Consider the following 63015-nt stretch of genomic DNA (forward strand, 5'->3'; position numbering starts at 1 on the left):
AGGAAATATCTATAATTTTAATTTTATTAACATGTGAATAATTTTAAAGAGAAAATAAAACATCTCTCCAATCTACAAATAAGGAAAGAGATCTAATCTCTTTCTTTAATCTTTTGTAAATCTTTTACAAGAGAGATATTTTAATTCTAATTCTCTTTAAATTATATCTTCCACATTATAATAAAAATTAAAATTAAATTTCTTTTTAAATTTATTTTGGCCGGCCCTACTAGCTTGGGTTCAAGCTAGGGCCGGCCACCCAATAATATACCTAGGCCGGCCCTAGCTTGGTTCCCAAGCTAGCTTGGCCGGCCCCTTATTGGTGGGTATAGAAGGTGGGTATAGGTGGGTATAGAACTCTATAAATAAGAGGCTACGATAGGGACCGAGAGGAGGAATTGGTTTTGGTCTCCCGATAAAATTAAGCATCCCGTGTTGCCCCGAACACACAACTTAATTTTATCAATGATAATTCATTCCACTAGAGAACTATCATTGAACTACCGCACCAATCCCAAATTACATTTTGGGCTCCTTCTTATTATGAGTGTGTTAGTCTCCTGTGTTTAAGATATCGAATGTCCACTAATTAAGTGAGTTCTTGACAACTCATTTAATTAATATCTAAGTCCAAGAGTAGTACCACTCAACCTTATTGTCATGTCGGACTAAGTCCACTGCAGGGTTTAACATGACAATCTTTATGAGCTCCTCTTGAGGACATTATCAACCTAGTATCTCTAGGACACGGCTTCCTTCTATAATCAACAACACACACTATAAGTAATACCATTTCCCAACTTATCGGGTTTATTGATTCAACGAACTAAATCTCACCCATTGATAAATTAAAGAAATAAATATCAAATATATGTGCTTGTTATTATATTAGGATTAAGAGCACACACTTCCATAATAACTTAGGTCTTTGTTCCTTTATAAAGTCAGTATAAAAGAAACGACCTCAAATGGTCCTACTCAATACACTCTGAGTGTACTAGTGTAATTATATAGTCAAGATAAACTAATACCTAATTACACTACGACCTTCTAATGGTTTATTCCTTTTCCATTTTGGTCGTGAGCTACTGTTTATAATTTATAAGGTACTGATAACATCATCTTCTGTATGTGACACCACATACTATGTTATCTACAATATAAATTAAATGAACAACTACAAACAAATGTAGACAATTAGACCAAATGTGATTCTTTATTCATAATAAATGTTTACAAAGCTTAGGCTTTCAGTATACATTCCAACATGTTCTTCTTGAATTTGAAGTATAAGAAGTGCTTATAGTGCAGATTTTTAATTAAGCTTATAGTACAGATTTTAATTAAGCTTATAATGCAGATTTTTATGTAGAGCTTATATTGCAGATTTTAATTAAGCGCTTATAGTGCAGATTTTTAATTAAGCCTATAGTGCAGATTTTAATTAAGTTATAATGCAGATTTTTATGTAGAGCTTATATTGCAGATTTTAATTAAGCTTATAGTGCAGATTTTTAATTAAGTCTGTAGTGCATATTTTAATTAAACTTATAATGCAGATTTTTATGTAAGCTTATAGTGCATATTTTAATTAAGCCTATAGTGCAGATTTTAATTAACCTTATAGTGCAGATTTTTAATTAAGCTTATAGTGCAGATTTTAATTAAGTTTATAGGTGCAGATTTTAATTAAGCCTATAGTGCATATTTCAATCAAGCTTATAGTGCAGATTTTTATGCAAGCCTATAGTGCAGATTTTAATTAAGCTTGTAGTGCAGATTTCTTAGAGCTTAAAATGCAGATTTCTTTAGAGCAGATTTCTTTAGAGCTTGTAGTGTAGATTTCTTAAGAGCTTATGGTGCAGATTTCTTTAAAGTTTATAGTGCAAATTTTTGGTGGAACTTATAATGCAGTTTTTAAAGAAAAAGATTATAGTTATTATAGTGCAGAATTTATGGTTGCATAGTATGCAGAAATAGTGTAGCATAGAATGCAGAATCTTGATTTAGAATAGTATGCAGAATTTTGATTAGCATAGTATGCATATTTTTGTTTATGCATTTCAAAGTTAGAATTTGTTTAAACATTTCAGTTTTTAAAGAAGCATTCTTTTATTAGAAGTATTAACAAGTATAAGAAAGATAAAGAAAAGAAAGAAAAAGGCCAAGGCCTTAAGTAGATCCCAAAGTCAAGACTTTAAGGATTTTGGCACACAAGGTGCTCATTAAAATGCCGAGGCATTATATATTAGAAATATTAAAAGATAACAAGTATTTTACTTTTATCAGTGACACTGTGCTGGACTCTCAGTTGTCCATGGGTTAGGCTCCCATAGTCGTCCCTAGGTTTAGATAACCTAGTAGTAATGGCACGACCGACGGTCGACGGTTGACGACCAGAGGGTCGCCAAATGGGCCGCCAAATGGGTCGGGTCGTTATAATAGTAAACCCTACTATATTCGGGACCAGCTATCTCGGGTCTAGTTAGGGATGCGCGCATAGCAAGTACAGTTGTCGGGCCCAAGAAGAAAGTTGATTATTATTTTGAAGTATTAAAGTATAAGTTTTCAAACAAAAGAAATAAGCTTCACATAAGTTTAAAATTCAGCAAGTTTAGCTTTCTTATATACTGACATGTTGTTTAGATTTGCTTACATGTTTAGTATTTCAGTATGCAATGTTTCGTTTGCTATTAGATGAGCATTCAGTTTCTAGATTTCTTTCAGCTTACATGTATACTTGAGTTTTGTGAGTTAGATAGCGCTTACTAAGCAATTTTGCTTATAGATGCATTTCCTCTTACTGCAGATAAAGGAAAGGAAAAGCTATAGTAAATGAAGGCGACAAGGAGGTGTGGATGGATGTGTGATGCCTGGACTATAGAAGCCTTGGGATTTAGCATAAGAATTTATTAACAAAGAGTTGAGTAGAATGTATTAGATGAGTCATTTAGTCTTCCGCTGCTAGTTAATTGTATGTTTTGAGTTCTCCGAGAGTTTTAGGAATTTCTATCAACATGTGAACAAGGATAGTTAAGTAAAGTTAGTAGTTCAGTAGCCCTCCGCCCTCACAGACCAGTAGTGAGGAGGGTGGGGTGTTACAACTTGGTTAGTCAAGTTAAGTCAATAGATCCTGTTAGATTTGACTAGGGCTGAATGACTTGACTTGATTACTGTATATTAGGTATTTAACACCCAGACTCATATTGATGCACAGATATAAGCATTCTTGAGTCCAGGCTGTACCCTATGCATCTCACACTATTCTATGTTTTTCAAGCACAATCAAGGTAAGCCTAGGTGTTTGTGAGATGCTCTGGCTCAATTCTAAGGGAGCATGATTTCTAGGGTAGAGCCTAGGCTAAGTCCATATTTTGAAAATCTAAGAAAAATTGGGATTTTTTAAAACAAAATTTTCCTAAAATTTTTAAAGCACAAGATGATTTTGAAAAACAAGTAAGGCATTTAAAAAGTAGGAAACTGATTTGTGAATCTATCCTACCCAACACATTCATATTTGTCTAAGAGCAGAATTTAAAAAAACTAGTAAGCATAAATAAGTAGAGTTCAACTAAGCACCAATACAATCAAACTGGACAATATAGGTGTCTATCCAAGATACATCAAATGGTAGTGTCATAAAGCAGGATCATTGAAAACAGGATCATCAGCTGGAGGGTCGTCAGCTGGAGGTGGTGCAAGGGGATGCTCGGGTGCAGGCTGAGGCTGTCCCTGGTGACGTATCTCGCCTCGGAGAGAGGCGAACCCTACAGCTATCTCGGATCGTAGAGATCGGAGGAAGCGATGGCTCTCTCGAACAGTGCATCGAGTCTCAATGGACTGAACCTCAAGATGGGCGAGTCTGTCCTCGACGAAGAGTGATGCCGAAGTCGAAGGCCCGGCTAATGTGGAGGGTCCGGTAGAGGTGGAAGGATCTGCGAAAAACTCCTCTGCTAAGAAGTCGGGCCACTCCTCTCCCTCGCCTGGTGCATCCTCGGCCTCTGGAGCGATAGGAGCAGCGACTGGTGGCGGCCGACCCTTCCAGGCCAGAATCCCCTCGGCGGTGACCTCTATACCATTTAATCGAAGACTTTGCTGCCCTAACTCATCGTATATGGTAAGTGGAATGAGTGTCCCTATGGTCGTATCTATCCTAGAGGTGGAGAAAATCTGGGTCAGGATATGACAGTAGGACATATAAATCACTCCAGACGTGACTGTACTAGATGCATGAATGATGTTATAGAACATATGCAGAGGAATGTCTATATCTAAGCGCTGACTAAGAGCGTACAGAAAGAATGAGTGGGATGGTCGCATCTTCGAGACGTCTCGAAATGTGATGGGCAAGATGCATGCTGTCAGGACTCTGTACATGATGTAGTCCTGAACTCTAAGAAGAGTCGACCTGAACTCAGTCAGGCCAAAGGGTCTCTCCTCCATAAAAAAATGCATATAGATGTCATCTAAGGTGATATGGGAATAGGGATCACCGAATGGTAGATCCCTACCCGGGTAGCATAGGAAGGTACATGTGGACTCGCTAAGCTCTAGACTAGTACGAATCAGGGAGGGGGTAAGCTGGATGTCAGTTCCACCAACTATGGTGGAATATGTAGTATCATCAACCTTTTCAAGGTTGTGATAGAACTGGGCACACAAGTCATGGTTTACTGTGTTGTTGCAGTAAACCAGTTTCCCTAGGTGATAGTAATCTATCATCTGGATAGCAGGATGACAGAACTGAGTAAAAAATTGCCTACCTACATACCTAGGTCTAATAGACTCAAATGTAAACCTAGCAAAATCTACCCTATGCTGTTCCGAGGGGAACCTAGGATCCGTGGAAGGGGCCCTAGCCGGTGTAGGATCAACAATGCGACGTTTCCTATTTTTGACAGTATACAAGCAAAATAGCAAAAACTAGTACGAAATTCATGTAGTAGATGATTAAAGAGGGTTTAGAGTATACCTAGGAGGCATTGCTAGGAGTAGGGGAGGAAGAGGTGGGTTGAAGGTGCCTTGGTTGGGGAGAAATCGCACGAGAAGCTCGTGCTCGGCGTCGGCAGAAAACGAACAGAAAGGGTTTCTGTTTGTGGCAAAAATGCGGGTTGAAGGCGTCTTAAAGGCTTCTTAAGGCGCCTTAAGTGATGTTGGAGGCGCCTCGGAGATGATCCGAGGCGCCTTAGGTAAGTCGGCGAGAGTTTTCCCGCCGTTGTTTAGGGCGCCTCCCTTGTGTGGGAGGTGCCTCTGACAGGCGCCACGTGTCATATATTTTTTTATTAAAAATTATTAATTGTTTATGCTTTTTAAACTTTGAAGAGGTTATAAAAATTTTGAAAAAGATTAATTAAGTTTTGGAAAAAAAAATTTAAGTTAATTTAATTTTGAAATATAATTAAGTTAATTTTAATTTTGAAAAATAATTAAGTTAATTTAATTTTGAAAAATAATTAAGTGAATTAAATTTTGAAAGATAATTAAGTTAATTAAATTTTGAAAGATAATTAAGTTAATTAAATTTTGAAAAATATTTAAGTTAATTATGTTTGAAAGATATTTAAGTTAATTAAATTTGAAAAAATATTTAAGTTAACTAAAATTTGAAAAATATTTAAGTTAATTAAATTTGAAAAATAATTAAGTTAATTAATTTTGAAGATATTTAAGTTAATTAAATTTGAAAAATATTTAAGTTAATTAAATTTTGAAAAATATTTAAGTTAATTAAATTTTGAAAAAGTTAAGTTAATTTAATTTGAAAATGTTAAGTTAATTTGAATTAACTTAATTTTAATTATGAATTTTAATTTTAATTCGAATTTCGAATTTTAACCCAAATTTTGAATTTGAATTTGAATTTCAAATTTTGATTTATATTTTGAATTTCAAAGTTGATTTTCTTTTAATTTCTATTCCTTAGTCATCTCACCCGATCTAAATTTTCAATCAGGTAATCCTATAATTTTTGTGAGATGAATTAGATTTAATTTTAGGGTTTGGTTTAACTTTGTGTTAGATTCAGGTTTAGCTTTGGGCTCAACAAGTAGGTATTCTTTGGATAAATTTCTGGGCTATGGTGAGTCACAAGGACATCATTAAAGTAACCATGCCTTCGAGGTTTTCCAAATAGTCCTACCCATTGAACTTAGTATAAAATCTTGGTCTAACTGGTTAGGATCCATAAAGGGTAGCTTCGGTCAGTTCCACTTAGCCAAATGCACCAGGTCGAAGCCATATCTTCCTAGACATGCGATGACTAAGCTTCCCTAACGTACTATCATCCAATACTTCACCAGTACCGTGAGTCAAGTTAAACCTAGCCCATTTTAATCTAACCTTAATTACCCTGTCGGGTAGTCTACTCTTGGTTACCCTTGTTGGGTGGATTAAGTTTGGAGGTGCCAGCTATTCTGGAGTCTTCCCTTGGATTTTTTAAGATTTTGTAAGAATTTTATTTGAATTTTGAATTAATCTGAATTTCAAATTGAATTCTAATTTGAAATTAAATTTTAATTTAATTTGATTTTATTTGAATTTTAATTTAATTCTATTTTTATTGTTTTAATTTAATTTTATTTAATTTGAATTTTAATTTAATTTAATTTTTATTGTTTTAATTTAATTTTATTTAATTTTAATTTTAATTTAATTTTATTTAATTTGAGTTTTAATTTAATTTTATGTTTATTGTTTTTCTTCTAGCTCCCCCTGGATCATAACTTCGGTATGGTTTATCAAGTGTATTTAATCCTTAGGGATCCAATATTGACCAAGTCCAACTTGACTAACCAGGTTGGACTTGGGTACCCATGCTTGGACTGATTTATTATTTTATCTATTTACTAAGGATAGGTAAGATTTATATTTTCTTTTAGTTTTATAACCTAGCCCAGTTTTGTTGTAAACGACTCTTTGTGTCCTAAGAATCAGGTCAAGCTTCTTGGAGCCCAAAGAGAACTGTTCTAATGTATTTTTCAAATCCTTGACCTGAGTTTTCAGACTGGAATTTTCTTCCTCAAGTTTTTGAACTTGAGTTGAATTTCCAGTCTGAACAGGGTCAGGCAAGGTTTTGGAGTTTGTCACTTCTTTAAGGACTACTACTTCCTTTAGAAGTGACTTGACCTTAAGGTTTGATTTAGCTAATTTGCGTAATAAGTAATTAACTAAATTGTTTAACCGAGGAATACTTACAGCGGTGCCAGGCCCTTCAGAAACGGATACGGATCCGTGGCTTCGCTGGGACTCAGCTTCCGACTCACTCTCACTCTCGGACAGATTGATCTGGTCCCGGGCCATTAGTGCAAGTAGACTCGTTTGTTCGAGTTCGTCGTCGATATCTTCTTCTGAAGATTCATCCCATGTCGCCTTCAGCACCTTCTTTTTCTTCTGCTTCTTTGCATCCTTCTGATTTGGGCAGTTGGCCTTGATGTGCCCTTTCTGATTGCACTCGTAGCAAGTTACTTCGAACTTGACTTTAGAGCTTGGTTGACTCTCCTTGGATTGAACTGCTTTCTTTAGATCTCTTTTGTTGAAGCCCTTCTTCTTCTTGTAGAGCTTCTTCACAAGATTCACGAGCTCAGAGGTTAATTCGTCGTCTTCATTGTCTGAGTCGGGTTCGTCTTCCGACTCCAGTCAATTCTTTGCCATGATCTTGGTTCGCGTGTTCGACTGGTACCTGCAACCAAAGCAATACCCTTCTCGGTTGGCAGTGTATTAGTCTGTTCATGCAGTTCGAATTCCGAAAATAATTCATCTAATCTAATGGAAGATAAGTCCTTGGAGACTTTGTAGGCATCTACCATTGATGCCCACAATTTACTCCTTGGAAAAGCATTTAGAGCATACCTTATAATATCCCGATTCTCGACTCTTTGCCCAATCGCATGGAGGGAGTTGAGAATGTCTTGTATGCGTGCGTGGAGTTGACTTGCTGTCTCTCCGTCCTGCATTTTCAGGTTATATAATTTATTAAACAAAATGTCTCTTTTACTCACCTTGGTGTCGGAGGTGCCCTCGTGGAGTTCGGTCAGCTTCTCCCATAGCTCTTTTGCGCTGGAGAACGGTCCAACTCCGTTGAGCTCTTCCTTGGTCTGTCCGCACTGGAGGGTGCAGGTAGCTCTGGCATCAGCTTCCACTTTCTTGATTAGTGATAGTTCCTATTTTTCACAGGGTGTAGGCTTGCCATCTTCGTCGGTTGGTAGTTGCAATCCCGTCTTGATGATTGATCCTGTCCGAGAAGCTAACCGTGAAGGAGATCCGGAAGAAGGAAACCCACTGTAATGACGAGAGATAATGCCAGTGAAACCTCGACTCGAGAAACCCAAAGCGAATCGGAAGAAAACCAGAATCACCGTAGGAAATCTGATAAATAGGAGGAAATCCCCGTCCGAATAGGAGAAAACCGAATTTTCAAGCTCCTGCCGAACGAAGGTTTTGTGGGTCTTCAGATGAGGAAAGAAAAGGAAGAAAAGAGTCAAAGGAGGAAGGCCAATAACGGCCGAAACATACTTTCATAACAAAGGTAGGCCAATATCGTTCGATACATGCCTGTCGAACGAAGGTAGGCCAATATCGGTCGATACCTGCTTGCCGAACGAAGGTAGGCTAATATCGGTCGATACATGCTTGCTGTATGAAGGTAAGTTAATAACGACCGATGCACACTCCAAAGCAAAGATAGACCAATATCGGTCGATACATGCCTGCCAAACGAAGGTAGGCCAATATCGGTCGATACCTGCTTGCCGAACGAAGGTAGGCCAATATCGGTCGATACATGCTTGCCGTATGAAGGTAAGTTAATAACGACCGATGCACACTCCAAAGCAAAGATAGACCAATATCGGTCGATACATGCCTGCCGAACGAAGGTAGGCCAATATCGGTCGATACATGCCAGCCGAACGAAGGTAGGCCAATATATGTCGATACCTGCTTGCCGAACTAAGGTAGGCCAATATCGGTTGATACATGCTTGCCGTATGAAGGTAAGTTAATAATGACCGATGCACACTCCAAAGCAAAGATATACCAATATCGGTCGATACATGCCAGCCGAACGAAGGTAGGCCAATATCGGTCGATACCTACTTGCCGAACGAAGGTAGGCCAATATCGGTCGATACATGCTTGCCGTATGAAGGTAAGTTAATAACGACCGATGCACACTCCAAAGCAAAGATAGACCAATATCGGTCGATACATGCCTGCCGAACGAAGGTAGGCCAATATCGGTCGATACATGCCTGCCGAACGAAGATAGGCCAATATCGGTCGACACATGCTTGTCGTATGAAGGTAAGCCAATAACGACCGCTACATTCTCTGAAGCAAAGATAGACCAATATCGGTCAAGAGGGTTCTTTTGAGCAAAGAACCCGCATAGTTCCTTCAATGAATACCTTAGAAACATGTTGAATAAAATGTTATTTTTTAACATAACAAAAATATAAACAGAAGGCACATGAAGGAGAATCACACATGAATATACCGAATAGAATAATTCATGATAGAGAATATATATTTTGGCGGGAAATATGCTTTCAGCTTGTCTTGCAGGCGCTAAACGACAAAGAAGGTACATCTGGGGTACAAAAAAGATTCCTTAAAAATCATCTTCCCCAAGTACGCAGCTGATGTCATAACGAACTCTAACAAACCGGGGTCCACTTCATGACTACGGAGGTTATATGAAGTGGTATAAAAGGGGGAATCCTCTCCGTTGGCTAGGTAAGTGGACATCCCTAATTTTCTGGCTACTGTTCATCTTCTTTCTTCTTCTTTCCTCGACATCAAGGGAGATCACTAACTTGAGCATCAGAGGGCCTAGCCAGGGATTCCCACCCCGGTTAGGTCACTGACAATAGTGTTGGTTGGTCTCTTGTGCGCAGAGAGCTTCAGGAGCTTGAAAATTCGATTTTCTCCTATTCGGACGGGGATTTCCTCCTATTTATCAGATTTCCTACGGTGATTCTGGTTTTCTTCCGATTCGCTTTGGGTTTCTCGGGTCGAGGTTTCACTGGCATTATCCCTCGTCATTACAGTGGGTTTCCTTCTTCCGGATCTCCTTCACGGTCAGCTTCTCAGACAGGATCAAATTTGGCGCCGTCTGTGGGAAACTTCACCTGAATCTGAGACTACGTGATGGAAGAAGCTGGGAAGTCGAACCTACTTACTATCAGTCGCGAGGATTTGGAGCTCCTCATTAATTCTCATGTTCAGAAAGCCCTGCAACAACAACAATAACCATTGCAAGCTCATACTGGGGCCACTCTGCCGACGGCTCATCATCCGGCGATATCAACTACTGAGCATCGGAAAGGCAAGGAAATGGAAGAAGAAGAACCTTTGTATTTTCCTCCAGTTATTGTTTCTCCAACCAGGCGTCCACGAGCCTTCCTTCGCACTCCCTTGGATCCAGGGGGTAAGAGGCCTGTGTTTCAAGAGTCCTCTGGTGAGGCGCCAGACAGAGAGAAGCGTAAGATTAAAATGATAACTAGTGATAGTTCACCAGAAAAGGTCATCTCTCCATTCTCACAAAGTGTATTAGATGACCCACTTCCTAAGCGATATCAGAATTTGCAAATTGGAGAATATGCCGGCACCACAGATCCAGAAGATCACTTGTTAAAATTTGAGAATGTAGCCTTGTTGCAACAATTCTCCGATGGAGTGAAGTGTCGGATGTTTCTCACTACTCTTGGGGGAGCAGCACAGCGATGGTTCAAAAGGTTACCTGAAAAGTCTATTCGAAAATTTAAAGATTTCAAGAAAGTCTTTCTACATCATTTCTCCAGCAACAAAAGGTATCATAAGACACCGTGGAGTCTGTTCTCAATTAAGCAGACGTCTAAAGAATCCATCCGGGCATATATTAAAAGATTCAATCAGGTAGCTATAGATGTACCTAATGCTACTACTGAAATATTAGTGAGTGCCTTCTCTCAGGGTTTAAATGATAATGATTTCTTTAAAGATTTGGTAAGAAATCCTCCTGTTAATTTTGATTCCCTGATTGAACGTGCCACTGAGTTCATTAACGTAGAAGAAGCCCAAGCTGCTCGTAGGAAAGAAAGTGTTCCCTCTTCTCCTACTCATGCGAAGGAGAAGGCTCTGACCCCGGTACCCCCACCAAGAGGACCTAGAACCACTCATCCACCTCATCGGCAACCAGATTATCGTCCGCAAGCTGTACAGCATGTAGAGATGCAGCCGGAGGCACCAAGGAGATGGTGTACTTATCATAAAACTAGCAGTCATCACTCTGATGACTATTTTGTTTTGAGAAATAGACGAGTCAATAAAGAGCGCTATCAGAGGCAGAACTATTACCGACAATAGTATCCCAGGCAGCAGAGTCCGCTCAAACCGGAATATCACCCGGATGGAACCCGGCAAGAAGCAATACCGGTCCCAGCTGGCACCAGCCAAGTATCAGATAAAGCACCTTCCGAAACCACAATGACTCGTCAGGAAGAGAATAGAAACAATGCTGCTCGGGGTAATATTAACATGATTACGGGCGGACCCACTGATGGGGATTCTAACAGAGCCAGAAAAGCACATGCCCGAAGATTGGAGATTCATGCAGTAGGATGCTGCATGGAACGAGCAGTCGGTCCTGAAATAAGTTTTGGGCCCAAAGATCTAGAGGGAATAGAAATACCTCATGACGACGCATTGATCATCAATGCTGTGATAGCCAATTATGCCATCGCTCGTACCTTCATAGACACTGGCAGCTCGGTCAATATTATATTCAAAAAGGCTTTTGATCAGCTACAAATTGACCCCAGTGAACTTCAACCGATTGCAACTCCTCTGTATGGATTCACAGGCAATGAAGTGCAACCTTTGGGTCAAATAAAATTGGCCATTTCTCTAGGAGAAGAACCCCTGATGAGGACTAGGAGATCCTGTTTTATGGTAGTAGATGCTCCATCTTCTTATAATGTGATATTGGGTCGGCCTGCCTTGAACGAGTTCCGGGCGGTCGTTTCTACTTTCTGTCAAAAGATTAAGTTTCCTGTGGAGGATCAGGTTGGAGAAGTACGAGGTGATCAAAAGACAGCCCAGAAATGTTATGTAGAAATCATTCGAACAGAGGCCAACACCGCCCGGAAGATTCAAAAAATGGAAGTTAATGCCATTCGCGAAAAGCAGCCCGTCCTGGTTTATGAAGAAAAGGAAGAAGTTCAAATCCAGACTGGACGGCCAGAAGCTACCACCTACGTTGCAGCCGATCTTGATCCTGATCTTAAAGCTGAGTTGGTGCAATGTTTAAAGAAGAATAACGATATATTTGCCTGGACTCCTAAAGAAGTTTCGGGCATTTCTCCTGCTGTTATGGAACATTCCTTGCATGTCTTCCCGGATGTCCGCCCAGTCATGCAAAGAAAGAGGAGTTTTAGTGCGGAACGGAATCAGATTATCAAGGAAGAAATAGCTAAGCTTATGGAGGTCGGATACATCAGGGAAGTTCAATTCCCAAGCTGGCTAGCTAATGTGGTATTAGTCTCTAAACCCGGGAATAAATGGCGAGTATGCATTGACTTTCAAGATCTCAACAAAGTCTGCCCAAAGGACTATTATCCCTTACCCAGGATTGATCAACTGGTTGATTCTACTGCCGGATGCGAATATATTTCCATGCTGGATGCATATCAAGGTTATCATCAAGTCCCCTTGGCCAAAGAGGATCAAGAAAAGGTTAGTTTTATAACATCTGAAGGCACTTATTGTTATAATGTTATGCCCTTTGGACTAAAGAATGCAGGAGCAACCTATCAAAGGCTTATGAATAAGGTCTTTCAGAAGCAGATTGGTAGGAATATGGAAGTATATGTTGGCGACATCTTAATTAAGTCTCTTCAAGCTGCTGATCTGTGCAAGGATATAGAGGAGACTTGCAAAACATTAAGACAGTACGGGCTCAAGTTGAACCCAAGCAAATGCTTGTTCGGTGCGAAGGGAGGAAAATTCCTTGGATATATGGTGTCCGAATGAGGGATAGAGGCCAACCCGAGCAAGGTCAAAGCACTGCAGGACATGGAGCCACCCCGTAACCTGAGAGAAGCTCAAAGATTGACAGGCCGAATCACAGCCTTGTCTAGATTTATTTCTAGATCAGCTGATCGCAGTTTTCACTTCTTTAAAATACTCAGAAAGGCTAATAAGTTCCAATGGAATGAAGAATATGATAAGGCTTTTCAGGAGTTGAAAGATTATTTAGCTACCCTCCCTGTGTTGGCTAAACCTATAGCAGGAGAGACTCTGTGGGTGTATTTGTCGGCTAATGAAAACGCTCTGTATTAGTCAGACGGGAAGGAAAAAAGCAACAACCTATATTTTTCTAGTCATTTATTAAAAGGGCGGAGTGTAGATACACTACACTAGAAAAGTGGCTTATGCTCTAATATTGATTGCTCGGAGGTTGCGCCTATATTTCTTAGCACATGAGATTATTGTCTTAACCAACACGGACGGGTATTGCTCAACCCGGAGGCATCGGGTCAGTTAGTCAAATGGACAACCGAGCTTGGGGAATATGACATCCAATATCAACCCCTCGACCATCAAGGCACAAGATCTAGTGATTTCATCATAGAGGTTCAAGGCCCGAAAGAAGATACCTGGAAAGTTTATGTGGATGGCTCTGCAACTAGACAAGGCAGTGGAATCGGTATTCTTCTTGTATCCCCGAGAGAAGACAGACTTCAACTCTCCATTAGATTAAATTATAGAGCTACCAACAATGAGGCTGAATATGAAGCTCTAATAGCTGGCTTACAGGCTGCTCGGCATGTAGGAGCAACTCGAGTCCTTATATATTCTGATTCTTAGCTAGAAGCCCAACAATTATCAGGTAATTTTGAAATCAATAATGACAGGCTTAAGTTATATGCCGAGGCATTCGATAAGTTGAAGTCTCAATTTCAAGATGTGAGCATACAAAAAATTCCTCGATCGGAGAATCAGGTGGCAGATGAATTAGCTAAATTAGCCTATGCTGTAATACCATGGAGTCTTGATCGACCAGTGGACATCCCTAATTTTCTGGCTACTGTTTATCTTCTTTCTTCTTCTTTCCTCGACATCAAGGGAGATCACTAACTTGAGCGTCGGAGGGCCTAGCTAGGGATTCCCACCCCAGTCTTAGGTCACTGACAATAGTGTTGGTTGGTCTCTTGTGCGCAGAGAGCTTCAAGAGCTTGAAAATTCGGTTTTCTCCTATTCGGACGGGGATTTCCTCCTATTTATCAGATTTCCTACAGTGATTCTGGTTTTCTTCCGATTCGCTTTGGGTTTCTCGGGTCGAGGTTTCACTGGCATTATCCCTCGTCATTACAGTGGGTTTCCTTCTTCCGGATCTCCTTCACGGTCAGCTTCTCAGACAGGATCAATGATCATCCATGTGTCGAACTGTATTTTGAGGAAGATTTCCATTCGCCCCTTCCAGTACCCGAAATCTTCTCCGGTGAAGAGCGGGGGATGAACGGTGCTGAATCCTTCTTGCTGGGCCATTGATAATATGCAAAATAGAAGAAAAAAACAGAAATGTCCCAAGACTAGGTCTTGGATTAGCAGTGCGGGAAATAAAATTAATATCACGAGCTTGAGTGGTGTTGCACCAACTTTGAGCAAAAATCCGATTCGAAAAAATAATTAGAATATAACTATTAAGCTAGATTCTAATTGACTCCGTAAAAATTGAAAACACCACGAAAGAATTGTGTGATCGGTGGTTGCACTAGATCAACACAACCCCGCTCTGATACCAATTGTTGGATCGAAAGCGCTAAAGGGGGGTGAATAGCGCTCGTGGCTATTTCGTTCAATTCGAATTCGTAAAGCGTTCAAGTGTAATGCAGCGGAAATAACAATAAAAACAAACACAAAAAGGGACCCAAGTATTTTTACTTGGTTCGGAGCCTTGGATGACTCCTACTCCAAGGTCCTCGCTTGTTGAGCGATTACTGTGGGCAATTCACTATCAAATCTCAAGTTTGGTACAAAAAGAGATTATAATTGAAAGTACTAACAGTAACTTATACCGATAACACGAAGAGGAAAACTTTTAGCTTTGGGTTATCGAAAACTCGTCGTAGCTTCGTCGGGTCGTTTTTTAGCAGCATGTTGATGAATAACAGCTTTAGAATTGATGTTCTGAGCCTCTGCCTTGACCCCCCTTTTAAACAGTGCTGGAGGCGCCTCCAAGCCTGTCCGAGGCACCTCCAGGCTGCCGAGTCGCACGCGTGGATCAGCTGTGATTTGGTTGCGCCTTATCTCATTGAAGGCGCCTCAAGGTTGGTCCAAGGCGCCTCCAACGCCTGGTCCAAGGCACCTTCAGCTTCCTTCGAGGCGCCTCCAGCTCCTCTGGACAGCTGGCTTCGGCTTTCACACCTCTAAGCCCCATGGAGGTGCCTTGGACACTGTTCATCCGAGGTGAAATGTGTTGGGACGGAAAAGTAGCTAGAGTGGGGGTGAATAGCTCGTCGCGTGCTAGGTGCTCGTCGTTGCTTGTTTCTTCAAAGATGCGCAGCGGAAATACAAGAAACAAACCACACAACGCTAACAAGGTTGGTTTACTTGGTATCCACCTCACAAGAGGTGACTAGTCCAAGGATCCACACCTACTCACGCACCCTCCACTAATAAAACCCTCCTTTTCGGTAACTACCGAAGGCGGAGAAACCCTACAAGTTCACACTACAAGAAGAAGGAGAAAGGATACAAAATACAAGCACAAATTTTACAATGAGTACAAGAAAACCCTAACCCTAGCTTTCTTCCTCTTGCAATAGATCCGCCTCTTGACTTTGAAGAACCTCCAAGAACTTCAAGAACTGGCGTGGAGAGCTCTGTGGAGTCGCTAGTGAAGATCTGAGCTTTGTCGTGCAAGCAATGCCTAAGGAAATGAACGTCTGCGGCTTAAATCGACGCTAACGGTTGAATCCCGATCGATTGGAATGCTCCCAATCGATCGGGGAGGCTTTGGATCGATCCACAAATCGATCCAGAGCGCCTCTATGCTCTGGAAAAATGCCTGGATCGATCCACGGATCGATCCAGCGGTTATCGTGCGAAGCAGCAGCGTCCCAATCAATCCACTGATCGATTGGGACCTCTGGATAGATCCACTGATCGATTCAGAGGCTTTCTGTGCGCTGGGAAACTGCCTGGATCGATCCATTGATCGATCCACTGATTAATCCACTGATCGATCCACTGATTGATCAAGAATATGCAGCGGAAATACAAAGAAACAATCACACAACGCTAACACGGTTGGTTTACTTGGTATCCACCTCACAAGAGGTGACTAATCCAAGGATCCACACCAACACACACACCCTCCACTAAATAAAACTCTCCTTTATGGTAACTACCAAGGGCGGAGAAGCCCTACAAGACTCTCGGTACAAGAAGAAGGAAAGGGAAACAAAATACAAGCACAAAGCTTACAATGAATGCAGAAAACCCTAACCCTAGCTTCTCTTCTTGCCTTTGATCCGCCTCTTGACTCGGAGAGCTTCCAAGAACCTTCAAGAACTGGCGATCACGAGCTTTGAGAGTGCTGTGGAGGAGCTGGCGAAGATCTGAGATGAAACCGTGAAGGGATGCTGCAGCCAACGCACGCCTGCAGCTCAAATACGACGCAACGGTCGGATCCCGATCGATTCGAATATTCCCAATCGATCGGGGAGGCTTTGGATCGATCCACGGATCGATCCAGAGCGCCTCTGCGCTATGGAAAAGCGCCTGGATCGATCCACGGATCGATCCAGCGCTTATTGCGCGAAGCAGCCGCGTCCCAATCGATCCACTGATCGATTGGGACCTCTGGATCGATCCACGAATCGATCCAGAGGCTCTCTGGGACAGTGCGGATCGATCAGCGATCGATCCGACTGAATCGATCCGATCGATTGACTCGATTTTGTCAAAACCAAGTTCCAAACGTCCCAAACCAACATCCGGTCAACCTTGACTGTTGGTATGTCATGCCTAGCATCTAGTCACTCCCTTGACTGCTAGGACTCCCTTACCAAGTGTCGATCAATCCCTTTGACCCACTTGGACTTTTCTCATGCCAAGTATCCGGTCAATCCTTTGACCTACTTGGACTTTTCTTTCATGCAGTATCCGGTCAATCCTTTGACCTACTTGGACTTCCAACACCGGATGTCCAATCATCCTTGATCCATCTGGATTTTCCCTGGCTTCACTCACGGGACTTTCACCTAGCTTCACTCACTAGGGTTTTCCTTACGCCTAGCTTCACTCACTAGGACTTTCACGGCTTCACTCACCAGGGATTTCCATCGCCTAGCTTCACTCACTAGGACTTTCACGGCTTCCTGGCTTCATTGCCTTTCACCTTCACTTGGGACTTTCCTTTGCCCGGCTTCACTCACCGGGACTTTCATACCGCCTAGCTTCACTCACTAGGTCTTTCATTTTGCCTAACATCCCAGTTAGACTTCCCATCAAGTATCCGTCAACCTTGACCTACTTGACTCTTCTTCAATCAATATCTTATTGTCAAACATCTAAACCCAAACCAAGACTCGGCTTGGTTACCCAGTCAACCTTGACCTGAGGGATATTGCACCAACAATCTCCCCTTTGATGTTTGACAATACCACAATAACACTTACAATCCCATATGTAAGTTAGGCTAATCCCATAGCCTCCTTCTTCATGCCACTAGGTAATGAAAGCATAAATTAAGCTCTTCATTCTCCCCTAAGAGGGCAAACTCCCTCTAGGTAATGAAAGCCTAACTTACCCCTTTCATGAGTCCTTTCATTCTCCCCTATGACCTCCATAGGTAATGAAGGCCTAAGCTTAACCATACATTCTCCCCTATTGGCACACATCAACCCATCGTTGGACACACATCAACCTATGCTCCAATTCTGGGCACACTTCAACAAATCCATTTGTTGAAGACTCTCCCCCTGAAGAGTTGCTCATCGTGATCACAACTTCACTCATTGTGATCACCCGATAATGAGATCCCATACCCGTCATTATCACCTTAACTTCTCCCTCAATGTTGACAAATACCCAACCTTGAGCATTTTCAACCACTTGAGTGTCCACTTGAAATAATGAGGATATTCACTCCCCATTTCTCCCCATTTCAAGTTTAAATGTTCAACCTTGAGCAAGTTCACAACAGAAGGTTAACCACCTTCCAAGGTTCATGAAAAATAATTTTTCATGTCTTTAAAGAGTCCCTCCCCCTAAAGACATGGTGGTAACTTCTGTCATTGCACCAACAATGACTTGGAATCCCTAAAACATTAGGAAACCCAAATTTAGAAGTTTTGAGGTTCAAATATTCAAGATTTGAAACAACCTCAACCTAAACTTCTACTTAGTCTTCGTTAACCAATCCATCCTTGTTTTCAACATGAAAACACCCTTTATATGTATATAAATGTATTTAAGGGGTTTGGAATGGTTACCTAGACTAAAATAGGTTCAAAGATGCTGAAATCAGGCCTTCCCAGCCAAAACCAGCAACTTGGATCGATTGAAGTTGGGTTCCAATCGATTGAACCTTGCTGAATCGATCCACTGATCGATTCAGACTCCCTGGATCGATCGGCTGATCGATCCAGCGAGCTTCTGCTCGCGGGAATTGCCGTTTGAATCGATCCATGGATCGATTCAGGAACTCCAATCGATCCATGGATCGATCGGAGCTCTGATAGTTGCTGAAATTCCATTTCAGTCAACTTCAGAAACCCCTAGAAAATTCTACAAAAATCCAAAAATTATGAAATTTCGTGTAGACATTATTTAGGGCGTTTACTATCACGGAAAAATAGTTTTCTATGAAAATACTTCATATTTTCAAAGATTGACACAAACTTGAAAACTTGCAAAAACTTTAGTGTTTCTCTTCAAGTTTGTGTCTAACTATTCAATGGTGATTACTATCAAAAGATAGCCTTCACCAAGGTTTTCCAAAAACATTTTAAAAACATTTTCAAAACCAATATCCCATCACATTCCTTGGGCTTAATGCACATGACTTGTACATTAGCTTTCCCAATGATGGGAAAACACATAACTATGTGTTTTGATGAACCTAAAAACTCAAAAGAATGCACTAAATCAACATCTTGAGTTTTGTTCATCTTCCTAACATCTCACTTGTATCTATTGTGGACAAAACACATACAAGTCATCTTAGAGGTCTTTGTGAGATGTAAAATTTGGTTTTGCCCTATTCTAGGGATCATGCATATCTATCTAAGCATTTTAGAGATATTAGACATCCACCCAGGATGTCACTTGTCAATAAGTGTCGTTAAATGCCATTCATCCTTAATTACAAGGAATTAAACTTAATGCATGATTATGTTATGGCATACATCAAAAGAAAATAATTTTCAAAAGAAAATATCCTATTACTACATGATGTATGAATGTCATGACATGGTATTTTTGGATTTTTCATAATAAAACATGAATGCAAAACTAGACATGATGTCATGGCATATTATGGGCAAACAATCATGGCAAGATTTAGCATAAATAAAATATACCTAGATTAACTATCTAAATATCCTTAAAGTCTTAGCTAAACTTACAACTTAAACCTAGATTGCCCTAAAGTGCTACAAGAGAATGCCAAAGCCTAAATTTGGCATTTCTAATTTCCTTGATTTAATGTATGCCAATTGAAAATAAACATGTCCTCAAATGTTGGCATATTCCATTTTTCCTCAAGAGTAGCACTTTTAAATTTAAGGCCCGGATTGCCTTAAATTGCCTAAGAACATACCAAAATCCCAACTTGATAGTTCTTATGAATTTCCCAATATGTGCCATTTAAGATTAAAATCAATTCTTCCACCATTAGGCACATTTTACTCTTTCAAGGAGTAATCAATAGGTCCATTTCATTTTCAAAGGTTAACTAAAACCTTGAAAATGCTCCTTGAGTGTCAATTTCCTCAAAGTTGGGTTAACTACCCTTCTAATCGGAGTTGACACTCTCTAACCCATCTATGGGGTAGAGAAGATGCTCCTAGGAACCCAACACCTATTGGTGCTCCTTGGATGCTCTAGGTACTCACTAGGGATAACTTCCCTAGATACCTTCCTAGTGACCTTGTTGGGCTTCTTAGAAGCCTTGGTCACATTTTCTAGGTCAACTCTAGGGATAACCTCCCTTGTGACCTTGTTTGTGACTTTCTTAGACTTCTTAGAAGTCTTAGTCACATTTATTGCAAAAATACTCTTAGGGATGACTTCCCTAGTATTTTTGGCTTGACCACTAGACCTAGGGTTTGTTCCATAACTATATGGAACTCTATGGTAAGAGGGCACATCCTTCTTAGCCTTTGGTTTGTATCCCAAACCTCTATGGCCATTGGATGGCTTTTGTACCCCTAAACCTAGGTTATGCTCATTTTGCCCTAATAGGATATTTTCCATCCTTTTTAGGGTCTTTTCCATTTTATCAAGTCTTGACCTCAAGACTTGATTTTCTATCACTAAGTCCTTAGTTTTAGATTTTTCATTTGATTCATGAGCATATTTGTTCTTGGGCTTGTATCTAAAATCTTTAGAGTTATTGCCCAGACTTTTACCTACATTCCTAGCCTTAGGTGTAGTGGTTTTAGCATGAAAAGCTATATGTTTTTCTTTAACGCTATCATGCTTTCTATTTTCATGGTAAATAGCATTAAAATGATATAAGTTAGAACTATCATGCTTTTTACCATAATGTAAAGGGGTAGGCTCAATAAATGTTACCTTCTTCTTTACCTTGGAGGCTCCCCCTTGACTAGTGCCTCCTTGAGCCTTGACCACCTTCTTCCCCTTGGGGCATTGACTTCGGTAATGCCCCTTTTGATTGCAAGAGAAGCATATAATATGCTCCTTGCTCTTCTTTGTGTTGGGAATGATCTCCTTGGGCTTCGCCTTGCCCTTTTGTGCCACTTGACCCTTCTTCTTGGCCAATTTAGGGCACTTGCTCTTGTAGTGCCCATGTTCCCTACACTCAAAGCATATTATATGATTTTTATTATTAATTGAAATATTTATACCTTTGCTTGTAGGGGTGGCATCTTTCCCTTTGGATCCGGAGGTAGAAGCTTCCTCTTGATCCGATCTTGATTCTCCTCCATTTGATTTTTCTTGACTCGTGGAGGTAGAAGCTTCTTCAATCTCTTCATCTCTTGACCCGGATGTAGAAGCTTCTCCTTCTTCTTGATCCGGTGTCACCAAGGATTGCTCCCCCTCAATCCTAGAGGTGGAGGCTTCATCATCTTGAATATGAAACAAGGAGTATGCTCCCTCCTTGTTCCCTTCGTTGCATTCCCTTGAGGATGAAGCTTCTTGGATTTCCTCTTCTTCGGAGGTTGAGCATCTCTCAACCTCGGAGTCCTCCTCTTGGTCTTGCTCCAAAGAGTCACCCTCTCTGGATTCTTCATGATCTTGTACAGTGGAGGGGATCTCTTCATGAAGCTTAGCCAATTTGCTCCAAAGTTCCTTGGCATCTTCAAACTCTCCAATTTGTTCCAAGATGTTGCTTGGCAATAAATTGATCAAAAGCTTGGTCACTTTGTCATTGGCCTCACATCTTTGAATTTGGTCTTTGCTCCACTTGCTCCTTTTGAGTACTTTGCCCTTGGAATTTGTGGGAGCTTCAAAACCTTCCATGAGAGCAAACCATTGCTCTATCTCCATCATAAGAAAATTTTCGATTCTTGATTTCCAAGAATCGAAGCTTGTAGATGAATATGGTGGAGCCACCCTTGTGTCAAATCCAAGTCCATCTTGGAATTGCATCTTGAAGTTGAGCTTGATAAAATCTTGAACTTGAAGAATTTGCTCCAACTTCTTCACCCCTCTAGCTTTTCTTGTTATGCTTGACCCTTCCGGCGATGATTCCGGTGAAGAGCGGCCTTGCTCTGATACCACTTGTTAGGACCAAAAGTAGCTAGAGGGGGGGTGAATAGCTCGTCGCGTTCGCTCGGTGCTCGGCGTTGCTTGGCGTTGCTTGTTTCTTCAAGAATATGCAGCGGAAATACAAAGAAACAATCACACAACGCTAACACGGTTGGTTTACTTGGTATCCACCTCACAAGAGGTGACTAATCCAAGGATCCACACCAACACACACACCCTCCACTAAATAAAACTCTCCTTTATGGTAACTACCAAGGGCGGAGAAGCCCTACAAGACTCTTGGTACAAGAAGAAGGAAAGGGAAACAAAATACAAGCACAAAGCTTACAATGAATGCAGAAAACCCTAACCCTAGCTTCTCTTCTTGCCTTTGATCCGCCTCTTGACTCGGAGAGCTTCCAAGAACCTTCAAGAACCGCGATCACGAGCTTTGAGAGCGCTGTGGAGGTGGCGAAGATCCGAGATGAAACCGCAGCCAACGCACGCCTGCGGCTCAAATACGACGCAGCGGTCGGATCCCGATCGATTCGAATATTCCCAATCGATCGGAGGCTTTGGATCGATCCACGGATCGATCCGAGCCTCTGATGATAAGCGCTGGATCGATCCACGGATCGATCCAGCATTTGGGAGCGTCCCAATCGATCCATCGATCGATTGGGACCTCTGATCGATCCACCAATCGATCCGGCTCGATCAGGCCATTCGGATCGATCCACCGATCGATCCAGAGCTGAATCGATCCATCGATCGATTGACACCTTGTTTTTGTCCAAAACCAAGTTCCAAACGTCCCAAACCAACATCCGGTCAACCTTGACTGTTGGTATGTCATGCCTAGCATCTAGTCACTCCCTTGACCGCTAGGACTCCCTTACCAAGTGTCCGATCAACCTTTGACCCACTTGGACTTTTCTCTGTGCCAAGTATCCGGTCAATCCTTTGACCTACTTGGACTTTTCTTTCATGCCAAGTATCCATCAATCCTTTGACCTACTTGGACTTCCCAACACCGGATGTCCAATCATCCTTGATCCATCTGGATTTTCCCTGCCCGGCTTCACTCACCGGGACTTTCACCTAGCTTCACTCACTAGGTTTTCCTTCGCCTAGCTTCACTCACTAGGACTTTCACCGGCTTCACTCACCGGGATTTCCATCCGCCTAGCTTCACCACTAGGACTTTCACCGGCTTCACTCACCAGATTTCATACCTGGCTTCACTCACCGGACTTTTCTTCTGCCTGGCTTCACTTACCAGGACTTTCCTTTGCATGGCTTCACTCACCAGGACTTTCATCGCCTAGCTTCACTCACTAGGTCTTTCATTTTGCCTAACATCCCGTTAGGACTTCCCGATCAAGTATCCGGTCAACCTTGACCTACTTGACTCTTCTTCAATCAATATCTTATTGTCAAACATCTAAACCCAAACCAAGACTCACCTTGGTAGGTCAACCTTGACCTGAGGGATATTGCACCAACAATCTCCCCCTTTTTGATGTTTGACAATACCACAATAACACTTACAATCCCATATGTAAGTTAAGCTAATCACATAGCCTCCTTCTTCATGCCACTAGGTAATGAAAGCATAAATTAAGCTCTTCATTCTCCCCCTAAGAGGGCAAACTCCCTCTAGGTAATGAAAGCCTAACTTACCCCCTTTCATGAGTCCTTTCATTCTCCCCCTATGACCTTCCCATAGGTAATGAAGGCCTAAGCTTAACCATACATTCTCCCCCTATTGGCACACATCAACCCATCGTTGGACACACATCAACCTATGCTCCAATTCTGGGCACACTTCAACAAATCCATTTGTTGAAGACTCTCCTCCTGAAGAGTTGCTCATCGTGATCACAACTTCACTCATTGTGATCACCCGATAATGAGATCCCATACCCGTCATTATCACCTTAACTTCTCCCTCAATGTTGACAAATACCCAACCTTGAGCATTTTCAACCACTTGAGTGTCCACTTGAAATAATGAGGATATTCACTCCCCATTTCTCCCCATTTCAAGTTTAAATGCTCAACCTTGAGCAAGTTCACAACAGAAGGTTAACCACCTTCCAAGGTTCATGAAAAATAATTTTTCATGTCTTTAAAGAGTCTCTCCCCCTAAAGACATGGTGGTAACTTCTGTCATTGCACCAACAATGACTTGGAATCCCTAAAACATTAGGAAACCCAAATTTAGAAGTTTTGAGGTTCAAATATTCAAGATTTGAAACAACCTCAACCTAAACTTCTACTTAGTCTTCGTTAACCAATCCATCCTTATTTTCAACATGAAACACCCTTTGTATGTATACAAATGTATTTAAGGGGTTTGGAATGGTTACCTAGACTAAAATAGGTTCAAAGATGCTGAAATCAGGCCTTCCCAGCCAAAACCAGCAACTTGGATCGATTGAAGTTGGGTTCCAATCGATTGAACCTTTCTGAATCGATCCACTGATCGATTCAGACTCCCTGGATCGATCGGCTGATCGATCCAGCGAGCTTCTGCTCGCGGGAATTGCCGTTTGAATCGATCCATGGATCGAAACCCAATCGATCCATGGATCGATCGGAGCTCTGATAGTTGCTGAAATTCCATTTCAGTCAACTTCAGAAACCCCTAGAAAATTCTACAAAAATCCAAAAATTATGAAATTTCGTGTAGACATTATTTAGGGCGTTTACTATCACGGAAAAATAGTTTTCTATGAAAATACTTCATATTTTCAAAGATTGACACAAACTTGAAAACTTGCAAAAACTTTAGTGTTTCTCTTCAAGTTTGTGTCTAACTATTCAATGGTGATTACTATCAAAAGATAGCCTTCACCAAGGTTTTCCAAAAACATTTTAAAACATTTTCAAAACCAATATCCCATCACATTCCTTGGGCTTAATGCACATGACTTGTACATTAGCTTTCCCAATGATGGGAAAACACATAACTATGTGTTTTGATGAACCTAAAACTCAAAAGAATGCACTAAATCAACATCTTGAGTTTTGTTCATCTTCCTAACATCTCACTTGTATCTATTGTGGACAAAACACATACAAGTCATCTTAGAGGTCTTTGTGAGATGTAAAATTTGGTTTTGCCCTATTCTAGGGATCATGCATATCTATCTAGGCATTTTAGAGATATTAGACATCCACCCAGGATGTCACTTGTCAATAAGTGTCGTTAAATGTCATTCGTCCTTAATTACAAGGAATTAAACTTAATGCATGATTATGTTATGGCATACATCAAAAGAAAATAATTTTCAAAAGAAAATATCCTATTACTACATGATGTATGAATGTCATGACATGGTATTTTTGGATTTTTCATAATAAAACATGAATGCAAAACTAGACATGATGTCATGGCATATTATGGGCAAACAATCATGGCAAGATTTAGCATAAATAAAATATACCTAGATTAACTATCTAAGTATCCTTAAAGTCTTAGCTAAACTTACAACTTAAACCTAGATTGCCCTAAAGTGCTACAAGAGAATGCCAAAGCCTAAATTTGGCATTTCTAATTTCCTTGATTTAATGTATGCCAATTGAAAATAAATATGTTCTCAAATGTTGGCATATTCCATTTTTCCTCAAGAGTAGCACTTTTAAATTTAAGGCCCGGATTGCCTTAAATTGCCTAAGAACATACCAAAATCCCAACTTGATAGTTCTTATGAATTTCCCAATATGTGCCATTTAAGATTAAAATCAATTCTTCCACCATTAGGCACATTTTACTCTTTCAAGGAGTAATCAATAGGTCCATTTCATTTTTAAAGGTTAACTAAAACCTTGAAAATGCTCCTTGAGTGTCAATTTCCTCAAAGTTGGGTTAACTACCCTTCTAATCGGAGTTGACACTCTCTAACCCATCTATGGGGTAGAGAAGATGCTCCTAGGAACCCAACACCTATTGGTGCTCCTTGGATGCTCTAGGTACTCACTAGGGATAACTTCCCTAGATACCTTCCTAGTGACCTTGTTGGGCTTCTTAGAAGCCTTGGTCACATTTTCTAGGTCAACTCTAGGGATAACCTCCCTTGTGACCTTGTTTGTGACTTTCTTAGACTTCTTAGAAGTCTTAGTCACATTTATTGCAAAAATACTCTTAGGGATGACTTCCCTAGTATTTTTGGCTTGACCACTAGACCTAGGGTTTGTTCCATAACTATATGGAACTCTATGGTAAGAGGGCACATCCTTCTTAGCCTTTGGTTTGTATCCCAAACCTCTATGGCCATTGGATGGCTTTAGTACCCCTAAACCTAGGTTATGCTCATTTTGCCCTAATAGGATATTTTCCATCCTTTTTAGGGTCTTTTCCATTTTATCAAGTCTTGACCTCAAGACTTGATTTTCTATCACTAAGTCCTTAGTTTTAGATTTTTCATTTGATTCATGAGCATATTTGTTCTTGGGCTTGTATCTAAAATCTTTAGAGTTATTGCCCAGACTTTTACCTACATTCCTAGCCTTAGGTGTAGTGGTTTTAGCATGAAAAGCTATATGTTTTTCTTTAACGCTATCATGCTTTCTATTTTCATGGTAAATAGCATTAAAATGATATAAGTTAGAACTATCATGCTTTTTACCATAATGTAAAGGGGTAGGCTCAATAAATGTTACCTTCTTCTTTACCTTGGAGGCTCCCCCTTGACTAGTGCCTCCTTGAGCCTTGACCACCTTCTTCCCCTTGGGGCATTGACTTCGGTAATGCCCCTTTTGATTGCAAGAGAAGCATATAATATGCTCCTTGCTCTTCTTTGTGTTGGGAATGATCTCCTTGGGCTTCGCCTTGCCCTTTTGTGCCACTTGGCCCTTCTTCTTGGCCAATTTAGGGCACTTGCTCTTGTAGTGCCCATGTTCCCTACACTCAAAGCATATAATATGATTTTTATTTTTAATTGAAATATTTATACCTTTGCTTGTAGGGGTGGCATCTTTCCTTTTGGATCCGGAGGTAGAAGCTTCCTCTTGATCCGATCTTGATTCTCCTCCATTTGATTTTTCTTGACTCGTGGAGGTAGAAGCTTCTTCCTTCTCTTCGTCTCTTGACCCGGATGTAGAAGCTTCTCCTTCTTCTTGATCCGGCGTCACCAAGGATTGCTCCCCCTCAATCCTAGAGGTGGAGGCTTCATCATCTTGAATATGAAACAAGGAGTATGCTCCCTCCTTGTTCCCTTCGTTGCATTCCCTTGAGGATGAAGCTTCTTGGATTTCCTCTTCTTCGGAGGTTGAGCATCTCTCAACCTCGGAGTCCTCCTCTTGGTCTTGCTCCAAAGAGTCACCCTCTCTGGATTCTTCATGATCTTGTACAGTGGAGGGGATCTCTTCATGAAGCTTAGCCAATTTGCTCCAAAGTTCCTTGGCATCTTCAAACTCTCCAATTTGTTCCAAGATGTTGCTTGGCAATAAATTGATCAAAAGCTTGGTCACTTTGTCATTGGCCTCACATCTTTGAATTTGGTCTTTGCTCCACTTGCTCCTTTTGAGTACTTTGCCCTTGGAATTTGTGGGAGCTTCAAAACCTTCCATGAGAGCAAACCATTGCTCTATCTCCATCATAAGAAAATTTTCGATTCTTGATTTCCAAGAATCGAAGCTTGTAGATGAATATGGTGGAGCCACCCTTGTGTCAAATCCAAGTCCATCTTGGAATTGCATCTTGAAGTTGAGCTTGATAAAATCTTGAACTTGAAGAATTTGCTCCAACTTCTTCACCCTCTAGCTTTTCTTGTTATGCTTGACCCTTCCGGCGATGATTCCGGTGAAGAGCGGCCTTGCTCTGATACCACTTGTTAGGACCAAAAGTAGCTAGAGGGGGGGTGAATAGCTCGTCGCGTTCGCTCGTTGCTCGGCGTTGCTTGTTCCTTCAAAGATGTGCAGCGGAAATACAAAGAAACAATCACACAACGCTAACACGGTTGGTTTACTTGGTATCCACCTCACAAGAGGTGACTAATCCAAGGATCCACACCAACACACACACCCTCCACTAAATAAAACTCTCCTTTATGGTAACTACCAAGGGCGGAGAAGCCCTACAAGACTCTTGGTACAAGAAGAAGGAAAGGGAAACAAAATACAAGCACAAAGCTTACAATGAATGCAGAAAACCCTAACCCTAGCTTCTCTTCTTGCCTTTGATCCGCCTCTTGACTCGGAGAGCTTCCAAGAACCTTCAAGAACTGGCGATCACGAGCTTTGAGAGTGCTGTGGAGGAGCTGGCGAAGATCTGAGATGAAACCGTGAAGGGATGCTGCAGCCAACGCACGCCTGCAGCTCAAATACGACGCAACGGTCGGATCCCGATCGATTCGAATATTCCCAATCGATCGGGGAGGCTTTGGATCGATCCACGGATCGATCCAGAGCGCCTCTGATCGATCCAGCGCTTATTGCGCGAAGCAGCCGCGTCCCAATCGATCCACTGATCGATTGGGACCTCTGGATCGATCCACGGATCGATCCAGAGGCTCTCTGTTCGCTGGGACAGGTCTGGATCGATCCACTGATCGATCCAGAGCCTGGATCGATCCACTGATCGATCCAGCACTTGATTTTTGTCCAAAACCAAGTCCCAAACCTCCCAAACCAACATCCGGTCAACCTTGACCTGTTGGTATGTCATGCCTAGCATCTAGTCACTCCCTTGACCTGCTAGGACTCCCTTACCAAGTGTCCGGTCAATCCCTTTGACCCACTTGGACTTTTCTCTGTGCCAAGTATCCGGTCAATCCCTTTGACCTACTTGGACTTTTCTTTCATGCCAAGTATCCAGTCAATCCTTTGACCTACTTGGACTTCCCAACACCAGATGTCCAATCATCCTTGATCCATCTGGATTTTCCCTTGCCTGGTTTCACTCACCAGGACTTTCACCTAGCTTCACTCACTAGGGTTTTCCTTCTGCCTAGCTTCACTCACTAGGACTTTCACCTGGCTTCACTCACCAGGATTTCCATCTGCCTAGCTTCACTCACTAGGACTTTCACCTGGCTTCACTCACCAGGATTTCCATCTGCCTGGCTTCACTCACCAGGACTTTTCTTCTGCCTGGCTTCACTTACCAGGACTTTCCTTTTGCATGGCTTCACTCACCAGGACTTTCATACTGCCTAGCTTCACTCACTAGGTCTTTCATTTTGCCTAACATCCCAGTTAGGACTTCCCAGTCAAGTATCCGGTCAACCTTGACCTACTTGACTCTTCTTCAATCAATATCTTATTGTCAAACATCTAAACCCAAACCAAGACTCAGCTTGGTTACCCAGGTCAACCTTGACCTGAGGGATATTGCACCAACAATCTCCCCCTTTTTGATGTTTGACAATACCACAATAACACTTACAATCCCATATGTAAGTTAGGCTAATCCCATAGCCTCCTTCTTCATGCCACTAGGTAATGAAAGCATAAATTAAGCTCTTCATTCTCCCCCTAAGAGGGCAAACTCCCTCTAGGTAATGAAAGCATAACTTACCCCCTTTCATGAGTCCTTTCATTCTCCCCCTATGACCTTCCCATAGGTAATGAAGGCCTAAGCTTAACCATACATTCTCCCCCTATTGGCACACATCAACCCATCGTTGGACACACATCAACCTATGCTCCAATTCTGGGCACACTTCAACAAATCCATTTGTTGAAGACTCTCCCCCTGAAGAGTTGCTCATCGTGATCACAACTTCACTCATTGTGATCACCCGATAATGAGATCCCATACCCGTCATTATCACCTTAACTTCTCCCTCAATGTTGACAAATACCCAACCTTGAGCATTTTCAACCACTTGAGTGTCCACTTGAAATAAAGAGGATATTCACTCCCCATTTCTCCCCATTCAAGTTTAAATGCTCAACCTTGAGCAAGTTCACAACAGAAGGTTAACCACCTTCCAAGGTTCATGAAAAATAATTTTTCATGTCTTTAAAGAGTCCCTCCCCCTAAAGACATGGTGGTAACTTCTGTCATTGCACCAACAATGACTTGGAATCCCTAAAACATTAGGAAACCCAAATTTAGAAGTTTTGAGGTTCAAATATTCAAGATTTGAAACAACCTCAACCTAAACTTCTACTTAGTCTTCGTTAACCAATCCATCCTTGTTTTCAACATGAAAACACCCTTTGTTTGTATACAAATGTATTTAAGGGGTTTGGAATGGTTACCTAGACTAAAATAGGTTCAAAGATGCTGAAATCAGGCCTTCCCAGCCAAAACCAGCAACTTGGATCGATTGAAGTTGGGTTCCAATCGATTGAACCTTGCTGAATCGATCCACTGATCGATTCAGACTCCCTGGATCGATCGGCTGATCGATCCAACGGCTCGCGGGAATTGCCATTTGAATCGATCCATGGATCGATTCAGAACTCAATCGATCCATGGATCGATCGAGCTCGATAGTTGCTGAAATTCCATTTCAGTCAACTCGAAACCCCTAGAAAATTCTACAAAATCCAAAAATATGAAATTTCGTGTAGACATTATTTAGGGCGTTTACTATCACGGAAAAATAGTTTTCTATGAAAATACTTCATATTTTCAAAGATTGACACAAACTTGAAAACTTGCAAAAACTTTAGTGTTTCTCTTCAAGTTTGTGTCTTACTATTCAATGGTGATTACTATCAAAAGATAGCCTTCACCAAGGTTTTCCAAAAACATTTTAAAAACATTTTCAAAACCAATATCCCATCACATTCCTTGGGCTTAATGCACATGACTTGTACATTAGCTTTCCCAATGATGGGAAAACACATAACTATGTGTTTTGATGAACCTAAAAACTCAAAAGAATGCACTAAATCAACATCTTGAGTTTTGTTCATCTTCCTAACATCTCACTTGTATCTATTGTGGACAAAACACATACAAGTCATCTTAGAGGTCTTTGTGAGATGTAAAATTTAGTTTTGCCCTATTCTAGGGATCATGCATATCTATCTAGGTATTTTAGAGATATTAGACATCCACCCAGGATGTCACTTGTCAATAAGTGTCGTTAAATGCCATTCGTCCTTAATTACAAGGAATTAAACTTAATGCATGATTATGTTATGGCATACATCAAAAGAAAATAATTTTCAAAAGAAAATATCCTATTACTACATGATGTATGAATGTCATGACATGGTATTTTTGGATTTTTCATAATAAAACATGAATGCAAAACTAGACATGATGTCATGGCATATTATGGGCAAACAATCATGGCAAGATTTAGCATAAATAAAATATACCTAGATTAACTATCTAAGTATCCTTAAAGTCTTAGCTAAACTTACAACTTAAACCTAGATTGCCCTAAAGTGCTACAAGAGAATGCCAAAGCCTAAATTTGGCATTTCTAATTTCCTTGATTTAATGTATGCCAATTGAAAATAAACATGTCCTCAAATGTTGGCATATTCCATTTTTCCTCAAGAGTAGCACTTTTAAATTTAAGGCCCGGATTGCCTTAAATTGCCTAAGAACATACCAAAATCCCAACTTGACAGTTCTTATGAATTTCCCAATATGTGCCATTTAAGATTAAAATCAATTCTTCCACCATTAGGCACATTTTACTCTTTCAAGGAGTAATCAATAGGTCCATTTCATTTTCAAAGGTTAACTAAAACCTTGAAAATGCTCCTTGAGTGTCAATTTCCTCAAAGTTGGGTTAACTACCCTTCTAATCGGAGTTGACACTCTCTAACCCATCTATGGGGTAGAGAAGATGCTCCTAGGAACCCAACACCTATTGGTGCTCCTTGGATGCTCTAAGTACTCACTAGGGATAACTTCCCTAGATACCTTCCTAGTGACCTTGTTGGGCTTCTTAGAAGCCTTGGTCACATTTTCTAGGTCAACTCTAGGGATAACCTCCCTTGTGACCTTGTTTGTGACTTTCTTAGACTTCTTAGAAGTCTTAGTCACATTTATTGCAAAAATACTCTTAGGGATGACTTCCCTAGTATTTTTGGCTTGACCACTAGACCTAGGGTTTGTTCCATAACTATATGGAACTCTATGGTAAGAGGGCACATCCTTCTTAGCCTTTGGTTTGTATCCCAAACCTCTATGGCCATTGGATGGCTTTTGTACCCCTAAACCTAGGTTATGCTCATTTTGCCCTAATAGGATATTTTTCATCCTTTTTAGGGTCTTTTCCCTTTTATCAAGTCTTGACCTCAAGACTTGATTTTCTATCACTAAGTCCTTAGTTTTAGATTTTTCATTTGATTCATGAGCATATTTGTTCTTGGGCTTGTATCTAAAATCTTTAGAGTTATTGCCCAGACTTTTACCTACATTCCTAGCCTTAGGTGTAGTGGTTTTAGCATGAAAAGCTATATGTTTTTCTTTAACGCTATCATGCTTTCTATTTTCATGGTAAATAGCATTAAAATGATATAAGTTAGAACTATCATGCTTTTTACCATAATGTAAAGGGGTAGGCTCAATAAATGTTACCTTCTTCTTTACCTTGGAGGCTCCCCCTTGACTAGTGCCTCCTTGAGCCTTGACCACCTTCTTCCCCTTGGGGCATTGACTTCGGTAATGCCCCTTTTGATTGCAAGAGAAGCATATAATATGCTCCTTGCTCTTCTTTGTGTTGGGAATGATCTCCTTGGGCTTCGCCTTGCCCTTTTGTGCCACTTGGCCCTTCTTCTTGGCCAATTTAGGGCACTTGCTCTTGTAGTGCCCATGTTCCCTACACTCAAAGCATATAATATGATTTTTATTTTTAATTGAAATATTTATACCTTTGCTTGTAGGGGTGGCATCTTTCCCTTTGGATCCGGAGGTAGAAGCTTCCTCTTGATCCGATCTTGATTCTCCTCCATTTGATTTTTCTTGACTCGTGGAGGTAGAAGCTTCTTCAATCTCTTCATCTCTTGACCCGGATGTAGAAGCTTCTCCTTCTTCTTGATCCGGTGTCACCAAGGATTGCTCCCCCTCAATCCTAGAGGTGGAGGCTTCATCATCTTGAATATGAAACAAGGAGTATGCTCCCTCCTTGTTCCCTTCGTTGCATTCCCTTGAGGATGAAGCTTCTTGGATTTCTTCTTCGGAGGTTGAGCATCTCTCAACCTCGGAGTCCTCCTCTTGGTCTTGCTCCAAAGAGTCACCCTCTCTGGATTCTTCATGATCTTGTACAGTGGAGGGGATCTCTTCATGAAGCTTAGCCAATTTGCTCCAAAGTTCCTTGGCATCTTCAAACTCTCCAATTTGTTCCAAGATGTTGCTTGGCAATAAATTGACCAAAAGCTTGGTCACTTTGTCATTGGCCTCACATCTTTGAATTTGGTCTTTGCTCCACTTGCTCCTTTTGAGTACTTTGCCCTTAGAATTTGTGGGAGCTTCAAAACCTTCCATGAGAGCAAACCATTGCTCTATCTCCATCATAAGAAAATTTTTGATTCTTGATTTCCAAGAATCGAAGCTTGTAGATGAATATGGTGGAGCCACCCTTGTGTCAAATCCAAGTCCATCTTGGAATTGCATCTTGAAGTTGAGCTTGATAAAATCTTGAACTTGAAGAATTTGCTCCAACTTCTTCACCCCTCTAGCTTTTCTTGTTATGCCTGACCCTTCCGGCGATGATTCCGGTGAAGAGCGGCCTTGCTCTGATACCACTTGTTAGGACCAAAAGTGGGGGGGTGAATAGCTCGTCGCGTTCGCTCGGTGCTCGGCGTTGCTTGGCGTTGCTTGTTTCTTCAAGAATATGCAGCGGAAATACAAAGAAACAATCACACAACGCTAACACGGTTGGTTTACTTGGTATCCACCTCACAAGAGGTGACTAATCCAAGGATCCACACCAACACACACACCCTCCACTAAATAAAACTCTCCTTTATGGTAACTACCAAGGGCGGAGAAGCCCTACAAGACTCTCGGTACAAGAAGAAGGAAAGGGAAACAAAATACAAGCACAAAGCTTACAATGAATGCAGAAAACCCTAACCCTAGCTTCTCTTCTTGCCTTTGATCCGCCTCTTGACTCGGAGAGCTTCCAAGAACCTTCAAGAACTGGCGATCACGAGCTTTGAGAGTGCTGTGGAGGAGCTGGCGAAGATCTGAGATGAAACCGTGAAGGGATGCTGCAGCCAACGCACGCCTGCAGCTCAAATACGACGCAACGGTCGGATCCCGATCGATTCGAATATTCCCAATCGATCGGGGAGGCTTTGGATCGATCCACGGATCGATCCAGAGCGCCTCTGCGCTATGGAAAAGCGCCTGGATCGATCCACGGATCGATCCAGCGCTTATTGCGCGAAGCAGCCGCGTCCCAATCGATCCACTGATCGATTGGGACCTCTGGATCGATCCACGAATCGATCCAGAGGCTCTCTGTTCGCTGGGACAGGTCTGGATCGATCCAGAGCCTGGATCGATCCACTGATCGATTCAGCACTTGATTTTTGTCCAAAACCAAGTCCCAAACCTCCCAAACCAACATCCGGTCAACCTTGACCTGTTGGTATGTCATGCCTAGCATCTAGTCACTCCCTTGACCTGCTAGGACTCCCTTACCAAGTGTCCGGTCAATCCCTTTGACCCACTTGGACTTTTCTCTGTGCCAAGTATCCGGTCAATCCCTTTGACCTACTTGGACTTTTCTTTCATGCCAAGTATCCAGTCAATCCTTTGACCTACTTGGACTTCCCAACACCAGATGTCCAATCATCCTTGATCCATCTGGATTTTCCCTTGCCTGGCTTCACTCACCAGGACTTTCACCTAGCTTCACTCATTAGGGTTTTCCTTCTGCCTAGCTTCACTCACTAGGACTTTCACCTGGCTTCACTCACCAGGATTTCCATCTGCCTAGCTTCACTCACTAGGACTTTCACCTGACTTCACTCACCAGGATTTCCATCTGCCTGGCTTCACTCACCAGGACTTTTCTTCTGCCTGGCTTCACTTACCAGGACTTTCCTTTTGCCTGGCTTCACTCACCAGGACTTTCATACTGCCTAGCTTCACTCACTAGGTCTTTCATTTTGCCTAACATCCCAGTTAGGACTTCCCAGTCAAGTATCCGGTCAACCTTGACCTACTTGACTCTTCTTCAATCAATATCTTATTGTCAAACATCTAAACCCAAACCAAGACTCAGCTTGGTTACCCAGGTCAACCTTGACCTGAGGGATATTGCACCAACAACCAGGACTTCCAATCTGCCTAGCTTCACTCACTAGGACTTCTCTTCTGCCTGGCTTCACTCACCAGGACTTCTCTTCTGCTTGGCTTCACTCACCAGGACTTTCACCTAGCTTCACTCACTAGGATTTCTCCGCTACCTGGCTTCACTCACCAGGACTTTCATTTCGCCTAACATCCTAGTTAGGACTTTCCAGTCAAGTATCCGGTCAATCCTTGACCTACTTGACTCTTCTTCAATCAACCTTGTATTGTCAAACATCGAAACTCAAACCAAGACTCAAGCTTGGTCAACCAGGTCAACCTTGACCTGAGAGATGTTGCACCAACAATCTCCCCCTTTTTGATGTGTGACAATACCACAAAACACTTACAATACCATATGTAAGTTAGGCTAATCTCATAGCCTCATTCTTCTTCATGCCACTAGGTAATGAACACATAAGTTAAGCTCTCCATTCTCCCCTTAAGAGGACAAACTCCCTCTAGGTAATGAAAGCCTAACTTACTCCCATTCACAAGTCCTTTCATTCTCCCCCTATTGGCACACATCAACCCATCTTTGAGCACACATCAACCCATGCCCCAATTGAAAACTCTCCCCCTGAAGAGTTGCTCATCATGGTTCACAACTTCACTCGTTGTGATCAACACGATAATGAAACTCCCATACCCTTCATTATCCTTAACCCTACATTCTCCCATTAATGTAGTCAAATGCCCATCCTAGAGCATTTCTAACTTAAACCTACTTGAACAATGAGGATATCCACTCCCCATGAAAGTTCAAACGCTCAACCTTGAGCATTTTCTGAAAAGAAGGTTAACCACCTTCCAAGGTTCATGAAAAAATAGTGTTCATGTCTTTAAAGAGTCCCTCCCCCTAAAGACATGGTGGTAACTTCTGTCATTGCACCAACAATGACTTGGAATCCCTAAACCTTTAGGAAACCCAAATTTAGAAGTTTTGAGGTTCAAAAATTCAATATTGAAACTCACCTCAACCTAAACTTCAATTTAGTATTCCTTAACCAATTCATCCTTGTTTTCAATATGAAAACACCCTTTTTATGTATACACATGTATTTTGAGGGGTTAGGAATAGTTACCTAGACTAAAATAGGTTCAAAATGCTGAAAAATAAGCTTTCCCAGCCAAAATCAGCATCTTCGATCAATTGGAGTTAGGTTCCAATCGATTGAACCCTTCTGAATCGATCCACTGATTGATTCAGTCTTCTTAGATCGATCGACTGATCGATCCAGTGAGCTTCTGCTCGCGAGAAATGTCTTCTCAATCGATCGGCTGATCGATTGAGGCACTCCAATCGATCCACTGATCGATTGAAGGCCTGAAATTGCTGAAATTCAATTTCAGCCAATTTCAGAAACCCCTAGAAAATTCTACAAAATTCCAAAAATCGTAAAACTTGGTGTAGACATTATTTAGGGTATAATTTATCATGGAAAAATAGTTTCTTATGAAAATACATCATATTTTCAAAGATTGACACAAATTTGAGAACTTGTAAAAATTTTAGTGTTTTCTTCAAGTTTGTGTCTAACTAGTCAATGGTGATTACTATCAAAAGATAGCATTCACCAAGGTTTTCCAAAATCATTTTAAAAACATTTTCAAAACCAATATCCCACCATGTTCCTTGGGCTTAATGCACATGACTTGTACATTAGCTTTCCCAATGATGGGAAAACACATAACTATGTGTTTTGATGAATTTAAAACTCAAAAGAATGCACTAAATCAACATCTTGAGTTTTGTTCATCATCCTTACATCTCACTTGTATCTAATGTGCACTAAAACACATACAAGTCATCTTATAGGTCTTTGTGAGACGTAAAATTTGGTTTTGCCCTAATCTAGGGATCATGCATATCTATCTAGGCATTTTGTGGATATTGAACATCCACCTAGGATATCACTTGTTGACTTGTTGACTTGTTGATTAATGTCATTTGTCCTTAATTTTAAGGAAATGAATATAATGCATGATAATGTTATGGCATACATCAAAATGAAATAGCTTTCAAAAGAAAGATTCCTCTAACTACATGATGTATGTACGACATGACATGATATTTTTGTATTTTTCATAGTAAGTCATGAATGCAAAATACAAAACTAAATATGATGTCATGACATATAGTGAGCAAACAATCATGGCAAGATTTAGCATAAATAAAATACCTAGATTACCTATCTAAGTGTCCTTAAACCTTAGCTAAGTTAAAACTTAACCCTAGATTGCCCTCTAAATGCTCCAAGAAAATGTCAAAGCCTAAATTGGCATTTCTAGTTCTCTTGATTAACTTATGCCAATTGAAATTAAGCTTATTCCTCAAATGTTGGCATATTTCGTTCTTTCACAAGAGTAGCACTTTAAATTGAGGCTTAGATTGACCTTAAATTTCCTAAGAACATACCAAAATCCCAACTTGGTAGGTCTTATGATTTTCCAATATGTGCCATTTTTAAAACAAAACTAAAACTTCTCAAATTTGACACATTTTACTCTTTCAAGGAGTAAATCATAAATCCATTTCATTTTCAAAAGTTGATAATAACCTTGAAAATGCTCTTTGAGTGTCAATTTCTTCAAAGTTGGGTTTACTACCCTTCTTCTTAGAGTTGACACTCTCTAACCCATCTATAGGGTAGAGAAGATGCTCCTAGGAACCCAAAACCTATTGGTGCTCCTTGGATGCTCTAGGTATTCACTAGGGATAACTTTCCTAGATACCTTCCTAGTGACCTTGTTTGGCTTCTTAGAAGCCTTGATCACTTTTTCTAAGTCAACCCTAGGGATTGCTTCCCTTGTGACCTTGTTAGTGACTTTCTTAGCCTTCTTAGAGGTCTTAGTCACGTTTGTCATTGCAAAGATACTTCTAGGGATAACTTTCCTTGTATCCTTGACTTAACTTCTAGACTTAGGGTTGGTTCCATAGCTATATGGAACCCTATAGTAAGTAGGTACATCCTTTTTGATTTTAGGTTTGTATCCCAAACCTCTATGACCCTTGGATGACCCTTGTAGTGCTCCTAAACCTAGGTTTTGCTCATTTTGCACTTTTAAGATATTTTCCATCCTTTTTAGGGTCTTTTCCATTTTATCAAGTCTTGACCTCAAGACTTGATTTTCTTCCCATAAATCCCTAGATTTAGGTTTTCTATAATCCTTGAACATTTTTATTTCTAGGCTTATAGTTATTGACCTTAGTGTTCTTGCCTAGATTTTTATCTACATTCCTAGCCCTAGGTGTAGTGATTTTAGCATGAAAAGCTACATGATTTTCCTTAATGCTATCATGCTTCCTATTTTCATGGTAAATAGCATTAAAATGATATAAATTTGACCTAGCATGCTTTTTACCATTTTACAAGGGAATAGGCTCAATAAAAGATACCTTCTTTTTTACCTTGGAGGCTCCCCCTTGAGTTGAGCTTCCTTTATGAGCCTTGGCCACCTTCTTCCCATTAGGGCATTGACTTCGGTAATGCCCCTCTTGATTACAAGAGAAGCACACAATGTGCTCCTTGCTCTTCTTTGTTCCGGGAATGGTCTCCTTGGGCTTCTCCTTGCCCTTTTTTGCCATTTGGCCCTTTTTCTTGGCCAATTTGGGGCACTTGCTCTTGTAGTGCCCATGTTCCCTACATTCAAAGCATATAATATGATTTTTATTATTAATTGAAATGTTTGTACCTTTTTGTGTAGGGATGGCACTTTCTCCTTTAGATCCGGAGGTAGAAGCTTCCTCTTGATCCGAAGATGATACTCCTCCAATAGATTTGACTTGACTCGTGGAGGTGGAAGCTTCTTCATCCTCTTCTTCTCTTGACCCGGATGTGGAGGATCCTTCTTGCTCTTGATCCGGTGTCAATGAAGATTACTCCCCCTCAATCCTAGAGGTGGAGGCTTCACCTTCTTCTTCATCCTCTTGTGCATGAAACAAGGAATATACTCCTTCCTTGCTCTTTTGATTGCACTCCTTTGAGGATGAAGCTTCTTCTTGGACTTCTTCTTTGGAAGTTGAGCATCTCTCAACTTCGGAGTCCTCCTCTTGGTCTTGCTCCAATGAGTCGCCCTCTTTGGATTCCTCTTGGATTGGTACAGTGGAGGGGATCTCATGAGTTTTTGTCAATTTGCTCCATAGCTCTTTGGCATCTTCAAAATCTCCAATTTGCTCCAAGATGTTGCTTGGCAATAAATTTACCAAAAGCTTGGTCACTTTGTCATTTGCCTCACATCATTGAAGTTGCTCCTTATTCCATTTGTTTTTCTTGAGGACATTGCCCTTGGAGTTCTTTGGAGCTTCAAAGCCTTCCATAAGAGCAAACCATTGCTCTATCTCCACCATTAAAAAGTTTTCGATCCTTGATTTACAAAGATCGAAGCTTGTAGATGTGTACGGTGGAGCTACCCTTGTGTCAAATCCAAGTCCATCTTGGAATTGCATCTTGAAGTTGAGCTTCTTGATGAAGTGTTCGACTTGTAGAATTTTGCTCCAACTTCTTCACCCTCTAGCTTTGCTTGTTTTGTTTGCCCCTTCCGGCGATGATTCCGGTGAAGAGCGACCTCGCTCTGATACCACTTGTTAGGACCGAAAAGTAGCTAGAGGGGGGGGTGAATAGCTCGTCGCGTGCTAGGTGCTCGTCGTTACTTGTTTCTTCAAAGATGCGCAGCGGAAATACAAGAAACAAACCACACAACGCTAACAAGGTTGGTTTACTTGGTATCCACCTCACAAGAGGTGACTAGTCCAAGGATCCACACTTACTCATGCACCCTCCACTAATAAAACCCTCCTTTTCGGTAACTACCGAAGGCGGAGAAACCCTACAAGTCCACACTACAAGAAGAAGGAGAAAGGATACAAAATACAAGCACAAAGTTTACAATGAGTACAAGAAAAGCCTAACCCTAGCTTTCTTCCTCTTGCAATAGATCCGCCTCTTGACTTGGAAGAACCTCCAAGAACTTCAAGAACTGGCGTGGAGATCTCTGTGGAGTCGCTGGTGAAGATCTGAGCTTTGTCGTGCAAGTAATGCCTAAGGAAATGAACGTCTGCGGCTTAAATTGATGCTAACGGTCGAATCCCGATCGATTAGAATGCTCCCAATCGATCGGGGAGGCTTTGGATCGATCCACGAATCGATCCAGAGCGCCTCTGTGCTCTGGAAAAACGCCTGGATCGATCCACGGATCGATCCAGCGCTTATCGCGCGAAGCAGTAGCGTCCCAATCGATCCACTGATCGATTGGGACCTCTGGATCGATCCACTGATCGATTCAGAGGCTTTCTGTGCGCTGGGAAACTGCCTGAATCGATCCACTGATCGATCCACTGATCAATCCACTGATCGATCCACTGATTGATCCAGCTCTTGGTTTTTACCCAAAACCAAGTCCCAAGCCTCCCAAACCAACATTCAGTCAACCTTAACCTGTTGGTACGTTATGCCTAGCATCTAGTCACTTCCTTGACCTGCTAGGACTCCCTCACCAAGTGTCCGGTCAATCCCTTTGACCCACTTGGACTTTTCTTTGTGCCAACTGGTCAATCCCTTTGACCTACTTGGACTTTTCTTTGTGCCAAGTATCCGGTCAATCCCTTTGACCTACTTGGACTTTTCTTTGTCATGCCTGACTTCACTCACCAGGACTTCCAATCTGCCTAGCTTCACTCACTAGGACTTCTCTTCTGCCTGGCTTCACTCACCAGGACTTCTCTTCTGCCTGGCTTCACTCACCAGGACTTTCACCTAGCTTCACTCACTAGGATTTCTCCGCTACCTGGCTTCACTCACCAGGACTTTCATTTCGCCTAACATCCCAGTTAGGACTTCCCAGTCAAGTATCCGGTCAATCCTTGACCTACTTGACTCTTCTTCAATCAACCTTGTATTGTCAAACATCGAAACCCAAACCAAGACTCAAGCTTGGTCAACCAGGTCAACCTTGACCTGAGAGATGTTGCACCAACAAAATGTGCTTCTTTGTTCCTGTAAAATGTGTTAGTCCAAACATAAAACCCTGCAAAACAAAGTTAGTACAGACATATTATAAGTGATATAATCGATAGTTATCAAACTGTCCGGGTCTGACTTCGGATTTCCAACCGAAAACCCTAGGTCGACCCGACGCCTCCTGTTCCCCTACGGGGAACGCGTCCTCACCTACTCCACTCAGGAGATTTACCTGTTACCAGTGCGATCCTCCAGATCGACTGGACTTTTTCTCAACATTCGAAGCTTCTGGACTTTCTGCTGGACTTCCGCTTCCGGGCCCGTCCAGTCTTCCACCTGGTTCGCGACACCAGGACTTTCCACCTAGGGTTACCCCCCTAGGACTTTTGCTTGAAGCTCTTGATCCGCCAAGACTTTCCGCATAGGGTTACCACCCCCTATTACCTAGGGTTACCACCCCCTAGGGTTTTCCACCTGCCTAACCGCAGCTAGGACTTTTGCCTAAGTACCACTTAGGACTTTCCTGCAAGCTCCATGAACTTGTTAGATCACAAGACTACTTAACTTTGAACCCTTTGCCATTATCAAAATTTGGGTTCGATCGTCTGATGCTTCCCGCACCAACAGTTTTCCGCATCATACTAGTTATTTTTTTTTTGTAAGAATTCCAAACACAAGAGGCATTAGATCTAGTTTTTCGAATTAATTTTTCGAGTTTGTGTTTTCTTCTTTTTCGAATTTGTGATTCGATTGTTCTTTTTAGTTAACCTAGAGTTATTTAAGGAAATTAAATATTAGTTTTCCTTAAAAAGGCGTTGTCTAGGTGGTGGTGGTTACTCCTATATCCAAGAAGACCATGTGTCTCGCTATACAGTCTTGGAAGCTAATTTTGGAAATTAATATTTAATGGAATTAATAACATAGGTGGATTTGAATCAATAGTGTTAAGTTCCGCTTGCGATTCAAATATAAACCATTAAGAATAGATAAGTTAAATTTGGAATCAATGATGTTAAGTTCCGTTTGCGATTCCTAATTTAACTTTTAAAGAGCACAATAGGTTATTTAAGGAAAGGTTCGACACTTGTACAAAAATTTTTTGTACAGTGGAACCGGTATATTTTCCTAGGACTAACCAACAACCCCCACGACTCCTAGGATAGCTGACAGATAGACCCAGAGCGGCTCCCCCACAATAGGTTTAAATAGTGAGGGCAAGACCTCCAAGTGCTTTTTTAACTCTTCAAAGGCTTGGTTGCATTCTTCATCCCATTGAAACTTGGTCACTCTCCTAAGCACCTTGAAGAAAGGCAGTGCTCGATCTGCAGAGCAAGATATAAATCTAGATAGCGCAGTTATTCTGCCCACCAACTTCTATGCTTCTTTCAAATTCTGAGGCGCTTTCATGTCTCGAAGTGCTTGAAAATTCTCAGGGTTAGCCTCAATTCCCCACTCGGTAACGAGGTGTCCCAGGAATCCCCCCCCCCCCCCCAGCTCCAAACAGACACTTCAATGGATTTAATTTTAGTTCATATTGTCGTAGCGTACCGTAAGTCTCCTCTATGTCCGAAATCAAATTTATAGCCAAGGTGGATTTGATGAGGATGTCGTCTACATAGACCTCCACATTTCGTCCTATCTGCTCTCGGAATATCTTATCCATCATTCTCTGGTAGGTAGCTCCTGCATTTCATAATCCAAAAGGCATGACAGTGTAACAGAAAGTACCATCTGCCATTATGAAGCTGACCTTCTCCTGATCTTCCAGCACCAGAGGGATTTGATGGTATCCCTGGTAAGCATCGAGCATGCAGATCCTTTCGCAACCTGAGATTGAGTCTACCATCTCATCAATCCTGGGCAGCGGGTAATAGTCCTTAGGGCTAGCACGATTGAGGTCTCGGAAGTCGATGCAGACTCTCCACTTGTTGTTGGGTTTGGACACCAGGACCATATTAGAGAGCCAAGGCGGAAACTCTACTTCTCTAATGTGTCCTGCCTTTAAGAGGTGATCCACTCAGCTCGGATGATCTTATTTTGCTCAGTTGAGAAGTTTTGCTTTTTCTGCTTGACCGGCTGGGAATCGGTCAAAAGATGTAGTTTGTGTTCAGCTACCTCGAGCTTGACGCTGGGTAGCTCTTCGGGGGACCAAGCGAAGATGCTCCTATTGTGTGTTAAGCATTTGACCAGATCTATCTTGATCTCGATTGGCATGTCACTAGATATGCGGGTGAGGTTTTCCAGACGCTCGGGATAGAACTGGACCTCATCCCAAGGGATGAGTTCCTCTACTATGAGTAGAGGCTCCTCTTGGATGATGTGGATTCTGCCATCCTGAGTTCTTTGAGTCTTACGGGCCTCCACTCTCACCGTGTTGATGTAATATCTGTGAGAGACTGGATGCTCTCCTCTGACTTTCCCGACCTGATCTCCCACAAGGAATTGAATCTTCTGATGAAAGGTGGAGACTACCGCCCGAAATTCGTGTAATGCCGACCTTCCCAGGATGACGTTGTAGGAGGATGGTGAATCCACCACAATGAAAGTGCTTCTTCACGTCTTCAATAGGGGCTTGCTACCCAGAGAGATGACTAGCTTAATTTGACCAGGGGTCTTACTTCATTGTCGGTGAAGCCGTATAATGAAATGGTCACTGGCTAGAGCTCACTAGCATCGATTTGCATGCCTCAAATACATTTCTGAACAGCACGTTGACAGAGCTTCCGGAGACAATGTGACATCTCATCACTTTCAGACAGTAGTTTGTTGATGAAACTAGTAGTTGTTGTTTGCAATGAAGTTTTTTGATTTCATATTCATATTACAATTGATGCAAAAGAAAATCGGCATAATAAATATGCTTTGTCGAGCATTGCAAGAGAAATATCTAGATATTTTAAACGTAATGGATTATTTTTTAACTACTAAAACTTTATTTCATATTTTGAGAGAATAATGATTTATTCTTATACTTATTTATGTAAAAGAAGTTTAATTTGTGCCAATAAAATACGTATTTTTAATTATAAAACTTGTTAAAATAATTTTTTATATTAAAATGGAAGAAGAGTTTTTTTTATACATTTTCAGTCATCTATAATTTTTTTTCATGCTTTTGAATGTATTGGATATTGAATATTTTTTATCATATTTTTAAAAAATTAATGTTCACATACTTTATTATTTTATTTATATTTTTAAATTAATTAATTTATTTTATTAAGTATAGTCGACGGCTACTAATTAGTTTTGAATGCTGGATCCTGGCTATACCTATGAAATTGTATATGACAAAAAAAGATTATAAGATATTGGTGTGAATTAAAAATTATTAAAAGAAAATTTTGGCATTTTAAAAGGGTCAAGAGAGTTAAATGAAGAATCAATTGTAAAAGTATTATTCAAATCCATTAGAAAAAATATATTGTTTGCCAAATGCATGTTGCTAAACTTACCTACCGACATGATTAACAATTTCAAAAGGATGTATTATAAAAATAACCAAGTAAATAATTAAAGGACTCAATGCGAGAGATATTATTCGATAGAGAAACTCATGGTCAGTTTACTTAGACGAGTGGAAAGTAAAATTAAAAGAAAATTTCCATAATAAAAAGTTTTTATTATTTATTTTATTAAAAATTTTAGATGGGAAATAAACTTAATTTATCAACGGATGATTTTGAAATTAAAATTGATCACTTCAAAATCAGACAAAAAATAACATATGGAAAAAAATGACGTATGTACTTCTTTTTATTCACAAACTTATATCATATACCCAAAGAAAATGATATACTTTTGAAATCACAAAATTATACTATGTAAAAAAAATGACACATGTACCTTTTTTTATTTACAAAAATTATATCGCATGTATCCATCTTTCTCTATCAAGATAAACAAGCATGCAAGGAAAGGGAAGAGATTTCTCCACCCTTTCTTTTCTCTCACTTCGACTATAATTTTCCTCTATGCCAACTTCACTTTCGCCGCCGTCTAGGACGACCAAGAGCGACACATGCTACATCTCTCCATGTGTGACCGAGAGCGAAGGACGAAGCTATAGGCTCGGCACCACTGAGGAAGCTACAGGCTTAGTCTCACCGCAAGGTCTTGCAAGCGGACCAGACTCAACCTCACTATACAATGTCATGGGAGGGGCTGCCTAGCCGCGAGATTTTAGTCATGACCTCACCGCTCGTCTTTCCTTTCTCTTATTCTTCTTCTTCTTATTTACTTAGATTTTCTTGTCTTTTCATTCAATTCCTGAAGGATATATTTCTATGGTAGAATCCTTTCCTTCCTCAATCCACACCTTGAGCTAAAGCATTAAAGAGAAGGGGAAAAGATTATAAGAAAATTAATATAAAAATATATTAAATTTTCCTTTTTAATTATTTTGTTTATTTAAATATTAATTTTATATAGAATAAAATAACTTTAAAATACCTTCTTTATTTATAATACAACAATAACAACTAAACTTTATCTCATTAGGTAAGGTCCTCTATATAAATCCTTTTATATCATTGGGCTCTATCTCCTACTATATCATCATTTATATTTAAATAAATTTTATTTTATTTTGTTATTGTTAATCAAGTTTTTTTGGTCTTCCCCTTCCTCGTTTGATGTGTGTATTTATCATATTTTCAAATTGTCTAACTAGAGTATTTATTGGTCGTTTAAGTACATGTCCGCACCATTTTAAACGCGTCTCTCAAAGTTTTTCCTCAATAACTACAACTCCAACTTTTCCTCCAATGATTTCATTTATTATTCTGTTCATCCTCGTATGTCTACGCATCTACTTTAACATTCTCATCTCTGCAACTCTCATCTTCTGCTTATGTGCTCGAGTCATAAATCAACATTTAACTCTATATAACATAGCAGGTCTAACTGTTATTTTATAGAACTTTCCTTTAAATTTAGAGGTACTTTGCTATCACATAAAATACCTAACGCACTTCTCCATTTTAACCATCCTACTTGTATTTTATGTAAGACGTCTTTCTTAATCCCACAATCATTTTTCAAAAATGAACCTAAATATTTAAAGCTCTCAGTTTTAAACAATTCATTATCTCTTATCTTAATAACTACCTCATTATGTGTAATATTGCTAAACTTAAATTTCATATATTCTATCTTTATTCTACTAAACTTAAAACCTTTCACTTTTAGAATTAAAATAATATCATCGATAAATAACATGTACTACGATATTGTGTTTTGAATGTGTTTAGTGAGTTATTCCATAATTACTGTAAAAAAATAAGGACTTAGAGTTGATCTTTTATATAATCCTGTCTTTATTGGAAATAGTTCAGTTATTCCACATGAAGTTTTTTACTTTAGTCGTTATATCTTCATATATATATCCTTAATTAGTTTAATATATATTACATTAGCACATCTTTTTTCTAGAGTTCTCTATAATTTCTTTGTGACTATATCATAAGTTTTTTCTAAATCAATGCATACCATGTATAAATCTTGTTTTTGCTTCCGATATTTTTTAATTAGTTATTTGAGAAGATGTATAGATTTCATTGTCAATCATAAATCTAAATTGATTTTCGGTCATCGTGATCTCCTTTAATTTTTTATTTTGTTACTATTTCAAAGTTTTATGGTATGACACATTAATTTAATACCCCTATAGTTTGCATAATTTTATATGTCTCTCTTGTTCTTATATATAAGGGAACTAGAATATTTAACCTCCATTGATCAAATATTTTTTTTCATTTTTAATATCATGTTAAATAATTTTATAAGTTATTCAATACCTTATTTCTCTAGACACTTCCATACCTTTATGAGAATATCATTTGTTCCAATGACTTTTCCATTGTACATCACATTTAAAACTTGTTTTACTTCTGAAATTTGAATTCTACGATAACAAATTTAATTTCTGTACTCATTTAACCTACTTAAATTACCTAAGTTAAATTGATCACATAAATCTTCATAAAAAAGTTGATGAAAATACCTTTTCCACGCTCTTGTATTTCTTCATCTTTTAATAGTACCCTATTATTACATTCATCTTTAATATATTTTATTTGGATAAAATCTTTTATCTTCTTTCTCTCATTTTAGATATTATATAAAATGTTTCTTTCCCTTTTTTCTCTAATTTTTTTTGATATAATAATCGTTCAAAAGTTTTATTATTTGATTCATTCACTATTTTTTTATTCTCTTTCTAATCTTTTTCTTGGCTATTGTATATTTTTAAGTTTTCTTTGTTCTTACAAATATATAATTTTTATAAGTTATTCATTTTTCTTCACTTGCTCATGCGCTGTCTCATTCCACCACCAATATTCCTTATTCGAATCCTACTGGTGCATGCTCTTTTAACTTACTGAATACACTCTTAGTTACTATTTTTAACTTTAATATCATTTTATCTCATGTCGTTAGGGGTGAACAGTCAACTCGCCAAACCTATCAACCCGCTCATACCGACCCAAATTGAACTGAAAAAAACCTCGCCGGATATAGGGTCGGATGTAGGGTCCTGATATTGCATTATCCGATCTAATAGGACTGAATAATTTTTTACCCAAATAACTGAACCAACCCGATCCACGATCACCCCTACTTGTAGCAGCTACCGTCGATAAACTGTTACACATTGTAGCAGCTACTGCCGATTAGTTACTACAACGTATAATGAGTAATGTCTATTATCATTTTAAAATATTTTATTTTTTTGTTGTATTTATATTTATATTTTATATTTCATTGGATATAGGGTTGAATATCAAAATAGCTGATAATCCGTTGGATATCTGATACATAAGAACCGCTGAATATAGGGCCAAATGTAGCGTCCTAATATTACATGATCTGATCTAATAGGGTCAGATAGTTTTTTACCACAATAACTAAACCAACCCTATTTATGTTCACTCTTATATGTCGTACTAGAGTCACCGTATATTTCATCTAATATTAGTACTCTTTCTATCTTATTCTTAAATATATTTTATTTTTTATTCTTTAACTTTATCACTTAATTCTAGTAATGTTGGATATACAACTTAAGTATAGTATGAATAGAATATATATATATATATATATATATATATATATATATATATATATATATATAGCGCTGTTATCCTGCGCGTCACGCAGGATTTCAGCGCTTTTTTTCTTTTTAATTTTTTTTTAAATTTTTAAATAATATATTTTAAAATTTTAATTTTTAGGGTTCAAGCTTTGGGTTATAGTATCGAAGCTATTTTTTTTTTTTTTGATTTTATCTCTAGGGTTCAGGCTTTGGGTTATAATATCAAAGCTATTTAGGGTTCAGGCTTTGGGTTATAGTATCAAAACTATTTTTTTTAGATTTTACCTCTAGGGTTCAGACTTTGGGTTATAGTATCAAAACTATTTTGTTTTTTAGATTTTACCTCTAGGGTTTAGGCTTCCCAATTAAGTTATAGTATTTGGTTTTAAAAAAAAATTAAAATAAAATTAATTTAAGTATTTATTGAATATTGTAATATGTCGAGGGGATATATTAATGTATTAGAAATTTATATAAGAAAATATTAAATTTTTTAAATTCAAAATATTAAAAAAAATAATTAAAAAAAAAAAGAAACTTGATATTGTGCGCGACGTGCACAGTTGCGCACTGTGCACATCGCGTACAATATCAAATCTCTCTCTCTATATATATATTATATTGATATTATAATTAAGTTATATATCCAACACTACTAATTTATATTGGATAGTTAATTTTTTTTTCAGAGATGATATTATAAGCTTTATAAATTTTTATATCCCTATTGTAAAATATAAGAAAATCAATTTATAATTTATAATTCCCACTTCTAGAAGATGACTTTTTCTTTATTTATAATAAATATGATAAATTAACTATTTTAAATCAAATAAAATAAATTAACCACTTTAATATTTTTAAGATTTTTTAAAAAAATTATATTAAAATATTTCATAATAAATAAATAAGTAATTTGATTTTTAATATTAAAATTAAGATATTTTATATAAAAAATTAAATTATTTCTTAACTATAAATAAAGGTTTCACTTTTTGCCGTTGCCGTAATCGTAATGGCGAGCCCCGAAAGCTTCGACCGCGCTGCGGCGCTCAAGGAGTTCGACGAGGCCAAGACCGGCGTCCGCGGCCTCGTTGAATATGGGGTTACAGCCCTGCCCGCCATCTTCCGCCACCCCATCCCCCGCCTCCGCCACTCCCCCTTGTCCTCCCCTATCCTCTCCGTCCCCATCATCGATCTCTCCGTCCCCCGATCCTCCGCCGTCGCCCTCGCCACCGCGGCCTCCCGCGATTTTGGCTTCTTCCAGGTCGTCAATCATGGAATCCCCCTCTCCCTCCTTAGTCGCACCCTCTCCGCCGTCCGATCCTTCCACGAGCTACCTCCTTCCGTCCGCTCCGCCTTCTACTCCCGCTCCACGAAAACTGGCGTCAACTACTCCTCAAACGTAGATCTTTACCGATCCACCGCCGCCAGCTGGCGAGATACCCTCCAGATGGTCATGGGGCCGACCCGGCCCGACCCGGAGCGGATCCCGCCGGTGTGCCGGGCGGAGCTGCTAGAGTGGGACGAGCACGTGGTGACGGTGGGGCGGGTGTTGATGGGGCTTTTGGCGGAGGGATTGGGGGTTGATGCGGGATCGCTAGAGGAGGCAACCTGCCTCGAGGGGAGAGTTATGGTGTGCCACTACTACCCGCCGTGCCCGGAGCCAGAGATGACGACGGGAATCGCGGAGCACACAGACCCAGGTGTTCTCACCGTGCTGTTGCAGGACGACATCGGTGGGCTGCAGGTAAAGCGGGATTTGGAGGGAGGGGAGTCCGTGTGGGTGGATGTGCAGCCGGTTCCGGGGGCGCTCGTCATCAACGTCGGTGATCTCCTGCAGGTAAGCAGTCCTCTTATCAGCAGTAAGGCGCATGCAGACATAGATTCTAACTTCAAGAAATTGCCGATCAAATAGAGATCTTGATGTCTGTTTGGATAAAATGAGCATTTTTATGAACTTCTTTGATTGTTGAAAGATAAGACATACTTGCTTAAATACACTTTAGACAAGTTAATTGGGACGATTGATAAAGCAAAATTAGGGAGACCCAAACAACCAATGTCGATTTTGACAAACTATCCATGAAATTATTGCTTGCTTTGGGAGCATGAGAATCTGCAATTACTGAGAGTTTTATATTTAGAGACTTACTCTAGGTTAGTAGTGTTGGATATATGCCTCAAACATAGTATTAATAGAAAAAAAATATATACGATTCCTAGAATTAAGTGGTGGAAGTTAAAGGATGGAAAGTAAAATATATTTAAGGAGAAGGTAGAAGTACAAGCATTAAGTGAAATATACGATGACTCTAATACAACACGGGATAAGATGATATCAAAGTTGAAAGTAGTAGCTAAGAGTGTACTTGGTGAGTCAAAGGGGCATGCACCACTAAGTAAAGAATCTTGGTGATGGAATGAGAAAGTACAAGAGAAAGTGAAGGAAAAACGAATAGCTTATAAGAAAGTATATATTTGTAAGAATGAGGAAAACTTAAAAAAATATACAATAGCCAAGAAAGTAGTGAGTGAAGCAAAAAATGAAACTTTTGAACGATTATATCAAAAATTGGATACAAAAGAAGGGGAAAGAGACATTTATAGAATAACCAAAGTGAGAGAAAGGAAAACAAGAGATCTTAGCCAAATAAAATGTATTAAAGATAAATGTAATAGGGTATTAGTAAACGATGGAAAAATAAAAGAGCGGTGGAAGAGGTATTTTCATCAACTTTTTAATGAAGGTTTAGGTGACCAACTTAACTTAGGTAATTTAAGTATGTCAAATGAGCATAGAAATTTTAATTTTTATCGTAGAATTCAAACTTCAGAAGTAAAACAAACTTTAAATGAGATGCACAATGGAAAAGTCGTTGGACCAGATGATATTCCGATAGAGGTATGGAAGTGCTTAGGGAAATAAGGTATTGAATGACTTACAAAATTATTTAACATGATATTGAAAACGAAAAAAATGTCTGATCAATGGAGGATAAGTACTCTATTTCCCTTATATAAGAAGGGAGATGTACAAAATTGTGCAAACTATAGGGGTATTAAACTAATGAGTCATACTATGAACTTTGAGAAAAAGTAATAGAAAAAAGATTAAGGAAGGAGACCACAGTGACAAAAAATCAATTTGGGTTCATGCCTGGAAGGTCGACAATAGAAGCTATACATCTTCTTAGACAATTAATTGAAAATTATCGGGAGCAAAAACAAGATTTGCACATGGTATTCATTGACTTAGAAAAAGTTTATGATAGAGTCCCAAGAGAAATTATATGGAGAATTTTAGAAAAGAGAGGTGTTAGCGTAACATATATTGAACTAATTAAGGATATGTATGAGGATGTAACGACCAGAGTAAAGACTTCAGGCAGAGTAACTGAAGCATTTCCAATAAAGATAGGGTTATATCAAGGATCAGCTCTAAGTCCCTATCTTTTTACACTAATTATAGACGAACTCATTGCGCACATTCAAGACACAGTACCGTGGTGCATGTTGTTTGTGGATGATATTATTTTGGTAGATGCAACATGTGAAGGAGTAAATGCTAAACTAGAATCTTGGAGGGAAACACTAGAAGGGAAAGATTTTAAGTTTAGTAGATTAAAGACATAATATATGGAATTTAAGCTTAGCAATATTAGAAGTAATGAAACAAATGTTTAGATAGGAGAGGACGAGTTGCCCGGAACCAAGAGATTTAAATATTTAGGATTATTTTTATAAAACGATGGAGGGATTGACAGAGATGTCTTACATATAATACAAGCAGGATAGGTGAAATGGAGGGGAGTGTCGAGTGTTTTATGTAACCGTAAAGTACCTTTTAAACTTAAAGATAAGTTCTATAAAACCACAGTTAGACCTGCTATGTTATATGGAGCTGAATGTTGGGTTATGACTTGAGCACATGAGCAAAAGATGAGAGTTGCAGGGATGAGGATGTTAAGGTGGATGTGTGGACATACGAGGATGGACAAAATAAGAAATGAGAACATTAGAGAGAAAGTCAGAATTGCGTCTATTGAGAAAAAACTCCGAGAGACACGTTTAAGATGGTACGGGCATGTACTTAGACGACCAATAAATGCTCCAGTTAGGCGATGTGAAATTATGATAAACATGCATATCAAACGAGGAAGAGGAAGATCCAAAAAGACTTGGTTAGCAGCAATAAAACAAGATAAAATTTATTTAAATATAAATGATGATATAATAAGAGATAGAGCTCAATGACGTAAAAGGATCCATACAGCCGACTCTACATAGTGGGAAAAGACTTGGTTGTTGTTGTTGTTGTTGTTGTACTCTTTATCTACTTCCAGTCTGCTGTAACCCACTGTGAAAGGGCAAACCTACATGCTTATATTTTTTTTTCCCTGGAAAATTGGATTAAGAACTGGTGCGTTTCGTGAAGATAAAGAATTTCATTACAATGCTGATCAAGCCCAGGTTATCTGATCTTTGCATAACTAAGTGTTCTCCGAAATAAGACTTTCTCAAGGAAAAAAGAGGCCCACTCTATAGTTGTCTATGCAAAGAAAGACCTGAATTAGGCAGCTACATTATTATCAAAACAACTCAGTCCTTGGCACTAGGAATCATATGGGCAAACGATGACTCTGCAACAAATACAAGATTAACTGCAATTTAGCACATATCAGTTGAATTGAGAGGCCTCATAGATATGTATTTGTTTAAATTTGCTGAGTTGGCTGTTCATTTTGTTTTCCTAATAAGTGAAGGACTAAAATAACTAGTCTTAATTTTTCTAGGGTATTTTTATTTTGCTTCTTCCTGATTTATGTATCATTCGCTTCCATCTATGCATTGAGATTAGAGGGCTGAAACTGAATTTTCTGTTCCACTCTTGGTGCGAATACAGTTTTTTCAATCTTTGGTGTTCAGTTCCTCATATTGTAGAATGAGCATGATATAATGATGTCGGAAACTAATGGACTTCCATCTTTCTATGCACTGTCCATCTCGTTCAACTAGCCTTGTGGCCTGATTAACCTGCTTAATTCGCTTGACCCACCCCCACTTGATACCAGCTCTTCTGTCTACTTGCTTGCTTTTGGTGGATCTAATCAATCCTCCACTGGGTCAGTTTGGTAAGATCTAGTCACTCAACTCATTCGAACGTGTAACCCAATCAAACCATCATCCAGCATAATAAGTTTGTTTGACTTCATGTCCTGTCTGCTCACTTAGCCTACTCAACCTGCTTGGCCTATCTAGCTCGGCGGCCAGTTCAGTGTGCCTAACTTGACCTACTTGATGGGATTCGCCCAACTCAACAGGTCAAACAGGGCCATTTGACTCAAATTCACAATATGTATTTGTTTGGAGAGTTGCGTGAGAATATATATTATTAAAGAATGAAATAAATATGGAATTGTTTTCCTATATTAAGGAATTACTATTCCTTTTGTATATGGAATCACAGTTCGATGCTAACTGTTATTCCAAATTCAGTGACAACTTCTTTATGATAGGCGCTTTCTCTCAAATTTGAATATTATTAGTCAAATAGTCTTTTCATATTCAACCCCAAATAGTTGGTAGAAACGCAGTTTAATGATTGACAATGATGATGTCTTTTCTTCCCATTATTTTCAGGATTTGAATGCAGATTGTCTACTCTTAAGTAGCTTCATTTTCACATCATTTTGAAATAGACGTCTAGATATCTTAGAATCTATTTCTGCCTCTAATTTGCATGTTCAACCAAAATACATTATGTGCATTCCTCCTTTTCTTCCAGAACCTTTGTCCTTGCAATTTTAACCTTAATTACCCAAGTTTCTTATATATTTTTGTGTTTTTTTTTTGGGCACAGATCATGTCCAATAATGAATACAAGAGTGTGGAGCACAGGGTGTTAGCTAATTCAAATCAAAAACCCAGGGTCTCGGTTGCAACCTTCTTCAACCCAGGAGATCGTGGGGACTCAAAATTTTATGGACCTTTACCTGAACTAGTGTCGGCCGATAAGCCTCCTCACTATAGAAACTTCACCTATGAAGAATTCATGGGGGCCTTCTTCAGTAAACAACTGCTCAGTAGAAGATTGGTTGACCATTTCAAGTTTTAGACGGATTGTTGTAACTATATCAGCAAATAAATCACCTCAATGTATAGACTTCACCATGTCATAGTTCACTGAGACCTTCAGTGGCCAATTTCAAGTTATAGCCTGATATCTGTATGTTTATTGAATTCAGAAATAATGATTGCGATTGTTCAGATCGAGAATCCATTTGTAACTTTCTTCTTTCATTTTTCTGTTGCTTGAAAAAAACTGCTAAAATTGATCCAGTTCTTCCTCGAAAATGACATATCACAAATGCAATTGATGAAAAAAAAAAAAGAAAGACATGCTGATGTTGCAAGCTATGGCTTGTGAAGTCGTGAATGACAGTTTGCAGAACCTTCTCTATTTCTGCCGTGAGTTTTTATTTTATTATTTTACAAATATATATGGAATCCTAAATAAGTTGTGGTTGCTTTTCTTGCAGGTCGACATCAAACAATGAAGTTGATCGATGTTGGAGGGCATTCATTGTCAATCTTTTTCATTCACTGGGCATCCAAAGTCCTGCTTAATATTCTCTAAGGTCATAGCTCTCTTTTACTATATCTGTCATGGTTAGGACCCAACAGATAAAAAATTACTCCTTCCAAGCCAATTAATTAGGCTTGGACGATAATGTTGGTAAAAAGTCATCTGAGTTCATTCAGTGGTCTGTGCTACTTGATCTATCTCAGTTTTGGCTGAAATAGGGTTGGTTCTTGGCAGGAGGACCCAAGATTGTGGTTTTGGTTTGGTCCGAGATGCAAGCGAACTTGACTTGGCTGACACGGCTGGCGTTTAAATGTAATGGAGGGGTCCGAGGACCATAGAGCCTCTAAAAGGTCTTGCTCGAGATCTAATTTAATTGACAGGAAATTAGCTTCGATATGAAAGTGTGTTGCTCAATCGGGATGCGGTGCCATTAGGTTAGAGTTGCTTGATAAGCCATGGATATGCTGGTGTCTACACTGTCTCTTTGGATTGTATTCCTGAAGTTCATCTAATGGTCTCAAACGCTTCTAAAATCATTGCAGAAAAGAGTTCTTCACAATTGTATATATATTTCACAGACAGGATTCAAGCTCATAAAAAGGAAGAAGGATTAGTGAAAGTTTGACAGTCAGAGATGTGGTGTCTTGTGCTGAAGGCTTACGTGGAACTGAAGACAAAGTGCAATAACTAATGCGAAGCCAAGTTGAGTGAGACACTTCTTCAACCTATCTCTTTCTTTTTGCTGTGTAGATGTGTCTCCTTCTAAAGCCTTTATGAAACAGGAGTACATGAAACAATGGATGATATGTGGCTTGTGCCACTGCCACTTGCTGAAAGAGATGCCAAGGCAATGGCTAGGGAGACTAATCACGTAAGATATCAGCTTTTCTTTATGGGGAGCAATTGATTTATCCCAACATTTTATGCAAATGTTTTTTAAAAAAGAGAGAATAAAATAGAATAATAAAATATTCAAATATATTCTTGAGAATGGATTGAAGTTTCCGTTTTCTTTGCCTGATAATGTCATGTTCAACGTCTCATTTTGTTTTCTGTTGACTATTTGAGGGGTGGCCTCAATGGAGAAGAATCTTGGAAAGTTTGACAAGCGAGGAAGGAGTATGCACTTTTTTAGCAGTCCTATTCTTCCTTGCATATGGTTGAATAATTGTGTAACTTGCATTATGTGTTGACTTGTGTTGAGTTTACTAGGAAGGATATTAACGGTCTAATTTAGATTTTGATAAATGATAAGTGATTTAAGTTAGATGTTGTCATAGTCTAATCTTGTTATCGAGTGTACAGGGTTGACTAAACTCTAGTCAGGATGTTTGATTCCTAATTAGTTGAAGATCGGATGTGTGATTCCGGCAAGTTGGGATGTCCGATTCCCGACAAGTAGTAGTCCAGACGTGAGATTCTGGCAAGGGTCGAGTTGTGCGATTCTCGATTAGAGAAAATCGGATGTACAATTTCGGTAGGTTGGGACGTGTGATTCCCGATTGGAGAAGACCGGATGTGCGATTTCGGTAGGTCTGGATGTTTGATTCCTGAAATCTGGATGTTTGATTCCGGAAGGTATCTCTACACCTGGTAAGTAGAGGTAAGTCACTAGAGGAGATTGACTATGTGAGGGCACGTCTCCGTTCGAAGGGACAGTAGGTGCCGGTCTAATTTAGGTCCATTTCGAAAATTTAAATTGAGATCTTGACTAGATCCTGCTCTCAAGAAAACAGAGTCTAATTATTACTTATTATTATTACTGTGCTAACACTTGTCATGCAGGTTATTGGACTAATACTTTTTGAAGGGCAAAAAGAACACAAAAACCTCAGGTGAATAGTGCCTGAGACGCCTTTAAGCATTGGAAGACGTTTTCGCACTATTCATGGAATACGCCTTCTATAGTACCTAAGACGCCTTATGCAAGATAAAATTTAGACCTCGTCGTAGATAAGGAGCGGATGGTTCGGGATTAGATTTCTCACATTGGAGCCTCTTTCAAGGCTATGAAAGGTGTCTTCCATGCTCAATAAAAGGATGTTTCGCCCAAGGCTTCAATATCAATTTTCATACGAGCTCCTACGCATCCAATTGAGTTTTCGACTATTTCGGCTTGCTGCTGCTGTCTTGCTGTGACTCTACTACATCCGATTGTCACCAAGAAACTATCCAAACACCGAGTTCGAGCCAACCAACTACAAACAAGTGTTTGGTAAAAGGTTAATTACTATACTTACTTTTCCACAAATAAAGAATTGTAGTGTGTTACACTTCTCCGACCTTCCTTGTATTCGATTATTCTTCTAGTGATTTCGGAAGAAAATTTAATAAATTATCTGTCGATAGATCTACAAAATCTGAATCTTAAAATAAAAGTCACCAAAACTTCGAATTAAGTTAAAACTGAATCATATTTTTTTCTTATTTATTTATCTCACTTCCTTAATTTTCTGCCTTACACTTTAAGGGCATTCAAAAGATGGAGAACATAATTCTAATTTCTAATCTGACATGTCACCACATGATTTTTTTTTTAAACCTACTAAACATGTGGCATGCCATTGTTGCATTATAGTTGTTAATTTCTTCTCTAATTTAGGTCGTATTTGTAAATGTATACACATGCGTGGAGTGGTTGAGGCATGACATATAACATTTCCTTTTTCTAATTATTTATTCAATTATCATCAAGTTGGTGGATTTTTATAAAATTATGTTGTCCTCATAATTGCAACACTTCACAAAGAGAAAACTATCACATTAGCAATTTTATTTAGTTTGTGAGAGAGTTCATGCATTCATTTGGATCCTTTTGATGCATGATTGCTTGGGTTAGTTGACTTCATGTTGAATGAGATCATTGGTTTATCCACAATTAGCTAGTTAATTATCTATTGTTTAATCGCACAAGGTTACGATTATCTATAATAATCCATGAATATGGATAAATTATGAATTAGTTATGACAGATAATTATTGACATCAAGTTGAATGCGGTCATTGTTAACCTATAATTAGGTGATTAATTTATCTATAATTCTTCATTATCTAATAATTACTATTCTTGTCCCATGCATATTTTTTAATTTAAAAAATATATAATTATTTAAAATTTTAAAATTGGATTGCGACATAACTAATAGAACAATTAGTTCAACACGTAATTAACACAGATAAAATGATCTAACTAAATATATAAACAGGTGGCACATCCTAACTTATTTATTAATAAATTATCTTTTAAAAACTTTTAAAAATTTTATTCTATATAATAATATTAACGTTTAGCTTTCTCAAAATCTCTATACTCCTAAATTTTTCATCTTTTGCATGAAAATGTTCTCTGTCTAAAACTGAAATATTTATTTTACTTTTCAAAATTGTCATCTAAATTACTCATTTATTTATCAAGAAAAATTATTTTAACAATAAAATAAATATCTTAATGGACATTAATCAAAATTTAAAATCTTTTAAAGCAACTAATAAATATCGAGAGGCATTTTGAAAATTATAAATGATATTTTTAAATTTGTTTTTACGTGACCTTCAAAATATTGACACAAAAAATTGCTTAACAATTCACTAACCTCCACTTCCATTATACAAACATGATATTACTGATCATAGTGACACTCTTTGAGATGGTAACTTTGTGGCATTAAATCACACGTTAATAAATTGATTTATCAGTCAAATTGATTCAATCATTTGGATTAAAAAGTTTAAAATAAAGTATAATTTCAAATGTTTTCCATTTTTATAACGTTATATAAGAGATATTTTGTGGCACGTACAATGCAAGACTTTAAAATGATAAATCAGAGTATTGAAAAAAAATCAAATTTTGAAATGGTAATACAATATATATGAAATATTTTAGTCATATACTTGTAAGGACATATCTAGAATTTTGCAATATTCCTTAACCTCTTCCATTCTCTTCTAATTGTCAGAGAATATTCACCGGTAACCATTTTTTCTCTTTTGCCCCTTAAGATCAATATTTGTAAATATTATATTTTTGGTGAGGCATTTTTGATAATTTACGAGTTATATTTGTAAAGGAGATCAAATGAGCTATCAAAGTGAAATATTTATCGCCTCCACAAATCTGCACCTTGTAGACTGAATTATTTTGATAAAATGTAGGGGCAAAGTGAAATGTTCTGCTGTATACCGGCTTCTTCTTCCTTCAACAAAAGCATTGCCTTTTGGTAATTCTAAAATCATGAGGGTAATTTTGAAAAAAGAAGTGAAAAGTTCTCTGATACAAACACACTGACCATGGAGCAACTTCTTCTTCTCCCTTCAACGAAAAAACAACACTTGTCCCCCCCTCTCTCTCTCTCTCTCTCTCTCTCTCTGGAATTTCCACAAACACGTCACGAGTGCCCCACGGACTGAATTAGCAATTTCCACAAACACGTCACGAGTGCCCCACGGACTGAATTAGCTGAAAGGTTGTCTGACACTTACAACGAAAATTCAGAGGTCGAGGATCGTCAGTTATACATGGACGTAAAATCTCGGTTTACTGTGCTTTAAATTCCACTCAACCTCCTCCTACCCAGCTTAATCATGATTTACTCCCTCTATATATCTGTGGGGTCGGACCCAGAGGACCGCTAAGGTGACGATTCCATCTTTTTTGCAACAAACACGTCACGAGCTTTCCACTCGATCCTCAGTCACCCCTCCTGCCCAGTTTAATCATGATTTACCCCTTTTACATATTTGTGAGGCCGGATCCAAGAGACTGCTAAAGTGACGGTTCAACCTTTTGCAACAAACACGTCATAAGCTCAAAATGAACAACTGAGGAGATCGCTAAGGTGGCGGTTTAACCTTTTGCAACAAACACGTCACGAGCTCGAAATGAACAACCTCTTCTTCCTCCTCCTCCTCTTAGCCGCCTCCATCGCATCTCCGACGGCGGCCGACGGCTCCGCCAATGCCTACATCTACGCCGGTTGCTCCGAGAGCCGCTACGCCCCCGGATCCCCCTCCCAGATCAACGTAGACTCTCTCCTCTCCTCCCTCGTCTCCGCCTCCTCCTCCACTCCTTACTCTAACCTCACATCCACCGCCGCCTCCGCCTCCTTCCCTTCCTTCGGCCTCTTCCAGTGCCGCGGCGACCTCCAGCCCTCCAATTGCGCCGATTGCGTCCGATCGGCTGTCTCCAGTATTTCCTCTCTCTGCCCCTTCGCTGCCGGCGCCGCCGTCCAGCTCGACGGCTGCTTCCTCCGCTACGGTAACGATTCCTTCGTCGGGGAGCCCGACACCAGCGTCCTCTACAAGAAGTGCGGCGCCGCTGGGGGAGGCGGGTACGGAACCGACCAGATCGGTATCCGAGACGCAGCTCTTTCCGCCCTGACCGGTGGCGGAGGCAACGGCGGAGCCGGCGGGTACAGGGTCGGCGCCGCCGGGTATGTCCAGGCGGTGGCGCAGTGCGTTGGCGACCAGAGCGCGAGCGAGTGCGACGACTGCGTGGCAGCGGCGGTAGGGCAAGTCAGGGCCGCCTGCGGGTACGCCGTCTCCGGCGACGCCTACCTTGGCAAGTGCTACGCTCGGTTCTGGTACACCGGCAACGGAGCCTATAACGACGACGCGGACCACCACCACGACGACCCGGATCACCACCACGACGATGACGGTAAGCTCTTCTCTCAGCTCAGCGGCGGTGGCCGTACAATCGACTCGCATCGTTTTAGAATTTCAAATTTTATTATTTCTCTGTTTTCCTTTTAATTGCAGAGTAAAAATAAATTTTACCCCATATTTTACTTTTAACTCATGATTCACATTAACAACTTTCTTAATTTATAATTCATACTTATTTAATTTATCAAGCATCATAATATCGACTTAATATGATTATACGTGGAGTTATTGTGACATTATCGAAGTATCTACTAATAAAGTGACTATAATTTACTAAAATTATAGAAATTTCAATAGTACTACAATCCATGAAGATCATTTTCTTGTTCTTGTTGTTAAAATATAGTAACAATTCACAAAATAAAATTTGGAAGAAAAAAAAATCCCCTGAAGTTCACCTTCAATTTTTTTTTTCAAAATTTAAAATTGTCAAAATACCATTTAAAAAAATAAACTTTTATTATTTAATTTTCTAATTATTAATACTTTTAAATTATTTACTTAAATAATCACGTGTCATGTTATTTTTTAAAAAAATAAAGTAATAATGTGAATGTGCAGTTTAGCAATAGTAAAGGGTATTTTAATGAATTTAAAATTTTTTAGGGTATTTTGAAAAGAAGGTAGGCTAAACTTTTGTCATTCGTATTATTATATACTTGCTTCCTCCTGTGGCGCTTTATTATATATATGATGCTGTGATGAATTCTGACCTCAAGTTTGGTTGGATGATGAGTATGTTATTGGAAGCATTCTCTTGGTTTATGATTTTTCCTTTTCAATTTTACATTTTGAGTATATGATTGGATATGTTTAGTTTAGTTATCAATTCATTTAGTCACCCATCATTTCTTATATATATCAAGTTTAAAATAATTCATGAGATAATTTATCAGTAACAAGTTTCCTTGATACAAAGGACTAACTAGTTGTTTACCTAAAAGAAAAAAGAACTAACTAGTTGGGATTTGGTAGTTCAACAGTTCTGTAGCATTTGAATTTACTCCTAAATTTTTGTCTGTCATAAGATAAAGTTTGAGTAGTCAGTTTCTTATTTGGTGCAGCCCTAATCCAGACAATTCTAGTTGGAAACTTAAATAGTCACTGAACTTATCCTAAATGCTAATAACTCTATTCATTGCCCTCCTCAATTTCTATCCAAAACCTTTTTTTGTTCTGTTATAAAATTTATTGCATAGTTAAAGATCTTTCTTTCGGTCTTAAATGTCTATCCTTTCCAAGGCAGCGTAGCTCATAGGTTGCTAAGTTGCTTGAGCCTTTATGACAAGTCCACATATAATTGAGCTCTCTCATGTGGCGTTGATGAATAACGGTCACTGAATTGGCGGTACTTTGATACTTGAAGTTCTGCACATACTCAGATAAGGGCACGGACCGTTAGAGACCAGACACTAAGGAAAAAAAATCTCCGGCACAGAGTCTCCGACGCTCAAGTCAGGTACTTTTTCCCCGAAAGAACAATGTACGAAGGAAAAAAGAACTGTAGAAGACAAGTGCGAATGTGTGAGAGAACGTACCTGCTCAAGGGAGAGGACCTCCCTTTTTATATGACTGTGCGTACCTCTGGAGATTGACCGATGTCAGGGAATGTCGGGTGTCAGGACCTGTCTAGTGATGGAGGACGCGTGGCACCCTCCCATAGACTGGAAGAAGGTTCCATTCGCAGATGACCGCAAACCATTGGAATATTTCCTGACATACAATAGTTATTCTCTGACAGACGGTTACGATTTCCTGATCTTGTTGTCGCATAGCACCTTCTGTCTCGCCTGGATATGACAAGGGGCAGCTCGGGATTATCTGTCAGGTATAACACCTGGCTCGAGTCTTGATGAGAAGGACGAGCTGTAACAAGAGCCTCATCTTCTCTTTTGGTTTGCTCAAGAGCTGATCTGGAGTTGGTCTACTGAGAGAACCAAGTCTAGATATGTAGACCGAGCTGAGAAAAACCCGACCAGTCAGAGCGGGTCAAGTATTACCCCAATTGCACATCATGTCTCAGATCTGGAATCCTAGTCAGTGAGCACTCGACCGAGAATCATGCGGCTAATGACATCAGACAGTCATACTTCTGAAGGCACTGGAATTTCGTTATGTTTAAATTCCCTGTACAAAAAAATTATACAAGTACAGAACTTTTCCTAGCAACCCACATGTTCGATTAGACATGTGTTTGATCGATCAAGCAAGTTCTTGACGGATCAAAGCACACATTGATCGAAGTACAAGATTGCTGGCCTCTTGTGTTGGTATTCAAAATCGATACGAAGAAAACAAAACTAGTTACGCAACGGAATTAAAGAACTAGTTGTACCTTTCTTCGTAACTAAAGACCTCTTGATCTTCTACCGTATTCCTCTCCTCTTCTTGGACGTCGTGTGGGTGACGATCTACCAAGACAACACCACCCTCTTTTCATTCTCGGTTTCTAAACTGTCGGCTACAAAAGGAGGCTCTAGGATGGGGCACATTCTAATCTTCTTCTTCCTCTCCTTCCTTTTCTTCTTCTTCCTCTCCTTCCTTTTCTTCAAGC

At 39.6% G+C, this 63015-nt stretch overlaps 2 protein-coding genes and 1 long non-coding RNA gene across 3 annotated transcripts; all 3 read left to right on the forward strand.

The window, feature by feature from the left end:
* Positions 1-49208: 49208 nt before the first annotated feature.
* On the forward strand, positions 49209-54475 carry LOC121998180 (1-aminocyclopropane-1-carboxylate oxidase homolog 3-like). Its single transcript, XM_042552969.1, has 2 exons — positions 49209-50048; positions 54069-54475. Exons 1-2 carry the CDS (start codon positions 49221-49223, stop codon positions 54321-54323), a joined length of 1083 nt encoding a protein of 360 aa, XP_042408903.1. The 5' UTR covers positions 49209-49220; the 3' UTR covers positions 54324-54475.
* Positions 54476-54711: 236 nt separating this feature from the next.
* Positions 54712-55903, forward strand: LOC121994430. Its single transcript, XR_006115712.1, has 3 exons — positions 54712-54846; positions 55029-55496; positions 55577-55903. It is a non-coding gene; the product is annotated as an uncharacterized LOC121994430 (long non-coding RNA).
* A 3701-nt stretch (positions 55904-59604) lies between these two features.
* On the forward strand, positions 59605-60726 carry LOC121994431 (plasmodesmata-located protein 7-like). The gene has a single exon (XM_042548469.1). The coding sequence runs from the start codon at positions 59676-59678 to the stop codon at positions 60546-60548; it is 873 nt and encodes a 290-aa protein (XP_042404403.1). The 5' UTR covers positions 59605-59675; the 3' UTR covers positions 60549-60726.
* The last annotated feature ends 2289 nt before the right edge of the window (positions 60727-63015 follow it).

The sequence above is a fragment of the Zingiber officinale genome, chromosome 6A, assembly GCF_018446385.1.
Source record: "Zingiber officinale cultivar Zhangliang chromosome 6A, Zo_v1.1, whole genome shotgun sequence".
In the NCBI taxonomy this organism is placed as follows: domain Eukaryota; kingdom Viridiplantae; phylum Streptophyta; class Magnoliopsida; order Zingiberales; family Zingiberaceae; genus Zingiber; species Zingiber officinale.

What these genes read in the sequence shown, in the direction of transcription:
- LOC121998180 (XM_042552969.1), top strand. Translation starts at nt 49,221, where the DNA reads ATGGCGAGCCCCGAAAGCTTCGACCGCGCTGCGGCGCTCAAGGAGTTC. An exon ending in ACGTCGGTGATCTCCTGCAG is followed by an intron (nt 50,049 to 54,068) that starts GTAAGCAGTCCT and finishes TTTTGGGCACAG; the next exon opens with ATCATGTCCAATAATGAATA.
- LOC121994431 (XM_042548469.1), top strand. Translation starts at nt 59,676, where the DNA reads ATGAACAACCTCTTCTTCCTCCTCCTCCTCTTAGCCGCCTCCATCGCA.